Genomic DNA, 72,089 nt, shown 5'->3' with positions numbered 1-72,089 from the left:
CAATGTGAAGAATGAATTCGGTTGGTGGCAAGGAGATGCAGAAGGGAGGGTGACAGACTGGGAGGGGACTAGGGGTATGGGAATGTTTAAAAGTGCAGAACAGGATCACCTCTTCGGCTAACCATATGTGTGTCAACCATAAAGTCAGTCGAAAGTAATCGCATTTAGCTGCGATTGTCCATAGCCCCAATCTGTATCCTGTAAAGGTGTCTGTTCAATATCTCGCAGGAAAAAATGGAAGCAACACAGAATCATTCTTTATATAAATAATATTTGTTAAAATGATGAAGGTTCAAATTATGATTTCAGAATGCACAGACTTTGTTGAGGAGGAATGTTGTTTGTGTTCATGAACAGATGTGAGAAGCTGCGATTCGAGCCAGCCAAGTTGGATGTGACACTGTGTCATTTATTTCCCTTCTTACAGTGCAGCATATTCCCTCTCATTCTGTCTCGTTTAAATCTGTTCTTTGAAGATCGCTATTGCCCAGTATTCACTGTTCATTGCAGTGAGTGAAAACCTTTGAAAACAGACACAGAAATCATCCAGATGTTAGCACTTTACCTTGCTCCATTTTGTACTTTTTCTTTATGCACGGTCTTGGTGCTAATTTACTTCGGATATTCAAACTCTCAGCCTGATCTTCTCTTGTTGCTGATTGTTCATCACCGTCAATTTACAACTGAAAACACCTTATCCTTAGGTCTTCCAGTTATCATTTGTTGTTCATTACCCTTTGGGTCTTAGGTTGTCTCATTTCCTTTGCTTATTTATAAACAGGCTAAATTATGGAGAAAAAGAGATCACGCTAAATTTCTGAACTATTCTCTGAACTTGGACAGAGTTGCCACATAAATAATGGAGTTTGTGCAGCCATTCAAATTCTGCTACATGTACGCAACAACTCTGAAAGTACATTCACCAGCACTGTCCAAAGGAGAATCAATGTTAAAGTAATTTAAGATATACCACAACCACAGAAGTGTGAAACTGACGGATATGGCGAACAGTAAGATTACACACTGCCTTCTACTCTCTATTTCGTAGTCACTGCTTTTGTCTTCATTCCTTTGGCTCTTTAGTCGCTTGCTGATACGGCTGGAGCTTAATATGTGTCTTACTGTCAGTGTATTCAGCAGTGTGATTAGAAAGAACGGTAGTATTGGCGTTAACATCATTTCAAATCTTTTAAATCCATAGGGGATCATTGTAATACGCATGTGTATTAGAACAGTACTATGGTATATTGTCGATGATTTTTGAAGATATCAATCTAAAGTAAATAGGAATTTTTTTAAGCAGAGTACAATCCCCGTGGTAACTAGAATGACAGGCGTAGTTTTTTTCAGTATAATATTTCAATCTAAGCTTCTGCTGCCAATAAATGGTGGCAAATCGATCGAAGGTGAAAGCAATGGTGAACCATACAGAGTAGTCTATGACTGCAGGGCTTAGGGCATAGTGAAAACTGCACACAGGAGTGATATCCAAGAAAAGTTTAGTGAAATAGCCGTATTTGATCTTACGGAGTACAACTTCTTTGGTCAATGTGAAGAATGAATTCGGTTGGTGGCAAGGAGATGCAGAAGGGAGGGTGACAGACTGGGAGGGGACTAGGGGTATGGGAAGGAGGTTTGTATAAAGGGGAGAAAGCGATGTTGAGTCCAGTGGCTGTCGACTGCACTGGCGGAAGATGAGGTCTTGTCGCTCCAATTGATTACTGCAGCCTGGAGGACAGAATTGAGGAGAACCTACTTGTGCAAAATTGTGAATCTGTGGAATTCACTACCTTAAAGTGTGGTGCATGCTGAAACATTGAGTAAGTTTATGGAGGAGTTAGACAGACTTTTACGAGATAATGGGCTGAAGAGTTATTGAGAGAATACACGAAAATGTGTGTGAGCAACAGATTAGCAGTGATTGAATAACGGAGAAGACTGTATTGGCAGAATTCTGTGCCTATAGCTTATCAACTTATGAATGTTCAGCCCCATTCGTGACTCCTCAAAAACTGAAGCAGTTCATGTTCAGATGAAACAAGATCAGGCAAACAATAGAGTCATAGAGATATACAGCTTGGAAACAAACCCGATGATGCTGAAGAGATATCGCGACCCAATGAGGTTCCACCTTCCAGCACTCGGCCCATATCCCTCCAAACCCTTCCTATTCATATACACATCCAAATGCCTCTTAAATGTGGCAATTGTACCAGCCTCCACCACATACTCTGGAAGCCCATTCCATACACTTACCACTCTCTGCGTGAAAAGGTTTCCCCTTAGGTCTCTTTTATATCTTTTCCATCTCACCCTAAACCTATGCCCTCTAGTTCTGGACTCCACGATCACAGGGAAAATACTTTGTCGAGTTATCCTATCCATGCCCCTCATAATTTTTTAAACCTCTGTAAGGTCGCCCCTCAGCTTCTGACGCTCCAGGGAAAACTGCCACAGCCTGTTCAGCCTCTCCCTGTAGCTCAGATCCTTCAAACCTGGCGATATACTTCTAAATCTTTTCTGAACCATTTCAAGTTTCACAATATCTTTCCGTTAGGGAGGAGCCCAGAACTGCACGCAGTATTCAAACAGTGGCCTAGCCAATGTTGTGTGCAGCCGCAACATGACCTCCCAACTCCTGTATTCAATACTCTGACCAATCAGGGAAAGCATACCAAACGCCTTCTTCACTATCTTATCTACCTGAGACTCCACTTTCAAGGAGCCATGAACCTGTACTCCAGTGTCTCTTTGCTCAGCAACACTCCCTTGGACCTCACATTAAGTGTATAAGTCCTGCTAAGATTTGCTTTCCGAAAATGTTTCACCTCGCATTAATCTGAATTAAACTCCATCTGTCACTTCTCAGCCCATTGGCCCAATTGGTCCAGATGCTGTTGTAATCTAAGATAACCCTCTTCGCTGTCCACTGCACCTCCAATTTTTGTGTCATCTGCAAACTTACTAACTGTACCTCTTATGCTCGCATGCAAATCATTTATGTAAATGACAAAAAGCAGAGGACCCAGCACCGATCCTTGTGGCATTCTACTGGTCACAGGACTCCAGTCTAAAAAACAACCCTTCATCACCATCCTCTGTCTTCTATCTCTGAGACATTTCTGTATCCAAGTGGCTAGTTCTCCCTGTATTCCATGAGATCTAAACTTGTAATCAGTCTCCCATGGGGAACCTTGCCGAAAACCTTACTTAAGTTCATATAGATCATATCTACTGCTCTGCCCTCATCAATCTTGTTTGTTACTTCTTCAAATAAATCAATCAAATTTGTGAAACGTGATTTCCCACACACAAAGCCATGTTGCCATATTGACTATCCCAAATCAGTCCTTGCCTTTCCAAATACATGTACATCCTATCCGTCAGGATTCCCTCCAACAACTTGCCCACCACGGAGGTCAGGCTCACCGATATATAGTTTCCTGGATTGTCCTTACCACCTTTCTTAAACAGTGATGGTGGACAAGCTTTGAGGTGTCAGGAGGTTTTATTTACCGCAGTGTTGAATAACTTCAACACCCATAAATACCAGGCTATGACATTCACTAGTACGAAGCATTCTGACAGCAGCCCATTCATATTCAACGGTGCTCCATCACTCAATCCCCAACTATCAACATTCTGGGTGTTATTGTTTACTCAGCTGGAGTTCACCATATAAAGACAGTCGTTGCAAGCACACGTCAGAAGCTCAGTACACTGCGGTAAATAACTGACCTCCTGACTCCTCAAAGCGTGTCCACCATCCACAAAGCACAAGCTAAGAGTGCGATGGATTGGCCAACACTTGCCTGCAATAGTGCCAACAACTATACCACTCAAGAGATTTGACCACACCCAGGACAAAGCCGACCACTTGATTGGCACTAAAACTACGAGCATCCACTACCTCCACCACCGAAGTTCAGCAGCAGCTATGTGCACTGTCAACAGTTTGCACTGCAGAAATTCACCAAAGATCCTTAGTAGCATTTACCAAACTGACGAACACTTCCACCTCCAAGAACAAGAGCATCAGCAATGTGGGAAATTCATCACCTTCATGGTTACTTTCAAGTCATTCACCATTCTGAATTTGAAATATATCGCTGTTACTTCAATGCAACTTGGCCAAAATCCTGGAATTCCCTCCCGAATGGCATTTTGGGTCAATCTTGAAGAGATGGACTGCAGCAGTTCAAGAAGGCTGCTCACTACCAAGTGTTGTTATTCAAATAGAGATGAATAATAAACGGTGGGCAGCCAGGGACGCCCACAACCAACAAACATGAATTTAAAAACAGGTCTGCACATTCTGTGAAGAATTCAGGAGAGACCTACGCAGATCAACAGCTTAATACTGCATTGAGCAGTTGACAAACAAAACGGTTAAATGTATAGGTAAGTTGGAAATTGTGATGTACATTAGTGTTGTTTGGAAGAACTGGAATTGACAGAAACCAGCATGACGCATGAAGATACAAGTAATCCGGGTGTGAAGTTGCAAGCCCAAATGTTATGCTCATTGATCTGCATCTCCAATATTCAGCAGTCATATTCAGCAGCCTTTTTAAAGAAATAGAATAAAGGCACGATGTATGGACTGAAATCAGCTTTTACTTCGTCATCACATCACTTCACAATCTGTGCTCCATGTGGGCGACTGCCCGAGAGCACTAATTACACTTGAAGGCGGGGTGAAATATCTCCACCTTTGAATACTAATATGTAGTAACGACTATTCAAGTCAACACATCGTATTTGTAGTCAGTTATTTAAGCAAAGGTGCTGATTCTAGTTAATTGCAATTCTACTTTGAACTTGCCTTCCTCCATAAAAACCAACATATAGAAGCTCAGAGCAGGAGTCGGCCATTTGGCCTTGCAAGCCTTCCTCGATCATGATTGATCCTCCATCTCAAAATGGTTCTTATGCTTTCCTTTATACTGCTGCAGCCTAGAGAGTGTCTGCTGTACTGCCTAAATAGCATGAATGTCCTCGCTGAAACAAGGACTCCAAAATTTCTCAGGACGCACCAATGCAGATTCAACAAGACCCCGCATAACCGCACTAAACATCTGTAACATCTGATTTCACATTTTCTTGCAATGTTGGCCATTAGACAATATGCGTTATGAATTGATTGCTGTAACTGCTTTAATTGACCGTTGCACAAAGTAACGAGGTTCCTTTCTAAATCCACAACTCAGAGCAAATTGTTATTCGTAAAAGACAGTGTTTTTCTTTTTTTTCACAAGGATATGTGTATTCACATTTGAGCTCATTACTTTGATTTTTGCCATGTGTTTGCTCTCACAAAAACACATTGTTTTATGCATTCAATGCATTGTTCCAGTGAATGTACTAGTGATATAATACAAGCGTTGTGGTCTCCAAACAGCCAAGACAGTAGAAATAAAGTACACACATAATCGAGGACCTAGAATTTAGTAGAATGTCGTTGCAGAATATTTGAGTTTTTCCCTGTCAATATCAACTCAACATATAAAATGAACCATGAAGATATAAAAGCAGAAAGTTGGTAATAAACAGTTTTGAACAACCATGGAACTCCAATGATGGCAATGATCATGTAAAAGACTTTCCGAATTGTTTGAATTGGAAGGTGCATTCTCCTTGAGAAATGAGCTGTGCTTTTCTGCTGTAGCAAGTCTCTTTACCTTAAAATGTGATGTGCTACGTTCCCAACGTCTTACCTTTATACCCTGCAGGGAGATTTCATCATTTTTCATGTTGTTTTCTTGAATTTTGAAGCATCACATTATGACAGTTGAGTTAATTCCCTCAGGAATTAAAATTTTCGCTGCGATGAAGTATTCTGACAAACACCTACTTCTCTCAAAACAAGACGAGTCTGATGACATAGTGATGCTAAACATAATCAAAGCTTCTCAGATGCAGCAATGGAGAAGATCTTGGAAAAGCTGTGATTTCTGTCTCTGAATCTCACCATTCCATTCAGTAATGACTGTCCATTAGCATTCTGATGCAAAACATTGCATTTATGATTTCAGAGAACGTACACAGGGCTGTTTGATTGTGCCCTAATATACATATATATTGTTGTTCACGATAGTAGTGGAAGTTGTGTAATGAAATTCCTTCTCAAAACAGGGAAAACACGGAGTTAAATGCAGAGTAAATCTCCCTGTAAACTGTCTCCATTAAATACTCCTCGGATATGCAAAGCATGGCGTTAAATTTCCCTCAACTCCTGAAACAGATAATAAATAAACCCTTTAGTGTTTCCTTACGCTGGCTCAGTGGTTATCTGTGATACCTTATAACGCCAGGTGTTGGGTTTCAATCGCAGCCTCGCGTGACTGGTTGTGTGGGGTTTATGCATCCTCCCCATGCCTGCGTGGGTTTGATCTGGTTTCCTCCCACAATCCAAACATGTGCAGCTGAGAGGAATTGGACATGTTAAATTGCCCACAATGATCAGAGAGGTGTAGTTAAGGTACGTTAATAAGGTGTAGGATGCTTTAGGATGGGTTACCGTTTGGAATCAAACGCACGATTGATTTCGGCCAAAAAGGCCAAAAGCACCATTTCATCACTGTAGGGATGCTAAAGATTAACCATTCTCAGGACAGGAACACCACAGAGCTGAATACAAAAGTAAAGCTCTGCTAACTGAATCAGTCTGAAGCGGAATGTCCCCCTATTCAGCTATAGTTAAACTAGATCTCCCTTCACAGTCTTCTCCGTCAAATATTCTGACAACAGGGACAGATACAGATTAAAGATTCATTTACATTCGAAAAAAAATCAAAGTTAATCACCCTCCACACTGTTCCCCGGATGATCTGCAGTTTGGGTACAGGTCAGTGTAAGATTCCTAGTAAATGTCTCCACACTTTCAAACTAAAGGCAAAGCTACCTCTACACTGTTGTCATCAAATACATCCAGGAGAATTACAGCACAGTGTTAAATGCAAAGTATCGCGCTCTAAGCCTTAAATGGAAAATAAATTTCCATAAATAGTGCCCCATTAATCACACCCACTGCGTAAATAACTGAATAGATTTCCCACTACTCCAGCCACAGCCATTTCTACCAGAACCGATTCAGCACGGTGTTAGATACAGATCCACACGAAATCTGATAATTTAAATGGAAGGACTTCCTCTAAACTGAACGCAGCAAACAACTACAAGGCAGTCACAACAGAGTGTTAGATACAGAGGAAACCTCTCTGCACAGTCAGCATCTAACATTCACAGAATCGGAAAAGCACCTGGTTAGATATAAGTTAATACCCTCTCAGCATTGTCTCAATTGCACACTCTCAGAAAAGGTATAGCACTGGGCTAGCAGCAGAATAAATCTACCTGTGGAATTTGAAAAAGGAAGTAAAGCTTGTTCTGCACGGTCCACATCAAAAGTCCAACAACTTAGACATTCCTTAAAGTAAAAGTAGGAAATATCTGCACTGCCTCTGATCCCAGGGAAGTTGCATGAGGTTGATGCAAATTTAAGATTGCCTATTGGTATGATTATGAGGGTATTTTCCAAAATCCTAGGTGATACCGTGGGAACGAGATTCAAATCCTGCCACGGCAGTTCGTGTGTTGCGAATTAAATACTAATCTGGAATACTGAGTGCAATGATAACTATGAATCAGCTATCGATTTGATTGGAAAAGCCTATTTATTTCGTTAGGGAAGGAAGCTTCCACCCTTATGCTGCCTGGCCTCCATATTATTCCTGCTGCAAAGATTTGAGGTTGACTTTTAAGGTGCCCTTCAAGCAAGCATGAGTGAGAGATAAATGTTGGCCTAGCCCGTGACAATTTCAATGTCTGAATGACTAAAACAAATAAAGTTTCTTGTATATAGGTCACATCAAACGCCCGCAAATCAAGGACAGCAGTGATTTTGATGCAGAATTGTTCTCACACTACATTGATTTATTTAAACGGTTAGTGGGCAAAAACAGCACGGATAACGTATATGCCTCCCTGAACAATAGTATTCAGAAAGTTAAGTTATTTCTGCACTGTCCCCAAGACGCCCTTTATAGATAGCATGCTGTTGCATATAATACAAAACGCAGCATTCCTCGCAACATCACCATCTAAATCTCTCAGAACAGAGACAGAACTGTGTTGGATAGAGAACACAGCCTCCTTCAATCAGTTAAAATGCAAATAATTCCTCTTCTATGCTCTGCACAGAAAAGGGCAGCATGGATTTAAATACAACATAATGCTCCTTCTGAAGTACCCCTATCAAATTCCCTCAGGTCATGTACAGCATGGGATCAGTCACAGAGTAGGATTGTCACAGTATTGTTCCCATCGAACACTCCATGGTCAGGTAGAGCATTGGGTTAGTTATGCACTAAAATGCATCTTACCTGTCCACATAAAACACGTGCAGCACAGAATTTGACAAAGATTAAAATTTCCACGAAATTGTCTGTATCAAACATTCTAATGATAGGTCGAGAACTGGAAAAGGTACAGGGTGGAGCAATGTATACATTGTTGAAGAACATCTCCCCAACACATCAGAGCACGTGCATGATAAATGTTTCAGGATTCTGCATTTTCTGGATCATGTATTCCCAGGGTGTGTGCACACTATTTTAGATATTGCATCAAGAATATTCATGCTGACATATCAGACATTCCTTGGACATCCAAAAAAATGGATAAAATTTAAAGCATTACTTCATTGTCCATTTAACCTTCCAGGCCAAGTGCAGCGCCCAATATTTGCAGGTTTCTTTCTTTGCTGTACTCTCTGATCGACTACTTCAAGAGCAGGCATATGAACTGTTAGCGTCAATGTGTTGTTTTATTTACCGAGTCCGAACGAAGAGTCTCATGCCAATAGCTGCAACGTTTCTTGGCAAAAAACGTGCAGCATCCTTGAAATCATTAAAACATTCTCTCCGCGGACAAATACAGAAGAGTAGATATCGGAGAAAGGATTAAGGATCTGGAATGGGCAATCAGGGCTAAAATGATGAGATTCAGCCAGAGGTTGATGAACCTGTGGATTTATGTGCAACATAAAGTGGCTAAGGTCAGTATGTTGAATGTTTTCAAGAAGGAAGAAGAAGATGTTGTTTTTTTTCTGAACTCAAGGAACCAAAGGACATGGCAGGAGAGATAGGGAACTGGCATAAAGTTGGATGATTGCTCGTTGTCATATTCAACAATTCCTGCTCAACCATATCCATGAACATACTTTTACTTGCCCTTTCAATGATTCAACTCCATTCAAATCTTTCTCATGATTTACATTCAATTCGCAATAATTTTAGACAAAGATATTTTAGTCATGCAGTAATTTTATTTTAGATCTTCCTCTCTTGTTTCATGTGTGGATTGTTGGAGCAGTGACTGAAAGGATATCTCTGTCTCTCTGTCTTCGGGTGCTTTCTGAACTGATGATCTTTTTCCCAATTTTTGTTTTTGTTTCATGCTTTCACCATGCTCAACTTCACTGTTGAAGAAGGATTAACGCCTCAAATAGGTACAATTTGGAAACACTTGGTGGCGAAGTCAATCCCCTGTTTAGTAATATTTGGAAAAGAAATGCGATATTTGTTGCTGTGTGTTGGGCAGGGTGAAATAAGGCCTGCAGAGCAGAGATGACAAAACAAAACCAAAGAATCGCATGAGTCACGGTGCAGAAGGAAGCCACTCATCTCATCACGCCAGCTCTATGATCTAGTTTGGTTCAATTCCCCAGTGCTAATCTCCTGCTTTTCCACCATATCTTTGTGGACCATGCAACGCAAATAAGCATCCAATGGCCCTTCTCAAATGCACGATTGCACCTGCTTCACCATTTTTCTATACACTAGTCTCTGAATAAATAAACCGTTTTTGCTTCACATCACACTGCGACTTTCGTAAACCATTTTAATTTGGTGTCATCCGTTTCTCTCATACGTTCACCCCATCTATTCGATTCACGCAGCTAATAATTTTACAACATCTATCAGATCGCATCTCAGGTTTCTTCTCTACATGGAGAACAGTCTCAACGTCTAGATCCTATTCAGAGTCGGTCTCAAAAGGGACGAGTTTTGAATGATGTGGTCATGTGTGCCCTTGGTAAGGTTAGGTGTGGTTGAAAGCATCTGAGAGTTGACGTTTCCCCCCTTAATCTGATTTTCAAACAGCAACAGTGCCTCCCGTGTCAGCTGCTGAAATGACAACGGAATTGAGACACAGAATGCCACGGGTTCTTTTTAATGGTTCCGATGATGAAAGCTTTATGGGATGATTCATGTCAACTCTGAATGATCAGGGTCTTCAATTGCTTCTTTCTCTGCAGGTACCCTCCGAGTTGCTGTCTGTTGCACTATTTTATTTTTTCAACTTTCATTCATTGCACTTTGCTGAATTTTATGGTTTTCAGCCACGAAAACTCAGCTGCAAAATATCCAGCTACTTCTGAATGAATGACCATTACGCTCTGTGGTGAGTAATTAAGGAACTATGTAGCTCTTAAAATCCCCTCGCTATTCTAGGGAGTCTCCGAGTCACTTTTTATGATTCCGAAATCCCAATGATGAAGCATCCACCGATGCATTCGAATCATTGTGAGAGGGTATCAGGAACAATTCAAAAACAGCGGAGTGAATAGCTCACAGGAAATAGACTTAAAACAAGTTTCCTTGTGTGTTCCCATCCTGATGTAATAAGACTTGAAATTGAAATGCACTTGCAAAACAAAGCTTACGATGATCGGTTTGAATTATGTATTGATTTATAATGTCGGCATCAATATTTCAGTTATCATTTTTTGCTCAGTCCCAAGGATGAATCACAAGACTGCTGGTCTGTTGTCACATGTAGATAAGACAAAGATGACAGTGGCTGCATTGCAAGAGCTTTTCACTGCATTTTACTGATTTTCTATTTTGCAATAACACACGTGACAAATTCATTTTTTTTTCTCTCTTTCTTGCATTCATTGCATCATTTTCTTTCTTTTCTATACGATTTTAGCTAACCTAATGGAATGGTAAATCACCAACCACCAGACAATTGACGTCTTGATTTAGAACTCTCATCACTAGCAAACATGCGATGCATGCACAGGTCAAAAGGATATTGGCATGTTTGGATTTGGTCATGACATTACCAGAATGCCGCCATACACACCAGGTAACTTATTAGATAGTCCTTCGTTTCTCTCATTATGTAGTATAATGTGTTAATCCAGATTTTCATACTCCAAATGTGTATTACATTCTCATGGTTTTAGATTAGACTTACAGTGTGGAAACAGGCCCTTCGGCCCAACAAGTCCACACCGACCCGCCGAAGCGAAACCCACCCATACCCCTACATTACCCCTTACCTAACACTATGGGCAATTTAGCATGGCCAATTCACCTGACCCGCACATCTTTGGACTGTGGGAGGAAACCGGAGCACCCGGAGGAAACCCACGCAGACACGGGGAGAACGTGCAAACTCCACACAGTCAGTCGCCTGAGTCGGGAATTGAACCCGGGTCTTCAGGCGCTGTGAGGCAGCAGTGCTAACCACTGTGCCACTGTGCCACCGTGCCGCCCACAATGATGGTTTTGATGGTTGTAAACTGATGTCAATTTCAGTGTCCAAATGTGGTGTTTATCTACACCTGAAAGGGGAATAAAAATGACTTGAGAGCGAAAATGTTGGAACTATTCACGACTTGTCCTTTGAAGTCAGATGTTTTCGTGTACACCGTTAATTATCAGTTTTCACGCATGCCTATTATAAGGTTGGAATTCTACAAATTGCAGACTCACAGCGAGTATTGTACTTGAGATTTTCAAAGATTTCAAATGCTTTCAGTGCACAGTTCTGGTGTAATATGTAAGGGTGTGGACATGTCACAGTTAGCAGTTCATTCATTGAGGGCATGAAAGGAAACAGCTGAGAAGCCAATCTCAGTGTGGTTTGGTAAGATACATTCACAATATAAATCATCAATCTCGCATTGAGCTGGACCAAAGTGACAATGAAGATACTAGTTCTATTTAAAATTTTCGATGTCAACGTGCAAGGTTGGAGAGGTGTACCTCACGTCGATAACTCACAAATATACACATGCTCGTATTCTCACACATACACTTCCTCACACATTCTATGATGTTGTGATGCACATGCACATATACATCCCCAGTTCATGAAACGATACATCTATGCTCACATTGAGGTGGCTCAAAAATACACATGCACACTCTCTCTCTCTCTCATTGATACACAATCACAAATACACACACTGACATAGTTGTTCTCTCACATGCATGAAGTCACATACATTTGCACGTGCACCTGCACACATGCCCTATCGGATGCATAAATACAAAAGAATAGCTCGTGGATAGAAAGAAAAGAGTAGCTTAGAAGGAAATCACTCCGAAATTCAAGTCTGCCACAAAACCCAATTTGGTAAAAGGTCGAATACTTAAGCTAAACTTCTTATGTAAAACATTTAATGCTTGCACTGTAACCACTTTCTGTGAAAGAATCTCTGGGAAAAGTGTTTTTTTCAGCGTCACCCCTTTGGACTCACCACTCAATGGGCCAAGTCTTTTAATTTCGGTCCTAAGTAGCCTAGCTTGTGCCCTGAGACTATCACCTCTGAACCTGAATTCCATGGCAATCAGGAACATCCTTCAGACGTTTAAGCTCTACCATTCTGTCAGAATGTGATAGTTTTCTACAGTTTTCTCTCGTCCTTAAAAACTCCAGTGAATATTGCACTAATTGATCAAATCTTTCTTGAAAACTAAACATTGTCAAACCAGGAATTAGTCTGGTAAACCACCACTGCACTCTAAGAAGAGATAGAGTTTATGAAAAGTCCAAATAATGACAAACTGAATGATGTATTTGAGCAGGTATGTCAGTGCAATGAATCGTCCCTTCAGAAAGTACTGAACCTTATCCCACACACCTTTCAGTTTGTCTCAGATTTCTGGTTAATTCAGATCAATGTGAAGACTTGTTTTGCATCTTGGACGCTGTTACTTCGATGGAGTTGCAGTATTTTATCCGTAACTATAGTATTGCATGATTTTTTAGTAATCTTTATTTCATTACTGTTAATTTACTACTGTGAAACTTCAGTTAAAATCCATTTCTTTCATTGGCAGATTGGCACTATGGAATTTTTAAAAATAAATCTCACAACGAATATCTTTAATTATGCATTCTATCTGCTTTATTTAGATGTCTTTTATGATTTCATGGTTGTAAGAATCTAGGAGTAGGATTTCATCTTCTGAAATTCATTTAATGATCAATGAGAATAACTATTCTGCGCGAATTTCTTGCATTTTGCCCATCTTTTTTCGGATTATTTCTTTCCGTATGCTCGATTGAGTGCTCTAATTTATCCTGCCCTACATGTCACCTTGCTGACCTATCTATTTGCTGAAGGAGAAAAGATCTCGTCACTTCATCCTTACTTCGTTTGTAAATTACTTTTAAACCAGAAAGTGGAGAAGCAAAAACATTTATTCAGCTCATGGACATGCACTGTCTTTCAATATGAATGATGTAATGAATGGGAGTGAGTAAATATATGTAAATGAATATGTGATTGAATGTGAGTGTTGGTCCTTGTCTGAACATGCGAATGTATGAGTAAGGGACTGTCTGTGCGAGTGAGTGCATGTGTTATAATTTCAATAATTATGTGATTCTGAAATGGGATGAGATTTTGAGAGATTAAGTGTGTGAATGAGCAAAATAGTCAAAGCATTATATCGATCAAGTGACTTTGTGAGTAACAGCAGTAACATATTATTAATGTCACTGTGTTCGTAATCATGAGCTCAGGTCAAGCTGATGGGGACATTGATTCGAATAGCACACTGATGGGTAAAAAAAAATGCAAAGTGAAATCCGGTATTTAAATGTTAGTCTCATGGGAAAAAAAAATCGAAAATATTACATCGAAATGAATGGAACAACAGGTATCCATTGGGGGAACAATTGGCTGTCTTTACCTGGGATCACCTGAGAGCAACTAACATGCCTAATTCGGAACTGCTATTTGGACGATGAGGGAATGGGTAAAAGTGTTGACCTGATGGCATGCACCATTCACTATCCACGTCCAAAGCTATTATGTAACAAGTAATGAAGCAGCTCTTCTGAGGACAACTCATGCTAAGTTTGCAATATATGAGGTTCATCCTGAAATTAGCTATTGGGAACGAATTGAATTTGTAGCGTACCCTCCACCTAAAGCTAATGCTATCTCTTCCGTGACACCCTTTCGTGCAATCCACTCTGAAATAACATGCCTGGACCAAGTATTCCTCTATTTAGAAGTGCACAGTAATTGACATTGGTCCAGCTTCCTCAGAGCCATCTTTCAGACTAAACAGAACCTCTGACAGCCATGTTGTTATCTGTCAGCAGAACTTCCTGACTGGACTAGGTTCACAGCTTCAATAGGTAATCTGATATTTTATGAGGTCCACATCGTTGACATCATTACTGTCACTACATCCCTTTCCATTTAAGTCCGGGGATGTAGGCCCCTTCTATTTTCTCTAGACTTTCCTGGACGTTGTGACACTGGTTCTGGTACCTGAAACTCAGACTCAGTTATGCACGTATGGCATTAGACCATAACACGCTTCTTGGGCTGGAGGATCGCTCAAGAAATTAATCTTCTCCTTTCACTGTTAAAGCGGCCGAGAGTGTTAAGTCAATCGTGTACATCAAAGACTCTTCAACACTAGATGGTGGTGAACTCATAAATGATCTGACAACCGTTCCTGCAGTTATGACGGAGTGAATATAGGGTGACTTCCGTGGTTTTGGCAGCAGATGTCCCAGGTCTGGGAAGCTTAGATTTGAACTGCTGTGGAATCTTCTACCCAGCAGCAACTCCATGATAGTTATCCTTGCATTTGCATACAGACTGGTTCGTTAATCAAAAAAGATATGTGAAAATTTGTTAATGAGTGAAGCTGTGCGAGTTCTTTTAAAAGTCTAGCTTCAACATTTGCACCGCTGTTTCCACCAGCCGACTGGAACATCATTGGTTTGGAGCAGTTCTTATTTAGCAAAAGACATTCAACTTTACTAAATCCTGAATATCCGTGCCAGTAAAAGATGCTCAATTGTTCAAGACCAACATTTCTGGGAGGCAGCATGTGGTAAAAGATGGTTGCAGCTCTCTTATCACTGTCTACGTTTCTGAGGAATGAACTCCACGCACATTTAACTGCTCTCAGTCGTCATGCACAATAACTAAGAACTTTTATCCCATCAATAGGAACCATATTCGACACAGTACGAACCCAGGGTATATCTGACAGTACGATGAATGTTGGGAGCTTCTCGAACACATAACGAAGAAAATTACAGCACCGGAATAAGCCTCCCAACCCCTCAAGCCTGTTCCACTCCATATCCTCTACCTAAACCTGTCGCCTAATTTTAAGGTTCTGTGTCTCTCTGCTCCATGCCCATTGATGTATCTGTCCAGGTGCATCTTAAATGATGCTATCATGCAGACCTCTACCACCTCTTCTGGCAAAGCATTCCTTTACCTAAAATAAAACTTCCCACCCGTAAATGTCTTAAACTTTTCCCCTCTGAACTTGACCTCGTGACCCCCAGCAATGTCGTCACCCACTCTATGAAAAATATATTCTTGCAATCCATCGTATTACTCTCATGATTTTGCAGACCTCAATCAGGTCGAGCCCGAAAATTTATCTTTCTAATGAAAATATTCTTAATCTACCCTTCTCAGCTCGCACCCTCCATACCAGGCAACAGTCTGGTGAACCCTCTGCAAATTCTCCAAAGCATCCACCCCCGACGGGTAATCAGGTGATCAGAACCAATGGCAGTATTCCAAATGTGGCCAAAGACCAACTGTAACATGACGTGCCAACACCACTGGTCACAATTCTGCTTTCAGAGAAACTCCCTTGCATTACAACTCTCTGTTTCCTGTTGCCTAGCCAGTTCTCTATCCATCTAACCAGTACACACTGCACACCCGCGACTTCAAATTCTCCATCTGCCTATTATTGAGAACCTTGTCAAACACCTTACCAACGTTCACGTTTATGACATCTACAAGTCTTACCTCATCGATCAACTTTGTCAATTTCACAAAGAAGTCTATTAAGTTGATTAAACATGAACTTGCCTGCACAAAACCAGGTTGACTGCCTCTGAAAAACACATTTACTTCCAAGCGTAACGAGATCTTATCTGTCTGTGGGCGCCACGGTAGTTAGCACTGCTGGGTACAATTCCCGCCTCAGGCGACTGACTGTGTGGAGTTTGCACATTCTCCCCGTGTCTGAGGGGATTTGCTCCGGTTTCCTCCCATAGTCCAAAGATATGAAGGTTTGGTGAATTGTCCATAGTGTTAGATTTAGGGGAATGCGTATGAGTGGTTTGCACTTCGGCGGGTCGGTATGGACTTGTTGGGCCGAAGGGCCTGTTTCCACACTGCAACAAATCTAATTAAAGTACCTTTTCCAGCAGTTTCTATAACACTGACATCAGACTCACCTGCCTCTAATTACCTGGATTATCCTTGCTACCTTTCTTAATCGAGGGAAAGGTATTAGCATTTCTCCAGTCTTCCAGGACTTCCGTGTGTTCAAGGATTCTGCAAAGATATCAATTAATGTTTGCTATTTTGTCACCCACATCCCACTGTAACATGGGGTACATCCCATCCAGACCTGGGGATGTATCTAACTTAATGCCTTGTACAATACACAAGACTCCCTCCCTCCTTATGCCGACTCCATGCAGAATAATCAAATATCGGGCTTTAACGTCAACGTTTGTCATGTCTCTCTCCTCAGTGAATACCGATGTAAAGTATGTATTAACAGTTTCGTCCGTTTTCTCTGATTCCACATGTAACTTTCCTCCTTTGTGCTTCAGTGGGCCAACGTTTTCTCTAGTTAACCAAACAAAAGGCTTTGGACTTTCCCATTTACAAATCTTTCAATATATTTATTACTTGCTGGCTGTCTGAGCACTGCCCTACCAATGTGTCTATGTCTGCATGGATTCCTGGCGATCAGACATAACTTTGCACTGACATCTGCGTTTTGGGAACATATTGTTTCCCCGGGTAAAAGGAATGGTTGTGATGATCCTTTTTCTCCCGCCATCATTACCAATTGCTTTTGATTTGACAAAATTTGTCAAGGGTAATAGGAAGGGAGTCCAGAACATTTAAATCAGATAGAAGACTTTCACTGGCAGCACCAGCTATTGTGTATCTACCATGAGAAGGTGATTAACACAATCCACGTTGGCTATTTGGCCTCATGGTTGGCGTTCCAATTTGTAACTGTACGCAATTAGAAGTATAGGCAATTGCTGAATTCGACCTGAAGCTAGGGCTGGCACGTTCTTGTCCTCTTTGAGTGGAGCTAACAGGAGTTTGTGCTCAGTTATTATTACAAATTTACGTCCAAAAAAGCTGAGAATCCGATAAATCAGCTACGATCTGATTGAATATGAAGCTGGTTTGAGAGGCCAGATGACCGACTTCTGCCTCTGTTTCTTTCGTATATGTGTAATAACAGTTTTCCTTCGATTTGGCATTACAATCAAGCAATTCCCCTCAAGCAAGTTCTGGTCGCCCTATTATAGGAAAGATGTGGATGCTTTGTAGAGGGTTCAGAGGATATTTACCAGGATGCTGCCTGGACTGGAGGACTGAAGAGAGGTTGACTGAGCTCGGACTTTTTTCTTTGGAGGAAAGGAGGAGGAGAAGGGACCTAATTGAGGTATACAAGATAATGAGAGGCATAGATAGATTCGATAGCCAAAAACTATTTCCCAGGGCAGAAATGATTAACACGAGGTTTATAGTTTTAAGTTGATTGGAGGAAAGTATAGAGGGGATGTCAGAGGCGGGTTCTTTACACAGAGAGTTGGGAGAGCATGGAATGCGTTGCCAGCAGCAGTTATGGAAGCAAGGTCACTGGGGACATTTAAGAGACTACTGGACATGCATATGGTCACAGAAATTTGAGGGTGCATACAAGAGGATCAGTGGTCGGCACAACATCGGTGGCTGAAGGGCCTGTTCTGTGCTGAACTGTTCTATGTTCTAATGCTCTAAAATGGGAGATAGAGAAGTTAGGAGTTTTCTTCGCGCTTTATGGCCTAAAGGGAGAGAGATTCAATCAGACTCAGGGTCTACCTTTACTGCCAGTTTGTTTAAGGACGTCATGGATAGTTTTGGTACACAATACTTTATATTAAGTCCGATTTGCCCTGAATCCTTGGGAGATTTTGCAAGTTCGCATCAAATCCGGAAGACCATGAGAGTATCCAGTCTGTATTACCTGATTGATTTGTTTAAAGGTATCCCATTCGCCTTGTTTGACATTAGAGATGGCCCAAACGAATATACTAGGTTTTTACTCTTTAAATTAAAATTTAGGCATGAAGTGACAGGCACTTTAAAATTCACGGAAGAGAAATTGACAGAAGCAAAGTCGGAAATCTCACATTGTGATTATATGTCAGTGATGAGGGAGAGATTAAATCGGTAGGTGATTGAGTAAAACAGTAATTGAAGATGGAACAACAAAGAATGAAAGAAGTTGCAGATAGCAAATCGGGAATTCGAATATTTTCCCGTGGAGATCACGTATTCATATCGTTCCTATTGACAGGAGATACTTTCATGGTCGTTTTTCGTGGTCCCCGTGAAATTGAGAAACACTAGAGTCGAGTGAACCATCTGGCAAAAATGGTAGATGGTTCACTTGACTCAACTGTTTCTCAGTTTAACAGGGACCTCGAGAACAGCCAGATTGCCAAAAATGCCAGATTGGAAAAAAACGCTAGATTAGATAAGTCCTGTGAACATTTTAAAACGTCATTAAAACAGAGAGAAGGAACTAAAAAAAAATAGTTGATGTTTACTGCCCCCTCAGAGTGAGGAATCAAATCCAGATATTTGTAGAAGTTGATGTTCCTCAAAATTTGTTCAACAATGAGGAAGTCCTTAAGAAGTGGGATAGGTTAGTAAGCTATCAGTCTCAGAACCAAAGAACACTGTTGAACAGTTTGTTATATCACTGTGAGGACACATGTAAGAAGAAGATAGGCAGGACTAGTGCTATTGTGGGTGAGTTAGACGAAGTGAATGCCGTCCAGCTTAATCCTTTCAAACCAGACAGATCCAGTTGGAAGTGAAGGGCGTGGTCAACAAAGATATTGTCAAACTGAGTCACAGTGAGTGGAATTCGCCGATTGTCGTAATTCCAAAACCTGGCAGGCCTCAATGGTTTTGTGCAGTTTATCGGAAGGTCACGCCAAAAGCATTAGCAGAATCATACACAACACCGAGATTGCAGAACTGCTCAGTCAAAGTTGAATATACTGCTTGGATACTTGCAGTTACCTTTATCGGATAATGCAAAATAAATTTCTGTGTTTTTAACCCCAAACGGACTGTATCAATTCAAGCAATGTCACTTGGAATGAAGAACGTACTCAACGCATTCCAAAGACTGATGAACAGAGTTGTGGCTTGATTAACAAACTGCAGCCCACTTGCACGGCATAGTGAATGCAGGGAAGATGACATGATACACTTGGAAGTGCATTTGACCAATTACTAGAAACAAAACTGATAATGAACATAAACAAAATGCATTCCCGAAAGCAGAGTGGACGTTCATGGGACCTAACATCGGTAATGCAGGGTTGACCCCTCGGAACACAAAGACGAATGTCATCAACGAAGTCCCATGAACAACATGGAATAAAGCGGTGCTTCAATTATTGGGTAGAAGCGGATACTATCTGAAATTCGTTCAAACTTCAGCAGCATAGTGATACCGTTAACAGATTTGCTGAAGAAGAACATAATATTTCGGTGAGCAAAACGATTTCAGGAGGCATTTGACAATGTAAAAGCAATACTAATCGTCGTACAAATTTAAGCTGCACCAAACGTTTTGAAACATTTAAAGCTGCAATTGATGCCAATGAAATAGGCGTTGGAGTTGTGCTGCTACGGGAAGATTGTGATGGAATTGAAAGAGCAATTGGTTTTGGTACTGACCTTATAACCTTTTCGATTCATCAAATCACCATAAGACTATAAGACCATAAGACATAGGAGTGGAAGTAAGGCCATTTAGGCCACCGAGTCCACTCCGCCATTCAATCATGGCTGATGGGCATTTCAACTCCACTTACCAGCGTTCTCCCCGTAGCCCTTAATTCCTCGAGACAATAAGAACCTATCAATCTCTGCCTTGAAGACATTTAGCGTCCCGTCCTCCACTGCACTCCGTGGCAATGAATTACACAGGCCCACCACCCTCTGGCTGAAGAAATATCTACGCATTTCTGTTCTGAATTGACCCCCTCTACTTCGAAGGCTGTGTCCACAGGTCCTCGTCTCCTCGCCCAATATTGTTAAACTTTAATTAAAATACAGTTGCTTCACTGGCAAGTTGGCGCTCACCTTTTCAATTCATCAAATCACGAAATGAACGTCCACAATTGTCGTGTCATTAATCTCTTATGAGTTTTTATTTTGTTCCCAAATTTCATGACCTTAACAAAGTCATGGTAAAATATTATCTTCTGAGCTTCATTTAAAGACAGCCAGATAGTTAGAAGTGTCAAACGACGCGATTCACCCAGAGTGTCAGTGCTGATTCGTTAAATGAGCAACGTCAACAAGCGTCAAACATTGGTTTCTTCCCCATATCCCGTGTACGTTATTTCTCTCAAAATAACATTTTAATGCCAGATCAAATAACTCGGTTGAACATGCATCCCAGTCACTTCGAGATCATGTGCATTTGCTGGGTGAATGAAAAGGGACATACCCACTTCACAGTTTTTTCGTTTGCAGATCACTTAAGAGCACAGCAGATTTGGTATAGTTGGCCCATATATCTGTTTAGCCTTTCACTGTGTACACTGTTGACAGCAGGAGAGAGACGTTGTGTGAATACGAATATCTCTGTCAGTGAGTGAGGGTGCGCAATTCAATATACGTTTAAGATATTACCATTCAGACTGTTGGTACCTGGGTGAGAAAGACGTGTGTGTGTGTGTGTGTGTGTGTGTGTGTGTGTGTGTGTGTGTGTGTGTGTGTGTGTGTGTGTGTGTGTGTGTGTGTGTGTGTGTGTGTGTGTGTGTGTGTGTGTGTGTGTGTGTTGTGTGTTTGTACGTGCGTATCTGGTAAAAATGGGAAGAATGTTTGAGAGATTAAGTGTATGAATGAGTGAGAAAGTGAATGAAATTGAATAACAAGCTTTGCAACTGCCAACAATCTTACATTGGTAAAGTAATTGGGCGAATCAAACCGAGGTGCAACCCAACATTTTGGGGAAATGGGTCCTCATACCAACCTGGCAAATGTTGAAATTAAAGATCAATAAAAATGAAACCCAGAATTTAAAAGGCATTCTAATAGTCGCAATCAAAATATGCGTTCAAAAATGTGTTCACTGACGCCCATTAGGTAGAGAAATCTTTATTTTCTTTTCACCTGAGATAAAACAAGGCAATAGTAACGTGGCTAATTCATACGTTTCAGCAGAACTTTTAAGAAAGGGTAATAAATGTCAGCCTCAACACAGAGCCCATTATCTATAAACCACCCAATGCTAATATGTAGCAAACAACGCTTAACCCTCTCCTGTTAGGTGATTTCTACAGGCCTCCTAATAGTCCGAGAGAAGTAGAGGATAGTATTGCGAGGATGATTCAGGAGAAGAGTGAAAGTAGCAGGGTGGTTGTTATGGGGGACTTTAACTTCCCAGATATTGACTGGGAAAGCTATAGCTCGAGGTCGTTAGATGGGTTGGTGTTTGTCCAATGTGTGCAGGAGGGTTTCCTGACACAATATGTAGACAGGCCAACAAGAGGTGAGGCTATACTGGATTTGGTTCTAGGTAATGAACCAGGCCAGGTGTTAGACTTGGAGGTAGGTGAGCACTTCGGGGACAGTGACCACAACTCGGTGACTTTTACTTTAGTGATGGAGAGGGATACGTGTGCACTGCAGGGCAAGAGTTATAGCTGGGGGCAGGGAAATTATGATGCGGTGAGGCATGACTTAGGATGTGTGGATTGGAAAAACAGGCTTCAAGAGAAGAATACTAATGATATGTGGAGATTGTTCAAGGAACAGCTACTGAGTGTCCTTGATAAGTATGTACCAGTCAGGCATGGAGTTAAGGGTCTTGTGAAGGAGCCGTGGTTTAATAAGGAATTGGAATCCCTTGTGAAAGGGAAGAAGGCGGCATATGTAAAGATGAGGCGTGAAGGTTCAGTTGGGGCGATTGAGAGTTATAAGGTAGCCAGGAAGGATCTAAAGAGAGAGCTAAGAGCAGCGAGAAGGGGACATGAAAAGTCCTTAGCTGGTAGGATTAGGGAAAATCCAAAGGCTTTCTATAGGAATGTCAGGAATAAAAGGATGACTAGGGTAGGTATCGGTCCAGTCAAGGATAGTAGTGGGAAGTTGTGCGTGGAGGTGGAGGAGATTGGAGAGACACTAAATCAATACTTTTCTTCAGTATTCACTCAGGAACAGGACACTGTTGCTGGTGTGAATATTGAGTCACAAGTGATTAGAATGGATGGCATTGAAGTATGTAGGGAAGAGGTTTTGGGAATACTGGAAAGGATGAAAATAGATAAGTCTCCTGGGCCTGATGGCATTTATCCTAGGACCCTCTGGGAAGCTAGGGAGGAGATAGCAGAGCCATTGGCCTGGATTTTTATGCCGTCATTGTCAACGGGAATAGTACCAGAAGACTGGAGGATGGCGAATGTAGTCCCCTTGTTCAAGAAGGGGAGTAGGGATAGCCCGAGTAACTATAGGCCAGTGAGTCTGACTTCTGTGGTGGGCAAAGTCTTAGAGAGAATTGTAAGGGATAAGATTTATGAACATCTGGATAGGAATAACGTGATCAAGGATAGTCAGCATGGTTTTGTGAAGGGCAGGTCGTGCCTCACAAATCTTATTGAGTTCTTTGAGCAGGTGACTAAGGAGGTGGACGAGGGTAAAGCAGTAGATGTTGTGTATATGGATTTCAGTAAGGCGTTCGATAAGGTACCCCATGGTAGGCTAATGCAAAAACTACGGAGGTATGGCATTGAGGGTGCATTAGAGGTTTGGATTAGAAATTGGCTGGCTGGAAGGAGACAGAGGGTAGTAGTTGACGGTATAGGTTCATCTTGGAGTGCAGTTACTAGCGGTGTACCTCAAGGATCTGTTTTGGGACCATTGCTTTCTGTTATCTTTATAAATGATCTAGAGGAGGGGCTTGAAAGCTGGGTGAGTAAGTTTGCGGATGACACAAAAGTCGGTGGAGTTGTGGATAGTGAGGAAGGATGTGGCAGGTTACAGTGGGATATAGACAAGTTGCAAAGCTGGGCAGAAAGGTGGCAAATGGAATTCAATGTAGCTAAGTGTGAAGTCATTCACTTTGGTAGGAGTAACAAGAAGATGGATTACTGGGCTAATGGTAGGCTACTTGGTAGCGTGGATAAGCAGAGGGATCTTGGTGTCCATGTACACAGATCTCTGAAAGTTGCCACCCAGGTAAATAGTGCTGTGAGGAAGGCATATGGTGTACTGGGCTTTATTGGCAGAGGAATTGAGTTCCGGAGTCCTGAGGTCATGTTGCAGTTGTATAAGACTCTGGTGAGGCCTCATCTGGAGTATTGTGTGCAGTTTTGGTCGCCATACTATAGGAAGGATGTGGAGGCATTGGAACGAGTGCAGAGGCGGTTTACCAGGATGTTGCCTGGTATGGTAGGAAAATCGTGTGAAGAAAGACTGAGGCACTTGGGGCTGTTCTCATTGGAGAAAAGAAGGTTTAGGGGAGATTTGATAGAGGTGTACAAGATGATTAGGGGTTTAGATAGGGTAGACACTGAGAACCTTTTACCGCTAATGGAGTCAGCTGTTACAACGGGACACAGCTTTAAATTAAGGGGTGGAAGGTATAGGACAGATGTTAGGGGTAGATTCTTTACACAGCGGGTTGTGAGTTCATGGAATGCCCTGCCAGTAGCAGTGGTGGACTCTCCCTCTTTATGGTCATTTAAGCGGGCATTGGATAGGCATTTGGAAGTTATTGGGCTAGTGTAGGTTAGGTAGGATTCGGTCGGCGCGACATTGAGGGCCGAAGGGCCTGTACTGCGCTGTATTTTTCTATGTTCTATGTTCTATTATGGCATAATAAGATATTCTGCAAATGAATAATTTCATTCTGAGATTGTTTATTCAGAGAGAGTTGAATTTTTATGACCCAAACTAACTTAGGCTAATGGTATTTCAGCGTTTTGTCCTTGACAGCAATCTCGTCCATTCCTACCCCAGCTGATATCACAGCCAAAACCAAAAACAGAGATCTCCAGAGTTGCTTGTTATCGTTGGAAACCGTGGTTTGCATCCCGTCCATAGAATGAGGGATATCATTGAACATTTAAAAGTACAGCACAAGATCAGACTTTCTGTTAACTATATCTGTGTCAATCATAATGCCGTTTGGAAGCAATTCCATTTGGCTGTACAATGTCCATAATCCCAAACTGTGTTCTTTTGATGTTTCCATCTAATGCCGAGCAGAAAAAAAAAGATGCTAGCATCACGGAAACATTTCTTTATTTAAACAATAGCTGTTAAAATAATGACGTATCAAAGTAAGGTATTAGAATGTACTGACTTTGTTTTGAAGGAATGCTGTTTGTATTCCTGCACAGATGTGAGAAGCTGCGATTCTAAACTGCAAATTTGGAAGAGATACTAGATTAGATTACTTACAGCGTGGAAACAGGACCTTCAGCCCAACAAGTCAACACCAACCCGCAGAAGCGCAACCCACCTAGACCCATTCCGCTACATTTAGCATGGCCAATTTACCTAACCTGCACATGTTTGGATTTTGGGAGGAAACTGGAGCGCCCGGAGCAGACACGGGAGAATGTGCAAACTCCACACAGAGAGTCGCTTGAGGTGGGAATTTCACTCGGGTCTCTGGTGCTGTGAGGCAGCAGTGCAAAACACTGGGCCACCTTGCCGCCCATACTGTCATCTGTTTCCATTCTTACAACGCAGCACTTTAGTGCTCGTTCTGTCTCTTTCGAATCTGCTCCTTCAAGCTAAATTACTTTCCAATTTTCGTGGTTCTTTGCAGCATCTGACAACCCTTCTCAAGAGACACAGAGATCATCCAGATTCAGCACTTTATCTTGATCCGTTTTGTACCATTTCGTTATGCCACGGTCCAGGTGCTCGTTAAGAGTTGGTCATCAACTTTCCGTCTGATATTCACTTGTTGCGAATTGTTCATCAGCACCAATACGTCAAAAACCTCAAAAAGAAAGGAGCAGTTATTACAGCCAGAAATTTTCCCGTCCTGCAACTTGGAATACCCAAAGGCAGAACAGTAGGTGTGATCTATATGGACTTCAGTAAGGCGTTCGACTAGATTCCATATGGGAGACTGATTATCAAGGTTAGATCTAATGGAATATAGGGAGAACTAGCCATTTGGACAACGAACTGGCTCAAAGGTAGAAGAGAGAGGGTGGTGGTGGTGGATGGATGATTTTCAGACTGGAGGTCTGTGAACAATGGAATGCCACAAGAATCGGTGCTGGGTTCTCCAGTTTTGACTTTTACAAAAATGATTTGGATGCGAGCATTAGAGGTACTGTTAGTAAGTTTGCTGATGACGCCAAAATTGGAGGTGTCGTGGACAGTGAAGAGGATTACCTCAGATTACAACAGGATCTTGACCAGATGAGCCAATGTGCTGAGAATTGGCAGATGGAGTTTTATTCAGAGAAATGCGAGGTGCCGCATTTTGGGAAAACAAATCTTAGCCTAGGGATGTTGCTGAACAAAGAGACCTTGGAGTGCAGATTCATAGTCCCTTGAAAGTGGTGTTGGAGGTAGATAGAATAGTGAATAAGGCGTTTGGTATGCTTTCCGTTATTGGTCAGAGTACTGAGTACAGGAGTCGGGAAATCATGTTGCGGCTGTACATGGCATTGGTTAGGCCACTGTTGGAATATTGCGTGCAATTCTGGTTCCTTCCTATCGGCAAGATGTTGTGAAACTTGAAAGTGTTCATAAAAGATTTACAAGACTGTTGCCAGGGTTAAAACATTTGAGCGATAGGGAGAGGCAGAACAGGCTGGGGCAGTTTTCCCTGGAGCGTTGGAGGCTGACGAGTGACCTTATATAGGCTTACAAAATTATGAGGGGCATGGATCGGTTAAATAGACAAAGTGTTTCCCCTGGTGTCAGGGATTCCAGAACTAGAGGGCATAGGTTTACGGTGAGAGGGGAAATATATAAAAAAAGACCTAAGGGGCAACGTTTTCACACAGAGGGTGGTACGTATATGGAATAAGTTGCCAAAGGAAGTGGTGGAGGCTGTTACAATTGCAACATTTCAGAGGCATTTGGATGGGTATATGAATAGGAAGCGTTTGGAGGTAGATGTGCCAGGTGCTGGAAGGTGGGAAGAGATTGGGTTGGGATATCTGGTTGGCATGGACGGCTTGGACCGAACGGTCTGTTTTCATGCTGTACATCTATGTAACTCTATGACTTTTTCACCAATGTACAACTGAAACACTTTATCCTTACGTCTTCCAGCTATTACTTGTTGTACATTAGGTTGTTTCAATTCCTTTGTTTATTTATAAATATGCCAATTTACTTTAAAATAAAAGAGGTGTCACTACATTCCTGAACTGTTCTCTGAACTTGCAGGGAGTTGCCACATAAATAATGAACTTTTTAAAGCAACTTAAATCCTGCAACATGTACGCTACTACTGTGGATGTATATTCACCATCACTATCTAATGGATAATCTATGTTAAAATATTTTAAGATATACTGCAACCATAGAAGTATTAAATTGGTGGAAATGGCGAACAGTAAACGTATACACTATCTTCAACTCTCTATTTCTTGGTCACTGCTTTTCTCTTCATTTCGTTCACCTTTAAATTACTTGCAGTCATGGTTGGAACTTAAAATGTGTCTTATTGTAAGTACTTTCAAAAGTGTAATTAAAATGAACGGAAATTTTGGCGTAAAAACCTTTTCAAATCGTTTAAATCGTCTCCATACCGGATCATAGCAATACACCTATGTATTTGAAGAGTACCATGGCATATTGTTGATGGTTTTTGAACATCTAAATCTAAAATAAATAGGAAAATATTTTTCAAAAAAGGTAGAATGCTTGTGATAATCAGAACTACATGTGCAGTCCTTTTGGTAGAACATTTCAAAATTCTGCTGCAACAAATGGTGACAAAGGATTGAAGGTGAAAAGAATGGTGACGAAAATAGAGTAGTCTATAACTGCATCGTTCAGGGCGTAATGAAAACTGTAAACAGGAGTAATATCCAAGAAAAGTTTTGGGAAGTAATCGGATTGATCTTACGGAGTATCACCTCAGTGATAACCGCTGTGATGGCCAAACATAGAGAGTGCTGCACGCAGAAACTCCATAATTCCCCGAGTCAGGATGGCAATTGTCACTATATTTACTATGGAAAAGAAAAAATGCTACATGGTTATTATTGATACAGTTTTCGTTTTCTGTGATTTATTCAAACTTTGATTCAATGGCTGGTAGATTCATACTGTCATAAAGGCACAGAGTCATAGAGCTGTGCAGCATGGAAATAGACTATTCAGTCCAACTCGTCCATGCCGTCCAGGTCGACTAATTTAATCAAGTTCCATTTGCCAGTACTTCATGTAAACACTTCATATCATCGCCCTATCCAGATGCCTTTTAGATTTTGCAATTGTACCAGCCTCCACCACTACCTCATTCCATACATGCACCACCCTCTGCGTGAAAGTTACACCTTCGTTCCCTTTTATACCCTTTCCCTCTCACTCTAACATTATGCTATATAATTCTGTGCCCATACACCCCCACCCCCCACCCCCCACACACACACCAGGGAAAATACTTTGACTATTTATCCTATCCATGCCCCTCATGATTTTATAAACCTCTACGTGGTCACACCTTTGCCTTCGACGCTGCAGTGAAAACAGCCCCAACCTACTCAGCCTCTCCTTCTAGCTCAAATCGTCTAAACCTGGCAAAATCCTTGTAAATATTTTTTGAACCATTTCAAGTTTACAAATATCGTTCCAACAGGAAGGGAATCGGAAAACTGCACGCAATATTGCAAAACTGACCGAAACAATGTCCTGTATAGTCGCAACATGACATCCCAGCTCCTATACTCAGTGCACTGACAAATAAATGAAAGCATACCAGACCGATTCCTCATTCTCCTGGTTACCTGCGGCTCCACTTGCAAGGAGCTATGAACCTGCACGAAGCAACACGAAATTACTACCCAAACAAAAGTTTGCTGAAATCGGAGAAGCCAATAATTCTGTTCTGTGCGATTGGAGTTCAGTGGTCGTACATTTATCCGTCACTTGAAATAGAAATGCTAATTTGCTTAGAGAACATTGTTAGGAGTTGACGTACTTCGTGCAGGTTTCCTGTACTCTGACATGTTTTCATTTGTTTTTGTGGCCTTGGTATTTATATGGTTTTTCGAGTTCAGTTTCTGGACAATGGTAACTCCCAGAACGTTGATACTGGTGATTCAATGATCGTGAACCTATTATATTTCAGGAGGCGATGGCGTTATTATATCTTGTTGAAGTTGCCCATTTTGAATCAATTGTGTGGTGCAAATGTTATTTGTGACATTTTAGCTAAAATCTGCTGAATTTGAAGATGAACGTTTTCACTATCTGAGGAATGGTGCTGAATACTGTGCAAAAATCAGATGGGAAGTAATTTCAATTTGTAGGAAAGTCCAGATACAGAGACATAATTGCAGGAAAAGGAGCCACGTGATTCAAAATGAGGAGTCATTTTTCACAGCGAGATAAGAGAATCTGTAATTTTCTTTTACCACCGAGGCCGTCAAGGTTCAGTCAGTCCATTCAAGACTGACATAAACACACTTTAAATCAATGATAAAGTCAAGGTTTAGGGCGCAAGTAGCAGGAACGTGGCAGTCATGATTATCAGAAGAACCTTGATCTCATTTAGTAACAGAGCAAACACAACGGGCTGAAGTGACCACTTCTCCTCCTTCGTTGCATGGTTTCATCCAATAGAAAGTAAAACTATTCCTACATATTTTGCACTTGCTTTTCTCCCTGTCTCTCTCCTCATTTTGACTATTTCTACAACACAGTGCCTCAATGACTATAGTTTGGGTGGTGTAAAGCTGCTGAGTTTCACTAAGGACATTTCAAACGTTCGTGTGGGAAATTCCCATATTTACGACATTTATGGGGCTTGGAGACTCAGATTTGGACGGCCTCAGTGAAATATATCTTAGGTGTATCAGCTGACACTACGATGGGATTTGGTACTGAAGGCACTTCTACAGCATTCTGTGATTCATTTGAAATCCAGTGGAATCGCTGAACAGACCCCGTATCCTTTCATCGACTGAGGAATAAGGAACGAAAACATGTCATCTGCCATAATCTTTCTGAATGCTGGAGACGGCCGAAACAAGTAAACCATGCTTACATAGAGGAAAGAGCTGCAGGAAGTACTCATTGCTCTGACAAGCCCTTGAAAATGCGTGGGAGAAGCATTGTTGTCTTTGACTTGTTCGCATTGCAGCAGTGAACAGGGTCCACCATATCTTTCGGCCACCCAGATTCAGAGCAATGAATATCTTCTTGTGTCACAATTGGCTGATGAAATATAATGCTGGACAATGTGGTGAACAATGTTACACAGGTTGGCAGGAGGCTTTGGAGAGCTGTATATCATTTGAATGGAGAAAGGCCGCAGAAAGTAATTGAGCAGATGTATTTGAGAATGCTTCCCCATGAAAACGAACGATTAACATCCTAGATTAACTGGTAATGATTAACCAAATTGGAAGTTCTTTATTTATTTCCAAATTAATTGCCTGTAACAGTGGAGTGGATTTTGTAGAAATGTATTGGGTATAAGTCAGAACACCGTTGGAATACTGAGAATCATTGTGGGTCACGTATCGCCCTGAATTGGGCAGTGGGGGGGGTGGGGGTGGGGAGAGAGGCACAGTGGTTAGCACTGCTGTCTCACAGAGCCAGAAACCCTGGCATGATTCAAGCTTCGGGTGACTGATTATTTGGAATTTGCACAGTCTCCCCTTGTCTGCATGGGTTTCTTTCAGTTGCTCCGATGTGCTCCACAATTCAAACATATGCAGGTTGGGTCAATTGGCCATGCGAAACAACCTAGAGATTCGAGGGATGTGTATGTTAGGTGCATTTGTCACGGGAAGATATAGAGGAATTCAGATGCAAGGGCCACTCCTGTGAGCGTTGGAGGAGACTTGTCCTCCTGAAGTATCTGTATCCACACTAAATGGATTATATTTTTAAAGAAATGATGTACTGGCGTTTGAAGCTTTCCAGAGAACCTGCATTAACTTAATGGCAACTCGGGAGGGTCTATGTGACGAAGGGAGTTTGAGTAGAATCAGCCTACACTCATTGAGATATTTAAGAATGAGAGGTGACTGTAATCACGCATTTGAGATTGTTAGAGTACTTGACAACATAGAAGTCGAAATGGTTCTCCAACTTGTCAGAAAATTCAGAATTATTGGGCACAATCTCAGAAGAAGGATGGGTTAATTTAATAGGAGAAATCTCTATTTGTTCAGTCTTTCGTTTTATACTTTGTTGTTTAACATGGCTGCATTCTCCTGCTCTGTCACTCATATCTTCCAAATGTTACCTTTTGATCTCGACACTCTGTTGTCTGGAATCAAACAGCTGTCATCATTGTCTTTTTACCTGTAGCAGTGGCAGTGGGAGGAGTGGTAGCGAGGTCCAGGGCCAGCTGGGAAGGAAAATGTAAAACCATGTAAACTTAACTCTTGAATAGGCAGAGTAAATGCTGAGCAGAGGTGGAGAATGGACGCTGATCAAATGAAGAAATATATTTGCATGGTTTCATTACCTGAAACACTACTTAGGTAATGTCTCTTACCCATTCGTCTCCTCTAAACAAAGGGAAAAAAAACAAGTTTCTGTGCGTTGGATTGACACAGAAATAGGCTTTATTTTGCTCATTTTGATTCAACAGCCTCTTTGGGAATTCAGAAAGTGGGAATTGTGGTTTGGGCAGTTGCATGTTAATACTGCACAATGTGGGGTTTAAGGGTCACCACTCATGTCCCTGCTGACTTCATCTGCCGAAATTGCACACACCTGTAACTCTTCATAAACTGTATTAGGGAAGTGGAGCTGAATTTGGATTAACTTCGGAACATAGGGGAGGGGGGATGGTTTGTTGTGAGGATTTACAAGGAGGTTGGCGTACCTCAGGGGCAACAAAAAGATGGATGGTTTATTGTCAGGAACAGAAAGGGAACCAGCGGGCATTGCAGGGAACCGTTGTGGTTTTTCCCTCAAAACTAAGTATTCGCTTTTATATACGATTTGGGCGGATAACTTACCTTGGGTAAGCCATGTGGAACTTGAATGTTGCACAGAGTCTGCCCCGTTGTACAGAATAGAAAGTGGGAATAAAACACAGCATTAGTCTCTGAGGACTCTATAGGTACGAGGGCAGGTAGGAGATTCTGGTGATAGGGGAGGAATGTGGCCTCAAAGATGTCAGGGCCCGTGGTGTCTCAGGTCGTATTTTCAGTTTCCTTGATGGGAGGAGGATCAGCTTTAAGTTATGGTCAGCATAGGTACTAACGACATAGGTAGGAAAATAAATGGTGATTTAAGGCAGACATTCAGGAAGCTCGGGTGTGAGCTTACCGCTAGAAGATACAAAGTTGCTGCCTCTGGCTTGGTGCCTGTGCCACGTGCTTGTGTGGTGAGGAATCGGGGGAAAGGAGTTGAATATGTCGATACAGGGATGGTGCAGGAGGGTTTGCTTTGGATAGCTGGATACTTGGAACTCATTGTGGGGTAGGTGGGAACTCTATAAACAGGATGGTCTACAACTATACCTACACCTACTAGTAGCAATATTCTGGGGGGCAATTTGATAAGGCTATTCACGAGGGTTTAAACTAATTCAGTAGAAGGATGGGATCCCAAAATGTAGTTCAATGTCCAGGAGTTTGTGCGTAGTGAGGCCAGAAATACGGTTTCAAAGGCGACAAGAGAACACCAGCAAGTAGAAAGGCGGTATGAAATGTATGTAATTCAACATCAGGAGCATCCGCAATAATGTGGGTGAACTTGCCGCGGGGGTTGGTATGTCGGAGTTCGATGATCTAGCCATTTCTGAGACACGGATAGAGCAGGGGCAGAAATAGTTGTTGCAGGTTCTGGAATTCAAATATTTCAGTAGAACAGAGACAATGGTAAAAGAGGAGGAGGTGTGGTGTTTTTTTTATAAACCACAGCATTATGATTGCAGAAAGGGCTTTGAGGAATCGTCTTCTGATGTAGTATGTGCTGAAGTTGGAAACAAGAAAGCAGGTATTACCATGTTGGGAGTTTTTTCCAGGCCTCCAAATAATTCCAGAGTTGCAGAGAAAAATATAACGAAGATAATTCTGGATAAAAGCGTAACTAACAGGTTCGTTTTTATGGAGTCATTATTTTTTCAAATATTGACTGGAATTACTGTAGCTTGAATTACTTTGACGAGTCAGTTTCCATCCAGTGTGTACAGCATGATTCCCTGACACATTATGGAGATAGGCCAACAAGGGGCGAGGCCAATTTCGATTTGGCAGTGGGTAATGAACCCGCCAACTGTGAAATTTGTAGACACGTGAGCTCTTTGATGATGGTGACTACAAGTAGGTGATATTTAATTTAGTGGCAGAAAGGGGTAGGTATATATCGCAGGCAAGAATTATTCTGGGGGAAAGACAATTGCCATGCGATTAGGCCGATTTTATTTGCATCCAATGTGGAATGAAACTGAAGAGATAAGCACAAATGAAATTTGGAGCTCAGTCAATGAAAAGTTCCTCAATATCCTTGATACATACGTACTTGTCTTGCAGGGAGGAAGTGGTCAAGCGCGGGAACCTGGTTTTACGAAAGAAGTTGAATCTGTTGAAAAGAGGAAAAGGAAGGCTTAATGTTCTGATGAGACGTGAAGGCTCAGTTCGGGTGCTTGAAACTTACATTTTAGTTGGGAAAGGAAACGCTATTGGCAGTTAGGATCAAGGCAAATTTGAAACCTTTCTACAGCTCTATTATGAAAAAGGAATGGCTCGAAATAGATTAGACCCAATCAAGGAGAGTAGCGGGAAGTTGTCCGCGGAGTATGAAGAGATAGTGGAAGTGCGACATGAATATTTTTCGCTCGTATTCGCACTGTAAAAAATACAATGCTGTCGAGGAGAATACCGTGATACAGGCTACTTGACTAGTTTGGATTTACGTTGACAAGGAGGAGGTGTTAGCAATTCTGGAAAGTGGGAAAATATATATGCCCCCAGGACAAATGCGAGGAGCCATGGAGTGGATTGCCACGCTTTTGGCTTTGACCTTCATGTCGTCATTTCCTACAGGAGTAGTGCTAAATGTCGGGAGGATAATATATGTTGATCCCTTGTTCAAGAAAGGGAGTAGAGGCGACACTAGTAATTACAGGGAGAAAGATATGGACTTTAGTTGAGGTTAAAGTGTTGGAAAATGTTTTAAAAGATAGGATTTATAATCAACTAGCGAGTAATATATTGATTAAAGATAGTCATCGGGTTTGGTGAAGTATAAGCCGTGCCTCACAAGTCTTATAGAGCTCTTTTAAATGGTGAGCAAACAGGTGTATGAGATTGAAGTGGTTAATCAGGTGTATATGGAGTTAAGTTAGACATTTTATAAGATTCCCTACGATCAGTTATTGGAGAAAATACAGAGGAATGGGAGTGACAGTGACTTAGCTATTTGAATCAGAAGTTGGCTAATGGAAAGAAGACAGAGAATGGTGGTTTTTGGGAAATGTTAGTTCTCGAGTTCAGTTAGGAGTGGTGTATTAGGAGTGTTTATCATTTTTCTAAATCACCGAGGTGGGATCGCGTTGGGCTGTGTCAGTAAATTTGCGAATGACACGCAGGCCAGTTGAATTGTGGGTAGTTCTGACAGATGTTGCATGTCACTGAGGAACATTGATAAGCTGCAGAGTTGGGTTGAGAGGTGGGAAATTACGTTTAATGCGGATAAGTGTGAGGTGATAAGATTCTTGCGAGTGCTGTTGAGCAGAATGAACTTGATGTCCTTATATATAGATCTCTCAAAGTTGCCACCCATGTTGACAGTGTTATTAACAAGATATGCAGTATGTTAGGTTTTATTGGTAGTGCAACTGAGTTTCGGAGCCATGAGGTCATGTTGCAAACGTACAAAACTCTTGCGGAGCTGCAACTGGACTGTTGGTCCCAGTTGTGGTCGGCACATTATGGGAAGGATGTGGCAAGTTTGGAATGGGTTCAAATGGGTTTTACTATCGTATTGGCTGGTATGGGTGGAAGGCGTGAGGAGGAAACGCTGATTCAATCGAGGTTGTTTGAGCTCCAGTGAAGAAAGTCAAGAGCAGAATTTATTGACACATACAAGATAGTCAGAGGATTAGATAGGGTAGTTAATGAGAGCCTTTTTAATTTACATTGTTATGGCTAGCAGCTTTAATTTGAGTGGTGATAGATATTGGACAGATATCAGCGTCACTTCTTTTAATTCCGAAAGTAGTAGGGCCATGTAATGCACTTACTTAAACAATAGTAGCATCGCCAACGTTAAGTCCATTTAAATGGTTACTTGATAAACGTATTGGTAAAAATGGTATTGTTTCAGATCGTTGGACTTTAGATTGGTTCTACAGATCGGCACAACATCGAGAGCCGAAGGGCCTGTACTGCGCTGCAATGTCTTATGTTCTCTGTTCTTCTCATTCCCGAATTTTCCATTTCATATCAGTCGTTAATACCACTTTCAAATTACAGTGTATCATTTAATGGTCCTCTGTTCTCTGTGCAGCTCACATTTGCTTGATCGTCTTTTTTGATGAATTCTTCATGCAAAAATAGCTTCTAATGGGTTCCTGAGCTTTTCTCTGAACTTGGCGAGTGTGGCTACATAAACAATTGTGTTCGTGCAGCAGTTCAAATTCCGTAACATATATGCAACATGTTTAAATGCATACTTGCCAACGTTATCCAAAGGATCATGAACACCTAAATAATACAAAATATACCATAACCACAGAAAAATGAAGGAGCCAGATATCGAAAAGAGTAAAATGACAGACTGCTTTCGATTCTCCATCTCTGGGTCTTTGTGATTTTCTCCCTTACTCTGACACTTCAGACCCTTCCGGACTTGACTGGCCACGAATATGTGTTTCACTGTCAATGCGTTGAGGCACAGAATTAATGCAAATGGGATGATTGGAGTTAAAATCTTCTCAAAGTCATTAAAACCAATCCACACAGGGTCATAATAATATGCATAAGAATTAGAACAGCCCCATGGTACGCCGTCTATAATCATTGATGGCCGGAATCTGAAGTAGATTGGAATGTTTTTCAAACACAACAGGATTCCAGTTATTGCCAAAACCACAGTTGCAGTTTTTTTAGTACAGAATTTAGTTTTCAACTTTTCGCAACAAATTGTGACATGTCGATCCAGAGTGAAAACAATCGTAAACCAGACAGAACAGTCTATGATTGCACGGCGCAGGGCATAGCGAACACTGCAAACAGGAGTAATGTCCAGGAACGATTCTGGGAAATAATCATTTTTGATTTTGCTGAGTATAATCTCAAAGATGACGAACAATAGATCCACCGTTGCCATGGCCATCAGATAACGTGAGGTGCACGCTGAGAGCCCACACTGTCCACGGAACAGTATAGCAATCGTCACAAAATTGACTGCAAGAGGGAGGCAGAGAGAGAAAAAAAAAGTCACAGCGAAATCCTAACAGTTTCTGTTAATGAGGCAAGGCGGTAATATTTAGATATATTACAATAAAATATGACGATAGCATTGAATAACATATTCACAATCTTAATCCTGTGACCCACATGGCTCCAACATTCAAGTCCTTCGATTGAATATATGTGGCACGTGAGCGTGAACCATGCTTTTTTTCTTGCAAGTGGCAAGTGGGACAGTGTATATTTGAATGAGGATAATAACACAGGTATATCAGAAGCTTTCTGACGGATTCAGCCCCATCGCAAAGAAAGGGACGTATCTTTCATGATTTTGTATTACTTCCCAAAAAATGAGATCCTCCATGTAGCAGACCTTCGTTATTCTTAGAACAATCCATTTTATTGGCACGTCATAGACGACACATTCGAATTAAAGCATAGGTTTAATGGAACTTTTTCAGCTTAATGAAACGTTTTAGGACCACTGCATTTGGACAACTGAAAGGATGCAATATGTATTACCACAGTTTTGAGGCACTGTATGCTGTCACATTTCCGACATTTCAAGGCATGTGGGGGAATTGGTGTATGTGTTTCTATTATAGACAGCGTGATATGCTGAGAAATTGGAAACCTTGCACAACATGGAAGTGGTTACGACAGTGTCATTAAGGAAAGGAAATACGTATGGCTGACCAACTACTGCCTTTTCAAATTGCAATGATATTTTAAGGAAAACCTCAATAACACATTTTCACTTGTGATTGTGTTCAAATCCAAATTCAGAAATAGAAGATAGCAGCAAATAGATTCTGTCACCGACAGGACGATGAGCATTTGCTATGTAGAACAGAGGACATTACAGAGCAGTTGGCACTATTCCACTTCCATTCAAATGTTTATCGAAAAACCATTTAAATGCCCTAACTGTTGCCGAGTCTATTACAGTTACAGACATTGCTTTCCACTCCCCTGCCATGCTCTGATTAAAGACATTACCTCTGACATCTGTCCAATATGTATCGCCCCTCAATTTGAAGCATTGCTCCTTCGTGCTACTCATCACTATCCGAGGATAAAAAAGGCAATCACTATCCAACCTGTGTGATCTTCTGTTTATCCTGAAATTCCAACGATGATCATGTCATCCGCTAATTAACTAACCAAAATTTCTACGCCCTCATCCAGTTCATTTATAAAATGATAATCAGCAGTGGCCTCAAAACAGATCCTTGCGGTGAATGACTAGTAACTGAACTCCAGGATGAACATTTCTATTACCCACCATCTTCTGTCTTCTTTCAGCGTGCCAATTTCTGATTCGAACTGCTGAATCACACTCAAACGCATACCTTCGTATTTTGTGCAATTACCTACCGTGGGGAAACAAGTTGCACGAATCACAGAAATTCAAATACACCACATATACCTCTTTACTCTCGTCTACCAGATTGGTCATCTTCTCAACGAACTCAGTAAGGTTTTTGAGGCACAAACTAATCTTCACAAAACTGTGTTGACTACCCACAGTCAAACTATTCCTTTCTTGATCAATATATGTTCTATCTTGCATAACCTTTTCCAACAGTTTACCCTCAACAGATGCAAGGTTCACTGGTCTATAGTTACCATAGTTGTCTCTACTCTCCTTCTTGAACTAGGGAAAAACATCTGCTATTTTCAGTCTCCTGGCACTATTCCTATCAAAAATAATGACATCGAGATCAAAGCCAAAGTCTCGGCAATTTCCTCCCTGGCTTCCCAGAGAATCCGAGGATAAATCTCATCCGAACCAACGGAATTATCCACTTTCACATTTTCCAGAATTTGCTGACAGCTCCTCATTGTCATACACAATCCCAATCAGTCTAGTAGCCTGTATCTCCGTATTCTCCTTGACAACATTGTCTTTTGCCGGTAGTCATGATAAACCTTTTGAAATATATATTTTATTTGATCCTGTCTGCCAACGACTTCTCCTGTACGCTCCTGGCTCTTCTTAGTTCTGTTTTCAGGTCTTTCCAAGCTAGCTTGTAACTCTCAAGGGCCGTAACTAACCTTCGCAAGTCATCCAACATAAGCATCCTTATACTTTTGACAAGCGATTCAAAGTCTTTCGTAAACCACAGCTCCCTCACCCGACTACTTCATCTGTGACGGACAGCTTCATACTATCAAGGGCACATAGTAGCTGTTCCTTGAATAACCTCCTCGTTTCAATTGTTCTGATACCCTGCAAATTCCTTCTCTATGCTTTGCAAACTAAGTAGAACCGACATCCATTGTAATTGCCGCTCTCGCAGCAATCACTCTCTTGCCCTGCAACATTAAGTGGGCTGTTTTAAGCAAGGACAGGGTCTAATCCTATTTTGCTCAAACGCTGTAAAAGCATTTACGGCACTTACGTCGAAGTAATGGCAGTTAGTATTATTTTATACTCAGTGAATGTCTCCCCGGTAGCACACATAATTTCACGGTTACACTCAGGGAAGGATTTGATTCAGTTCTTGGTGATATTTAATATCACACTGTTTGAAGTGAGAATAATGCAGTTTCACACATAGAGTCACAGAGTCATCGAGATGTACAGCATAGAAGCATATCCTATCTACCAGCACCTTGCCCATAAAGCTCCAAACCTATTCCTATTCATATCCAATGCAAATGCCTTTTAAATGTTGCAATTGTACCAGCCTCCACCACTTCCTCTGGTAGCTCATTCCATGCACGTAACATCCTCTGTGTGGAAATGTTGCCGCATAGCTCTCTATTATATCTTTCCCCTCTCACCCTAAAGTTCTCTAGTTCTGGACTCCACAACCCCAGGGAAAATAACTTTGCTTATTTTTCCAATCTATGCACCTCATAGTTTTGTAAACCTTTATCTGTCACCCACAGCCTCCGACGCTCCAGGGAAAACAGCCCCAGCTCGCTCAGCCTCTCCTTATACCTAAAAATCCTCCAACCCTGGCAACATGCTTGTAAATCTTTTCTGAACCATTGCAAGTTTCACAACGTCTTTCTGATAGGAAGGAGAACAGCATTGCACACAACATTCCAACAGTGGCCTAACCAATGATCTACACAGCTGCAACGTGACCTCCCAATTCCTGTACTCAATACTCTGACTAACATGTGTTCAGTTAGGCACCCAGCTTCAGGACAATTCCAGATTTAGAGAAGGACAGAATAATACAGTACGACGGGATTCTTTGACTAATTGACTCACTGCGGCCAAACATAAAAGTAAAACGATATAAATTTTGGATAGGAATAAATTCGTCAAAGTCCAAGTCATGTTACTGGATTATGTAATCTAATATGGAGAGAAGGCTCTACGGAATGTGAAACCAATCGTTATCGAGGAGATTCTCATACAACAGACATAATGAACAGTCCTACGTTTTTGCAAGTCAAACCATTTTAGCGAAAATTTGCATCATATTTTAGTTGTGTCGTTGCTCCACTGACTCGTTAATTGCTGAAGTGCAAAAAGGTTTAATGAAGAGAAGACCGTCATAAGGCATTTGACAGCATGAAGGCTATGTTAAACCATGCTCAATTTTTCGCCATACCTCATTACACAAAGCCATTCAAGGTGACTTGCCAAAACGTAGCACTGTTCATTATGTCGGTTGTATGAGAATCTCCTCGATAACGATTGGTTTCACATTCCGGAGGGCCATCTCTCCATATCAGATGACATAATCCAGTAACATGACTTGGACTTTGACGAATTTATTCCTAACCAGATGTATCATCAAGCCAGCCTTCCGAAGTCGATCCAATGATTCCAATAAATGCTGCAAACTTTCCTTCCATGTGACCCAAAATCACCAGGTCATCAACGTATACTAGACAACTCTGTAGTCCACAAATGACTCCATTGGTCAATCTTTGAAATGTTGTTGGCTCATATTTCATACCAAATGACATTAATTTGAGTTGGTATAGCCCATTCAATGTTACAAAAGTTGAAATTGTCTTCGCTGTTGCAGAAAAAAAGTTAATTGACAATATCCTCTCAGTAAGCCCAACATAAAACAAATCCCGATTCCCACCTTCTCAGTACCATCTTCCAAACTTATAATGAAATATGAATCAGATTTTGTAACTGCATTGACCTTGTGATAGTCGACACGTAATTGTTGGGTGCCATCACCAACTGGTTGTGGCAATATTCTGATTAGTGATCTGCAGTCAACGCGACTCACTTTCATTTTGTTATCTTGGAACATGCCTTCAATCTCTTCTTGAACCTGCCAGAACTGCAGAGTGTTAGTCAATAATGATGTTGCTTAATTGGAACCGCATTTCCTATATGTCCATCATAAATCATGATATAAGTAATTCCCAGTTCACTCCCATTTATTTCCCCATGTGATATTAATAACATTTTCAGAACATTTCCAGTTTCATCTGGAAGGTAAATTATTAATTTATTCCAGGGTTTGGGAACTTCGTCATTCTCCAACTTAATGTGAGTCATGGCCAATTCAGAATCCACTCCACGTAATAACACATTATTGGTTTGCTTTACGTACTTATGACAGTGATGTTTGAGTATAGTCACTTGACACAATGTGCTTTTTTCCTATCGAGAGACCTTGTCTCACTCAATCTTCTTTCGATTGTATAAGGTTCACTAAATCTCCTTATTAAATTTTCAGCATGTTGTTGTTCGGAGTTCCAGCCGGCTTCCTGCTTTATCATACGCTGTGATGCGTTATATTTAAATTCTGTTCAGCTAATTCCCATGATCTATTTAACTGTTCCATACAAATTGACACATAGCACACATACGTGGTCTCTGAATTATGATTCATCAATTTTTCTTAAGTAGTTTGAGTGGTCCTCTCACCTTATGCTTGAAAGATAAGTTAAATGAACAGAATTTGGTCGATCCATTTCTTGGAGCCCTCATAATAAAAATGAAATTGATTTATCCCAGTCATCTGGATGGATTTATCCATAAGTTAACGTGGTATTCCAGTTTTGATGTTTTCTTTTTAAAATTCCCTGAGGTTCTGAATGGCAATGGATCTGAATTGTTTTATTCCGAAACAATCCATAAATTCAACGAATGGTTTTGTAGTAAAGTTTGACCCTTGATCTGATTTATTTCTATGGATTGTCCATAAATAGTGAAAAACGATGAGTAAATCCTCCACAATCGTTTCAGCTGTGACATTGCATAATTCAATGGCCTCAGGAAATCTAGTGTACATATCCATCATTGTCGAAAAAAAACCTGTTTCGCAATTCTTGCTTATGTGGGGGTCCTAACAAATCAATTAAACCTCTCGTAAAAGGTTCCACAAGTGCAGGAATGCATATTACATCTGCAGGTTTTATGAATATCCCTGGTTTTCCAATTACCACACTTGTGCTACGTCTGACAAAATTCAATTGCATCCTTCGTTCACAAAAATTCATCCTTATTCCGTTCAAGCCAATAGAAGTGACTTTGTATTTTGCCTTGATTTTCTGTTACCCCTCAAAAACCTCCCAATGCTGATTCATGTGCTTCCATTAACACCTCCTTTTTGTAAACCACATGAAACACAAATTAAGAAACGTCTGTGCATTTTTCAACTGAATACATGATGGTGTTCAGCTCCTCACAAAGGATTCATTTATAAGATAGTAAATTTCAGGCACACATTCAGGTTCTCCTTTTATGTACAACTTGCGACACAATTGCTACAGGATTTCATCATTCTGCTGCAACTCAGTTAATATCTCAGAGTTAAACATATACATTTGTCCTCCGCCTGTTCTTGGTTTGGCTCAAATTTCAAATCAACATGGTCTCTAACCATCTACTTCAACTTCCTTACTTGCGTTATTTGATTTCTCCTGTTGTTTCAACTCGTGCTTCTTCGACCTTGTTATCACACAGACAGCTAAAATGGCAGAATATTCTTCCTTTAATACCTCAATTGCCTGACGTTCCAATGTCTTTCAGAAATAGTATGCAGCATTCCCGCCTGTGATCCAGCTATATCGCTACCCAGGATAAATTGTATTCCTGGTCCTGAGAGTTTCTCCAGTACGCCTACTCACCATCTCTCCACTGGACGCTCATGATCACTCTAGCATTTCTCGTCTCACCTTGAATTTCACGTTTTCTGGCAACAGTCTCTGTGAGTTACATCTCCTCATCTCTCAATATCAATGATTAACATGATCACTTACCTCTTATTTCTGTAACCTCTTTACCTGTTGATCATGGCCTTGTGAGTCTCAAATACTTTAGCAAATGAATCGTTCAAAAAGATCTGGGACAGTCTTCTCAAACAGACCTCGACCGGATTGTCCATTGTGGCACAGCTTTGGCCTGCACGTTGCTTTACTGTAACATATTAACAAGCTATGCTGGTATGCCCGGTTTTCCCTTATCCGTCTTCCCAGCACATCTTTTCTGAATTACCTCCACTGTGATTTCATTTGGCCTACTTGAAAACGTCTCTGTATTTTACTTTTCTTTCCCCTTCACAAGTATCCTTTCTCCCCTGTCTTAAGCTGACTTTGTTATCTTCAAGGAAGTGTATTTTTTCCCTTATAAATGACGATTTCTCTTTTCCGTAATGTCTGTCGTCCAAGAATTGAAATAGATTTCAGGATTCTAGCTTCGAATTCTAAACCAATTCATGACCATCAGCCATTTCAACTGCGAATCTTGCCATTTTTCTCTCTGCTCTTCCGCATGCGTTCTCACTATCTCTAGTAAAAAGCATTTTCTTAACTTGTACAAAATAATTGTCTCTCCACGAGAGTCATACGTTTGATTTATTTTTATTGACCTTGACAACCATGAAAAATTACTTCATTTCCTCACTCCAAGCTCAATGTGTGCTTGCCCAGCATCCGTCCTCAGATGACTGAAATGTAGTCTGCATGCTCTTGAAACAAACACGAACACACTTCAGACGGCTTCCTTCACCTCCTCATTTGCGCAGAAAACAGATATGCTAGATGATGCAAATACCTCACTCGCTTTACCCATCAAATTTGTATGGATCAACAATGCCCAAATGGTCTCTGACCACTACATTTGCTAATCCAATTTCTCTATTGAGATTAAAAAGGCATCAGCATCATTCTCGTCAAATGTAGGCAATGCTTGGATATATTTAAACATATCCCAAACTGGCGTTTGGCTCAGGCCAGATTACTCATCATTCCCAGCCTCGTCACTGAGCCTATCGTCTATGCTCATCTCCATTCTTTTGATTGCAAACTTCTGAAGTTCAAATTCTCTCTGTTTCTCCCTTTCTTTTCTGCTTGTCTTTTCCTGTCCTCTGCCACGGCCTTCTTCTTTTCTGTTTGTTCTGCCAGAGTGATTCTTTTCTTTTGTCCTACATCTGCTATTAACCGTATTTGAAACTGTTGCTGTTCCCTTCCCTCTTCCAGCTGCGTCATATACAGTTAAATTTGAGTCATTTCCAAAGACTCCAACGGCAGTTTCAGCAAATTTAAATGTCAAGATATTGGTATGATTACCTGTCGTTTCAAGCAAACCAAAACCAATACTCAGAACAAAAGATACTAACATCTACCAATCGCCACCTTTGAGACCAACCATCCAAAACTCAGATGGGAATTACAGAATGATCGTAGAAGATCCCCTGATCTATTGTGGGCCAGGCCACACTCTGTGTAAAACGTTTTTAAAGGGAAGACTAGACACTAACGTGTACTTGTTTTAAAGGCAAAAATGAAGTGCGTGTTCCAATGGTAAAGCAACTGTTCAAACCACTCGGCTTTCAGCAAAACAGAATTTATTTAAACAATGCAGTTCAAATACGAACAATAGGTTAAATTAATAAGTGGGAAACATAATTGACCTAATACAGCAACTATTATCATTAATTGTCATTTGCCGTATTAGATAAAAAAAAACGCCTCTTGGCACAAAGTTAAATGCATCGCAGATTCTTACGATTAGGAGGGACGTCTTGTGAATGCAACAGCTAAACAAAAGGAAGAAAATAACCTGAACTGGAAAATTTAACTACTCTCTTTTTTAAATACCTGAAATACTCTGCAACTCTGTCTTTATGAAGTATCTTCGAAAAAAAAGTAGGACAAATTTAGGTTTTCATCGTGACAGTATCGTAACACCCACACTTAGTTGAATTGGTCAGAATCGCTTGCGCTAGTGACAATTTCTTTGCACTCACCTGATGCCATTTTTCTGATTTCCTGTCTCGTCTCAGGACTTTTAAGAAACTATTGATAATTTAACACGCTATATTTCAAAGTGTTTTGGCTTTTTTTTTACTCCAGTAAACATTGTTTCTTGATTTTGTTTCCGCATGATAACCAATCCTCGCGCAACAGCTTGACTGTATGCTCTACTAGCAATCATTCATGCTGCTGATGTAAAGGTTTTCGCTTTGCCTGATCTTGCATTCATTTGAATGTACCTACTTTTCGGCCCCTTTCTCTTAAAAAAACAACAAAAGCCATCAAATTTCAAGCCATTAAACGTTGATCAATAATTTCCTCTGATTACTTTCATTCACTCGTCCATGTTCATGTGATGTCTTGGAGTCTTTCAAAGTCTCTGTGAAAGATACCTTCTGATCGTCACAAAATGAATCAAATTCATTCTTTACTCCTTTGTGGAGGACTGGCCTTCATCAGTTTTCAATTCATCAAGTGGGTATAGTCCGGACAATTGCTGGTTTTTGATCATCAGACGCAGGTTAACTATGATAAAAATAAGTGAGGAGACCTGATACAGTGAAATTTGCACGCTAAGCCACGATGACTCAGGGATGCGTCTCCTAATATTGGAGGTAACATTACTGCTCACAATGGAAGAGTGGAACTATTCCGACACAGGTTTAAACAACATCAGTGTCATAAGTAATTTGCCAGGGAGACCAATTATGCCCAGGGCCATTTAGAATATTTTTGTCACTGTATCTATAGGAAGATGCATGTCAAGTATGAATGAATTATCCTTTGCTCCTGCAGGCAATTTCCATCATCTTCAATTCTGTGATATCCCATTCTCAGAGCCTTAATTATATGCACATAGCGATATCCACGGGCTACTTTTATTGCATAAGTTTACCAGGTGTCACTGCTTGAAATGTTCGAACAAGCAGATGGCGACAGCTGAATTAAACATCTGAAACTGAAAGATGTTAATGCGAGGAAGAAAGAGGATAAACAACTGCTGTTTCTCAAGTGGAGGGCACAGATCACACCAAGTAACTGACCAGCATTGGAAGCTGTGCTAAAGCCAAACGATGATGATCCTGCAACATCACGATTTCCAGCTCTCGACTTCATGTGCCACAAAAGCCATTCACCGAGCGTTTTCCTTCCATCGTAGAACACACTCAAGGCTGTTGACTGCGTTTTGGAGAGTCGTCATTGTTTCCAGCTGAGCTCAGCTCGGTGAGAATTTTACCGAATGAAAGTGAGCAAGACAGAATTATACTAGTTTCATGGTTTTCTTTCGATGTAAGCCAGCCATACTTCCATCATCTTTGCATTATTAGCTTGTTTTTGACTATGGTCTTTCGTATTCACTGTTCTGTAATTGGACTGAACTCGAACTCTCAAGGAATTCATTACAGATATTCAATGCAGTTAACAGTAACTTACCTGCACATTCATTGTTAACTCTGTTGCCAAACATCTGCGAACTCTCTCCTCAGTCAAGTGGCTGCTCCACGTGCATAGCTTAATAACTTATGTTGATGGTGAGGGATTTGGGGGAGGGATCAGTGTAAATGTTACATCATTTGCGCATCTAGGTATCTGGCCTTAACAAAAAGCTAGGATTTATGATATCTACCTATCCATCACAGGACTGCAGACATTCTGGTTTCACATGTGTCCCTGTATCGGGTGATTGTGATGTTCAGAAAAATAGACGAATCCATAACTTCATTACAGCCTTACCCTCGTTGATCTGCAATTCATCAATGATTCTTTAGAGTATCTCCATGAATCTAATATCTCCAGTATCTACTTGCTTCATTTCTAAAGTTGATCATAAACTGAACTGGACTAGTCATATGAATGCAATGGATACAAGAAGAGTTTATTGGCTTGGGATATTCGAGCAAGTGACTCAAGTTCTGTCTCCCCAAAAACCTGTACACGGTCTGCAAGATCAAAATCACGTGATGGAATAAATTCACGCCCGAATATATGCAGATGCATCAACACAAAGGAAAATTGGGCACCATTCAGGTCAAACCACCCATGTGATTCACATTAAATGTGATATCTACTCTCTCCACCAGTGTTGCACAGTAGAAGCACTGTGTGACATCTACAAGATTAAAGACAGCAATTCGCCGAGCATTTTTTTCAATAAATCCCCAAATTATTTCTGAAGTTTTATCCAAATGAAAGAACCCCGTGTGAAACGTTATGTAACTGAATGTTTCTGAATAATGGAAAATATTATTCCCTGAACACCATTGTTCAGTTTTGAATCTGACTTCAACATTGTCATTGCATCAGTGTTACAGTGAAGGTGTACCACCTTAAATTCCAAATGAACATAAATGAACCGCTGAAAAAGACTCATCCCATTCCCTATTTACAATTTGTCACACCTGATCAATGTGAGACGACTCAAAAGATTTGAGGATGACGGTTACTTTTTCTCGCTGCACATCTGCAGCAAAGTTTGCCAAATCAATCAGGTATGTCTAGTCAAGAATTGCTGGTCCCATGACACAAGTCTATTCTATAACTCTTAATTTTGATAACAGCGACATGAAAACAAATTTCCAGCATGCATGTCTCCGCTCAGCAGCGTCACTATTTTTCTGAGTTCAATTGTCGCACTCACCTTGTCATTAATCCCATTTACTAATTAAATATCATTGTTTCCACGTTGACTTTTTAACTTTGGAGCTTCAGCATGATTTTACAATGGCGGATTCCCCACCCTATAGAATGACAGATCGATAGCCATATGATGTGATCAAAAGAAGATCTCTCTAGACAACTTTATAATTTTACTTCACAGCGCCATGTATTTGGAATGCGCGTGTTCAAATTCGAAGTTCCAGAAATGCACGGGATACTACTGTATGCAGAAATATTCAATGATAGGTTTTGAGTTTCTTTGCCGCGTTGTCAAATCTTTTCATCGGTGAGTCTGAGATTGAAGAAAGAAGTTTGCCTATCCATAGTCAGATGCCAATTGAAACGAGACATTTACCACCTAAAATCTGTCAACACTTGTCTCGAACTGTTGATTGGCAGTTGCATTTAAAAGGAAAAAAAATGCAGATGTAATGAGTGGAGTACAGCTTAATAAAAACCGATTGACTTTTCCCCCTCCTGCTACTTCTTCTTATAAGGTCCCATTCTGTCCTGAGTTCACAAAATAGAAAAACCGTAAGATGGCTTAGGATTCTGCTGATATTGAGATAAAGATGTCTTAATTTTAATCCCAAACTTGATCATAAACACTCTACTTTTGACACACTATCAAAATAGAATAATGTCAGGATTTCTAAAGCACACTTGTCATTTCACTTTTGCAGTTAAATTTATCGCCATTGTAATTGTGTTGTGGGGAACATGCGAAATCTCCTCAGGTACCACTCGATAGCTGTTGTCCTTGCAACAGCAGAGGTACAGATCATTATCATTGATGCCATAAAATGTTGTGACAATTTTTGTGACATTGCAACCCCTCCAACAAGGTTATTTTGTACTTCGGTTATTTTTAAGAAATGCTGCAGAGACTGAGGGTGTCGAAATGACTGGGAGAGATCCAAGTTTCCCAGTGGCAGAAGATTGGCCAGTTCTCCCTTTTCACTTATTTTGTCGACAAAGCTGCTGTCGTCCAGAGGAACGTTCAAAGTTTCAATAAATGTTTCTTGAATGGCGTCTCTCACTGAAGTCTCTCCCGCCTGTAAGAACCTGTGTTTGAGTTTAGGATTTCCCAACGGGTGTATTTTTGGAATGGCATGGAAATTGACACAGCTGCTAAGATATATTCTGTTAAACAGTCAATTGATTTAACAAATAGTTATCTTTTTTCTAAATTCTGTTTTACTTTGTTTGAGATTCAACTGTAGTGGTTAAATAAATTCGATTTTGCTTAATGCTGAGTGGTTTGATGAAGTTCATCAATCCTGGATTATCCACCACAATTCTGTCAGTAAGTAAAGAAAAATTTAGGGACTGGGCTGTTTTCCTAACATAATTCAGGGAATTTGGCCTGGTGCATGATAGTTTGCGGGTTCTTGTTGGAATTGATTCGATAGTTCCAATTTGGGATAAGGGTTGTCGGACTCAAATATGGTGTATGGTAAGTGTTATTGTGCCTTGTTCCGAATGTTGAATTCTATTGGCTCAAACCGTGCTTGTGTTAGTAATGATACTTCCAGTCATTACAGTTTTCTGGGGTGGAACAGATGCCTTTGGGAGTTTTACAAAAGATGAGCAAGGCAAATCTGCTGGAACTGACAAAGTTGCTGGAGATGGTTTTACTAACATTCGTGGGAAAAGGAAATGTTATCACAGCAATTCCTCAATATTTCAATTTGCTGGGAATGTTGTCAGGATCTTTGAAAATGGCTAAAATCCAATGAAAAATTGTGCAGCTTGAGTTAGAGGCAAAGTAAAATGAAACAGGAAAAGAAATGGATCATTTTGAATAAGGATCAATATCAGAGGAAACAGGAAAATGAACGAATTGCTCAAGAACTGGCAAAAAGGAAATAATTGCTTATGTAGAACACACAGAAAAGGAGGAAGGCGCCAGCAGAAGATACGGGAAAATATACAGAAGAATGGCAAAGCGAGAGAGAGGAAAATGAGAAAGAGAGAGTTTGAAATTCATGAATTTTTACTGAGACAAGAAATTCGGCTTAAAAGGATGAAGGGAAAAGTTAGGCTTAGTAAGGAAGAAAGTGAAGATGAATAAACTCATTTCGCCCACGGCCTTGTGGACATCTATTTGAGTATACCCAACATTTTTTAACTTTAACCCCCAGTTTTAAGTACGCAAAAGATTTTTCAATCTCATTTCGGAAGACAGTTAAACAAATGACGTGGCCAGTGACAATGTGGGTATTATTGATCAATAAAACGTCTGTAAGTGAAGGCATTGAGGTATTTGCATCGCTATCAAAGGAGGTATCTGGGGAGTTGATGGATGTGAAAGAATGCCATCCCCAGTGCAGAGATGTTTGTGCCCAGAAGCCTAGAGACAAAGTTTCAGAAATCGAAGCAGGGACCCTCGTCAATATACATTAAGTTTGACAGTAACAAACAAAATAATTTTGATATATGGATGATGGCATGAAAAATAATGAAAAGTAGCGATGATTATTTTGGTGAATTTCCAAAATAGATCTCCTGATGTAATGGGAACTCGTTTAGAAGAGCAGAAACTTAACGCAAAAAGATTAGAAGCTGAAATAGTTTATGATAACGACTTCTTTCATAAATCAAACTTCGCTTCGAACATCAATTTAAATTATGAGCGATAGAAATTAGTGAAAAGAGACATCCTCCAGTGATAGGTGAAATATAGATCTTGCTGACGTTCATAAAGATAGCTTCGCACAGGGTGAAAAGGAAAGCCATGAAGGCAGAAGAGAAGTTAAAAAGCGTTGGTGTTTTCACTGCCATAAATTAGGCTAAAAGATATCTCGATGTTTGAAGATCAGAAAAAAAGTGCTGGGGAGGGGAATTTAGGAAAAAAGATATAAACCATGGAATTTCGTTGAAATGGTAAAGGAAGGCTCACTGGAAGATATAGAACTGTACCGGAATGTACACCCTATTTGGCGGTTGGTTAAGGAAGAAGTGAAGTAAAACTTACTTCAATCATGCACTTACAAAGGTAAGTTTTACTTGCATAGCTCAGGAGAAGCAGCTGAAGAGCTTACAATAAACAGAGATACAGGATCATGTCAACCATTGATAGTGAGAGATGTGGAGATATGTAACCAGTAAGGATTATTGCCAGAAAAAAATGCAAGCACGTGGCATTCTTGATAAGACAAGAGGTACTCAGTTTTGCTGATTAAGTTCAGAGTGTCCAGCGTTGAGTGGAGAAGTCATGGCAGAAGTACTGGAAGACCTTGAGGCACAAGGGAACAGTGAGCAGTGCTGCCTACCACGCTTGAAAAGCCAGTGGAAAATCAGCCAACTGAAGCATTACGGGAAACATATTATGGATTGCTTCTGATGTGTCATAACAAAGTCAAAAAAACAGCAGCTGAAACAGGAGGAGAAATCATAAAATACAGATAAGGAAGTTGGTGTAGAATTATCAGAGAACATGTCTGATCTAATGGTTCAGACAAAGCAGAATGGAGTGAGACCACCATCAAAATTAATTAAGGAGAAATTAGTGAGTCAAACTTCAGAGACAACATGTTTGCACGATGCGTCCAATTTATGGGAAGGATAAAATGGAGTGGGCTAGTTGGCAAGACAGCATTGAAAAATATCAAAGCATATGATGAAACGGAAAGCATACAAGAAAACAAATACTCGTAATGTTTCCAGAGAAGATTAAGATTTAGTGTTACTTTCAGTGACAGGTCACCTTTAAAGGCAAGATTTAGTGGAACTTATCAAGTCGAAAAGGAATTGAATGAGGTGATCTGATGATAAGGACTCCACACAGGAAGAAATGTAACAAAGTGTGTCATGTAAATATGATCAGAAGTTGTTTTACAGTAAAGCAAAAGATGAATGATTTTTTGGTTCAAATACTGAGTGACAACACATGTTCAGACATTCTGAAATAAATTGGATAATCAGAACGGTGACAACAGAAGAATCAATTATTAGTTGACCTTCCGGAGGACAAACCAAACGATGGTTATGTGAGCACTCTGGCAATGTTAAGGTATACTTCATATCTGATTCCACGGTTGAAAGACTACATTGAAAAAAAAGTGGACGGACTCAGAGGGTACTGGCAGGTAATTTTATCCTGTGAAGGTAACTGAAAAAGAAAAAGTTTCTTTTGTAATGCCCAATGGACCAAATAATTTCGATTCATGCTGTTTGGCATGGAAAATCTGCCAGCCACATTTCCAGGACTAAACAATAAAGTTATTTTTGTGTAACCAAATTGTGTGGTTTACATCAACACACTGGTGCTTTTTAGTCACAGATGGAAGGAACATTTGTCACATTTATCAGCATTGTTTAATCGATTTAGAGATGCAGGCTTCGTGATAAACATGACTAAGGCAGAATTCTCAAAAAGGCCAAGCCATCTTCTTGGGTCATGGCATCGGACATGGAGAGATGGCTCCGTGGAATGTTAAAAAAATTGAATATTTCCCATACCACCGACCTAGACAACCGTGATTCCTTGTATTAAATGCATTTTGTAAGAGATTCACACCGAACCTTAGCAGTGTGGCTTCCCCATTTACTGAATTACTAAAGAAAATCATGAAATTTCAGTGGACAACAGACCGTCAGATGGCTTTTGACAGCCTGAAAGCAATGCTAACCACTGTCATTGTATTCACCACACTTTACAATGCAAAGTCATCCAAGATGGCAATTGATGCGAGTGTTGTTGGTGTTGGTGCTGCGCTCTAACAAGAAAATAATAAGAAGATCGAAAAAGCTATCGAGTAATTCTCCAAGAAATTGAACATTTAGTAACATAAATATTCGGCAATTGAGAAGGAGTCTTTGAGCTTGATGTTGGCCTGACACAATTTCAACATTCGACTTGTCAGAAAAGTGTCTGAGACAGTCATATACATTGACGAAAGCCCTTTAATTTTTTTGGAGAAATTTAAGTAGGAAATTTCCAAGGTATATAAATGAAGCTTATCACCACATCCATTCAATTTGAAACCTTTACATGTGGAAGGGCAAGAAAACGTGTTTGTCGACTTGAATGAAAAACAGAGATGTTCGATGGTAGGAATAAACAGACTGAACAGAATGAAGTTTTGCACATTTGCATTGTTATATGAACATGACGTATTGGCATTGTACTGTACTAATATGGTAAGAGTAAGTGGTTTTAAAATAAAGCCATGTTTGTATATTGATAGTTCGTTTTTTAAAGGGTAGCTGTCACAGAGGTGTCAATATGCCTTTAACTTGGTAGTGAAACAAAGTCGGGGGAGTGGTCAGCTGTCCGAGTCGAGGTTACTGCTCGACAGGTTTATTTTACCAGGCAGTCAGAAGCTGCAAGCAACAAAGAAGCAGCTGCAGAGAAAGTAATTCATGAGTCAACACATATTTCTTGCCTGAATTTTCTCTTTGACATCTCTCCTTCCAGTAAGAAACTGGGTTTGAATTCATCTTTTGCCAAAGGGTGAGTATATGGAATGCGGTGGCGATTGGAACAGCTATTCAGTTGACTTGCGATATTAAGTCTGTTGGGTATACACAGAGTAAAATTATATAACTCCTGTTTCATTTTGTTTGTGTTTCAACAGTAGTGTTCAAATACTTTCTCTTTTGCCGATGATGAACTTGGTGTATTACTTCTGGAATACACACGTTATATCTGCCTTCAAAATAAGGAAAACGTTAAGAATCTGAGTTACCTTCTTAATATCTTGGGGTCAGTGTGGCTTGTTCCATAACAATCTGATAATGCTAACGATTTAGATCAAGTCGCCCCTCAGCCTCCAACATTCAAGAGAAAACAACTTGAGTGTTTGTAGTCTCTCCTTACAGCTCTGATGTTCTACTCCAACTTGACATCTTGTATTTAGATCGCCATCTAGGAAAAACAAGCATGATTCTTTATTACTCTATCTACCAGAGTGACTATTGCTCAGAGACGTTAAAAGCCAAGAGCCCGCTGTACATCAATGTTGTTTTGGGTCCTGCAATTATTTCTGTTCTTATCAATAACATTTGATCTTCCAAAGTGCATCACCTCAAATTGTGACAAATTCAACGTCAAATGTTATTTCTCTGTACATACCTGCCACTACCCTATATTCAGCTGTCGCTTTTTATAATACTGTTGACAACTTCACCAATCTTTGCATTGCCTGTAAACTTAACAACCAAGCAATTTACAATTCCATCTAAACCATTCATATGTGTCACCAGCAGACCGAGTCACAATACGATTCCTGAAAAAAACACCACAATTCACGGACATCTGGCCAGAAATGAAAACACTATTTCACCACTTCTCTCTCTGCCTTCTAGGGGCAATCAAATACTGAATTCATGTGGTCATGTCACCATGTATACCATGTATCTTAATCTCTGGATGATCCTACTATGACGAACCTTGTTGAAAACCTTACTAAAATCCAGGTTGACAACATTCACCTTCATCAGTCACCTTCATCACCTTCTCAAGAAAGAATCAATCAAGTTAGAAAGGCAATAACTGTCCTGGACAAAGCCATACTGACTGTCCATAATTAGGTCTTTCTTTTGCAATGTCCATACATCCTGTCTCTATGAATTCTGTACAGTAGCCTCTCATACATTTATGTATGAATCACTGGTCTCCCTGTTTCTGAGATTATAGCTATTTATCTTCTTGAACAATGAAACTGCCAGTCATCTGAGATCTCTCCACTTGCTAGCGACAGTACAAATATCATAATCAAATCCCGAGCAATCTTATCACTTGCCAGTCAAAATGATCTGGGTTAGATGCCAAAGTGCCCTTGGGACTAAACCAACTGAAAATTTTTTCTCTACTTTTGTCTTCGTCACAGAATGTCTTGCCATATTAGCATGTTACCGACAAAGCTCAATATCTTCTCTGTCCTTCTCCAGGCGAAAAGTACTCATGTGGGATCTCAGACAATTATCCTGTACCTCCCAACACACTTTCTATCCTTTTGGCTTGATATGTTTCCTAATTATCCTGTTATTTTAAATATGTGCATAGAATGCCTTGGCATTCTCTTGCCAAGTTCGTTTCATGGCACGTGCATGCTCTCCTAATCCCCAGCTTAATGTCTTCCCTGCTTTCTTTATATTCCTGACAGGATCAGTCCGATTTTAGTTTCTGCAATCTTACATGCGCTTCTTTTCCCTCTGGACTAGATTCACAACTTGCTTGCTTATCCACGTGTCCCTTTCCTTGTCAAATTTATTTTTCCTTTTTGCTGGAAACTCTGCTCTTGAACACTACCGATAATCTACCGATAAAGCTGCCGATTGACGGCTCGGAGGCTATTGGGGACCTCCAGTATAATCGATCAGAGTGATTACGCCAATTCTATTTCTGAGGTCTACCCATGTTGCATCAATGGTTGAACCCTTTACTACGTCCTCTCAGAATGCTGATGAAACATTCTCCCTGATTATCAAAGTAACACCTGCACCTGTTTGACCTTACTGAATATGATGACTACAACAAAGAATCCTCTAATATTGAGCAGCCAGTCTTGTTAGCATTGGAGATCACTGACTGGGAGAGTATTGTTTGCAGAATCCATAAGAGATTAAGAAAAAATAGTTGGATGTATGTTTGAAAGCGATAAATCTAGAGGTCCACAGAGATAGAGTTGGAGAATTGGTCTAACTGGATCATTCCATGGAGAGCAACACAGACACAGTTGGTCATTTGGTCCCCTTCTGTGCAGCCAAATTCTATCACTGTATGAACGTTCGTTGCTTCCATGCCCTGCCTTGCCGTTTGACACTTAGTGTCCAAAGATATAGGTACCGGGCTCATATAGCTACTCTCTTCCAATGCTGCTCAGTAAAAACAAGCCGAGGGACTGGACACAGTTATTGGCAAATGACAGTCGAGTGAAGGTATATATATATCCATTAATCAAAGCTTCCTGACAAAGTAAGTCTCGGTTAACCTTTGTTATCAATCGAGGCCTATTCAGGACTACCAAAGTCAGGATGATCTCCACTAAGGGGTGAGGAGATGTATGCCACCGAACATACCACCCATCCTAATACTTTCTTTCCGATTGTGGGTTGATTTCCTCCTGGAACTGAAGAAAGACCATTATACTACACTTGAATAAAAAATGAATGTTGCAGCTATTATATTTGTCACAGGTGAATAGATTTCACACTTGATTAAGTGATCCATACAGACAACATACAGAGCAAGTGGTGGTCCAGATTAACGTGATGATGGGAAAGATCAGGTCTGTCATGCAGAATCGGATGAGCAGGAAAATCGACGTTTCAGGCAAAAGCCCTTCATCAGGAATGAATCGGTGAATGGGTTTGATGATTTCTGCATGGTCGGCATGGGATTCCTTGCGTCTAAGTGGCCAGTGGGTATTGTTGCAAATGCAGAGTGAATATAAATATTGGAACGTTGGTGCTTATGTTACTGAAGTGGGAATGGTCACTGGTCCTTTACTTTTACAGTGTTGATTCCAGGTATCTGAGACTGCTTTGAAATAGGTGCAACATGGAACCATGCTTTGCAATGTTGTCCTCTATTGCTGGCCGTAACAAGAAATCCTACCTCTGCACCACTTATGAAACAACAGCTCCAGATCATGCTCACGCAGTTGGCTGCCGTGTTCTTCGATCTGCCATTTCCATGGTAAAGGTAAGGAGTAGGGCATCCCAAGAATGACAATGTCTCCAATGATTTTTGTTATTTAGCGTGTTTGTGCAATGGATGCTGCTGGATGCGAAAATGTGTGATGAGTTGCTGTGGAAAGTGCCTGATAGGATGATGTCGAGACGTGATTATTGATTGGAAGTAGTAAAATGTCAATTAAAGGGATGAGTTTCATTACACATGGTGAGAATCAACTCACATGGCTTGAATTGCCACCAACCTGAATACGATCTGTGCTTACACAGAAAAAAAACGCGTTTGCACATTAATAATTTATAATTGTGCCCACCACATCTTTTCTATTAGTTTGATTGTTCAGTTGGTCTAATATGCCCCATGAAGAAGAAGTAGTGTTCTGACATGCTCTTTTGATTTAAGTTGTGATATTAAACTGTAATATTGGCGGATGTCTATTTGGTGGATGGTCTTAGATTTAGTCGTTGAATTACTCTGATTAGCTCGATCAGTATGTCTTTATCTGTTTTCATAATGGTGTGTATTTTATATAGTTACATTAACTGAGTGTGAGTATTTCTGTCAGTTTCGGGACCATGATTGCTTCAAGCGTTAATATTGTTTCACTGACCATGTTTGTTTCAGAAGTTCTGCTTTCAATATAGCTTATTTCAGTTTGAAACTTAACTTACATTGCGCTTTAGCAATACAATTTGTGGGGTTTTCTTTCATTTAAAAAAGATTATGAAACACAATGCTAATATTGTAGACTGTGTGCTCAATTCATAGGATTTGTGTTGAGTTTCTTTGGAACCTTAATTCATGCAAAGCAAATTTCAAGATTAATGTTCACCCTGGAATGGCCCATTGTTAGTCAATATGTTAAAGCTCCTAATAGACAACAGACAATAAGTGCAGGAGTAGGCCATTCAGCCCTTCGAGCCTGCATCACCATTCAATATGATCATGGCTGAACATTCCTAATCAGTAACCGCTCCCTGCCTTATTTCCATAACTCTTGATTCCACGATCTTTGAGAGCTCTTTCCAACTCTTCCTTAAATGAATTCAGAGACTGGGCCTCCACTGTCCTCTGGGGCAGAGCATTCCACACAGCCACCACTCTCTGGTTGAAGAATTTTCTCCTCATCTCTGTCCTAAATGGTCTACCCCGTATTTTTAAGCTGTGTCCTCTGGTTCGGCACTCACCCATCAGTGGAAACATGTTTCCTGCTGCCAGATTGTCCAACAAACATATTTAACATGCATGATGTGTCAATAGATTGACCTTAGTAAAGTTGCAGCTTCATCCTGCGAGGACTTGGTCCTGTCAGTGTGATTCGGATTGTGAAAATCTTCACTTTCTCAAAGTACGCAAACCAATTTCAAATCAGAAACAGATTCGATGTTACTTGAAACAAGAGACAATATGGCTTCGATTCTAATTTATTTCCTATTATTAGAGTTGGTAGTTCTTGGGATTTTTCAATATATGTCATGTATTGTAACAGGATTTTCACTATGATTCCTCAATCCTTTTTCATTTCCAAATGTAAAGAAAAATAATTAATAATTAGCATTGCAACTTCAATGTCCACCTGAAAATCGCACACGATAAAATTACAAGAGTCTGGTATGTATGAATGCAGGTTTCTTATGGAGGTTTTGTCTTCAAGACCGAGCGACAAACCAATATGCACAAAACAAAATACAAAGATATTCCATCGTTCGTGAGATGCAGGCAGTCATTAGCATACCCGATCAGTCATTTTGCATGTTGCGCACCTCCTGAACCTAGCATTTTCGCTGAGCTGTGGTCACACTCAGATTACGATCGTAACGAAGGTCTCTCACTGACGATAGAGCATTATAAGTCTTCCGATCGAGACAAACTTTCCGTGTAAATCACTTTGTGACGTTGTCTGTGTTTTTATTAACAATGTGTCATTTTGACTTGGTGCTGAAAATTGAACAACTGTTGATAATTCATGATTGGTGCATAAATTATTAGAATTCAGGTCTTTTATACCAATGTCAAAAGTAAAAATGTCTCAATTTTTGAGCTGACATAGTTCATAACATACCCATTCATTATTTGTCAGAATACCCGATATTGTCAAATCAGACTTCAAGACGGCCAATTCCCTGAAGGAAGGCCCAAATAACGGGTCGTTGCAGAATTGTGTTGACTATGTGAACCAGACTAACCATATCTTAATGGGATTATCCTGAATGCAGGCCACCAATCGAAATGGAATCTCAATGACATCCGTCTGTACGATGTTACTCAATGTGCCTGCAATTAAAAGATTCGGTTGAAGATGAAAATGATTGTTTCAGGAAAGTGAGCCTTAAACTCTCCTTTTTTTTTGGAAAAGCACAATTGCTTTCAAAGTGGCACAGGTCTTTTTTTTGCCTGTCCTGAAGACATTTGACAGCACGTGGAAGTAATGACCTTCAATTCATCTTGCATGAACCAAACAGAACCCAAAATTAACAATTCTTTGAGAGTTGAGCAGCAGACCTAAATTGTTATGATATGGATGAACAAATTAAAGCTATCATGAATAAATGAAAATTCTCGCGAATCACAACAGGCCTGGCACCAACAGAAAAGGTAAAAATGCAGTTAGCATTTTGATCCATATATCTTGCATCTCGCTGCATTTAAAAGCGTTTTGCAGCCGTTCGGACTTCATGTTGAACGCCACACTTTCAGAGAATAACCTTCGTCCTTCATTACCTTTTCCCTGCCTTCCCTGCCCATATAATCTTTGCGTATGTTTGACTTTTCTCTCAGCAAAAATGTGATTGCTTATTTTCTCGCCTACCTGACAAGTCTGTCACACATTTTAGTCTTTTTCTCTCTTCTCTACGTACACTCGCCCATCTGTTTCCCTCCTTCCTGTCTGTCGTCGTGAAAAATAACAGTACATTTCAATCCTTGGTGGTATCTGAAACTGAACTCTGTTTATTTCCTCACAGATGCAGCGTGAAATGCTGCATGTTTAATTATACTTTCATTTCTTGATTCCGATTTTAAACATCGTCAGCATTTTATTTTAATATTATTTTTCTTTGTGTGAATCATTGCAAGAATCATTGTAAATACGATACTGCAAGACAGGATCTGAGGAGCATAAGTTGGGAGCATAGGCTGTCAGGGAAGGATGTCATTGAAATGTGGAACTTTTTCAAGGAACAGATACGACGTGTCCTTGATATGTATGCGCCTGTCAGGCAGGAAAGTGATGGTCGTGTGAGGGAACCTTGGTTGACGAGGGAGGTTGAATGTCGAGGAAAGAGGAAGAAGGAGGCTTACATAAGGTTGAGGAAACAAGGTTCAGACAGAGGGTTGGAGGGTTACAGGATAGCCAGGAGGGAGCTGAAGAAAGGGATTAGGAGAGCTAAGAGAGGGCAGGAAAAATCTTTGGCGGGTAGGCTCAAGGATAACCTTGCGTATATGAGAAACATGAGAATGACGAGAACGAGGGTAGGTCCGATCAAGGACAGTAGTGGGAGATTGTGTATTGAGTCCGAAGAGACAGGAGAGGTCTTGAATGAGTACTTTTCTTCAGTATTTACAAATGAGAGGGACCGTATTTTTGAAGAGGAGAGTATGAAACAGACTGGTAAGCTAGAGGAGATACTTGTCAGGAAGGAAGATATGTTAGGCATTTTGAAAAAGTTGAGAATAGACAATTTCCCCGGGCCTGACGGGATATATCCTAGGATTATGTGGGAAGCAAGAGAGGAAATTGTGGAACCATTGTCAATGACCCTTTGGTCTTTACTGTCAACGGGGGTGGTACCAGGGGACTGGAGAATGGCGAATGTTGTGCTCCTGATCAAAAAAGTGAATAGGGATAACCCCTGGAATTACAGGCCAGTTAGTCTTACTTTGGTGAAAGGCAAAGTAATGGAAAGGGCACTGAGGGATAGGATTTATGAGTATCTGGAAAGACACTGCTTGATTAGAGACAGCCAGCACGGATTTGTGAGGGTTAGGTCTTGCCTTACAAGTCTGATTGAATTCTTTGAGGAGGTAACTAAGCATGTGGATGAGGGTAGAGCAGTAGATGTAGTGTACATGTATTTTAGTAAGGCATTTAATAAGTTTCCCCATGGTAGGCTTATGCGGAAAATCAGGAGGCATGGAGTAGTGGGAAATTTGGCCAGTTGGATAGAGAACTGCTTAACTGGTCGAAGTCAGAGAGTGGTGGTAGATGGTAAATATTCAGCCTGGAGCCCTGTTACAAGTGGAGTTCCGCAGGGATCAGTTCTGGGTCCTCTGATGTTTGTAATTTTTATTAATGATTTGGAAGAGGGAATCGAAGGGTGGGTCAGTAAATTTGGAGAAGATATGAAAATTGGTGGAGTTGTGGATAGTAATGAGGGCTGCTGTCAGCTGCAAAAGGACTTAGATATGATGCAGAGCTGGGCTGAGGAGAGGCAGATGGAATTCAACACTGTCAAGTGTGAGGTTGTCCTTTTCGTAAGGACAAATAAGAATGCAGAATACAGGGTTAACAGTCGGGTATTTAGTAAGGTGGAGGAGCAGAGAGATCTTGGTGTCTATGTTCATAGCTCTTTGAAAGTTGCCACTCAGGTGGATAGCGTTTGTAAGAAGGTCTATGGTTTATTTGCATTCATTGGCAGAGGGATTGAATTCAAGCATCGTGAGGTGATGTTGCAGCTGTACAAGATCTTCGTAAGGCCACATTTGGAGTATTGTGTGCAGTTCTGGTCGCCTCACTTTAGGAAAGATGTGGAATCTTTGGAGAGGGTGCAGAGGAGATTTACCAGGATATTGCCTGGAATGGAGAATAGGTCGTACGAGGATAGGTTGAGAGTGCGAGGCCTTTGCTAGGCCTTTTCTCATTGGAATGGCGAAGGATGAGGGGTGACTTGATAGAGGGTTATAAGATGATCAGGGGAATAGATAGAGTAGACAGTCAGAGACTTTTTCCTCGGGTACAACAGTGTTACAAGGGGACATAAATTTAAGATGAAGAGTGGAAGGTATAGGGGGGGTTGTCAGGGTAGGTTGTTTACACAGAGAGTGGTGGGGGCATGGAATGCGCTGCCTGTGGGAGTGGCAGAGTCAGAATAATTGGTTAACTTTAATCGGAAATTGGATAGGTACAAGGATAGGTGCTTAATCTAGGGCAAATGTTCAGCACAAGATCATGGGCGGTAGGTCCTGTTTTGTGCTGTATTGTTCTATGTTCTATGTTCTAATAACAGCACCTAGGCATTTTTCAAATGGTAACAATGCTTTCACTAAGGGAACGGAAACATTATTTCAATGTTACCTGACAGTAATATCTCAGAAAATAAGTTTTGTTTTAAATGGAAAATGCACTCCATCCAATGTTATATATTATCAAGCATATCATCACATATTAAGGTATTTAACAGCTTTTCAATGCATAGTTACAATTACTTTTTCTCACTAACCCATCTGCATTATTTGCATTATAATGCTTTCATCATCTGAGTGTTGTTAATGAGCAGTGAGTGTGCATACCTGGAATATTTTTTTTGACGTATCATAAGACTTATGGAGCCAAACCTTTGCTTTTTTTAATTTATATAAATAATCTAGATGCGAATGTATAAGACAGGTTTACTAAATTTGTGGTTGATACAAAATTAGGAGGTATCGTTGAAAGTTAGGAACATGATTAAAAATTACAGAGGAAACTTGATCAAAAGGGAAATGGGTTGAGAATTGGCAAATGGACTTCAACACAGAGACGTGTGAGATGATGCTCTTTGAAAATTAAAGCAATGTAGGACTCGTCCAGTAAGTGGTTAGGTTCTGAGATATATTATGGAACAGAGGGAACTGGGAGTACAAGCTCACTCTTCGTTGAAAGAGGCGTCACAGGTAGATAAGGTGGTGATTAAGGCATTAGCACTCTGACCTTCATTGGTTGAGGCATTGACGAGATCGAGTACATGAGATTTTATGCTACAGTTGGGAAGTCATTTTTGAGGCTGCACTTGGAGTATTGTGTACATTCTTAGTCACCCTGTTATAGGAACGATGTCGTTAAACTGGAAAGAGTGCAAAGAAGATTGATGATAATATTGCCCGAACGAGATGGCCTCGGTTACTGGGAGAGCTTGATAAGAATAGGGTTTTATTGCTTGGAACCTTGGAGAGTGAGGGGGTCACCTGATTGAGATACCTGAAACCATGACGGCCCTTGATGGAATGAATGCAGGTTGTTTTCTTTTTTCCAACGATTGGAGGAAATGCTTTCATCTGTAAGAGGGGAAAGAATGAGGAATTACCTGAGAGGCAAACTATCCATTCAGGGACTGCTACGTATATGGAATAGACTGTCAGAGAATGTGACAGAAGTCGGTAAAAGAGCGACGTTTCATTTTGGGGGAATTGGTTCATATATGCGAAGTGTTTAGCGGGATGTCGACAAAATGCTAGCAATTGGAACCAGCTGCGTGGGCACCATGGCGTGAATGGACTAGTTCGGGGCGAAGGACGCGTTTCCATGCTGTATTTCTCTTCAAATCTATGCAGACAATTTTCACTTTATTCTTCCTTAAAGCTGAGAATGTGTTGCTCGAAAAGTGCAGCAGGTCAAACAGCATCCAAGGAACAGGACATTTCGACGTTTCGGGCATAAGCCTTTCATCAGGAATTCCTGATGAAGGGCTTATGCACGAAACGTCGAATTTCCTGTTCCTTGGATGCTGCCTGACCTGCTGCGCTTTTCCAGCAACACATTTTCAGCTCTGATACCCCAGCATCTGCAGACCTCACTTTCTCCTCCTTATTCTTCCTCAAGTAGACCAACATCGTTTTATTTTAATCCGTGTCGATGTTTTTTTCCTGAAATCCTATGGGTTGCTGTTTAAAATCCCAAACCGACTTCCTCAGTGTTAGACAATACTTACCTGTAATGTCAATTCAAATTTAGTTAGTATGTCAGCTGTTCTCGTGTCTGTTGACATTCTTCATCTTCAATTATCGCTGTTGTTCAAAACCTAATGATGGTTCTGTGAGTCCTCCGACTTTCCTATGCAGGAATTCAATTTTTCTGAATTATTCCTCTGGTCATTTTTGCCATTTTCCACCAATTATCTGTATCTTTCCACATAAATTACATCACCGTTTTTGGATGAAATTAAGGAAGTATTAGTTGGCAGTTTGTCTTTGTTTCCCAAAATTTTTCACACTGAATTATTTTATCAATTCTTCAATTGTAACGTTAGTTTAACACAGCTGGGTGAACTCAATTTCTACTGCCCGCTCATGCCCACTCACATTTCTACCTAGCACAGCAGATTTTATCATAGTCCTTTTCGAACACACAGATCCATAAAATTCAAATGGTTAAAACTTTATTTAATAAAAACAAAAGGTCATTCAGATGGACAGTCAAGACTTTAGCGTGGAGTATGTTTAACTAGTAATTCTCGGCATTGTGTTTTCCCTTCGTTTTGTCATTCTCACCCATAGTAAGTGAAGACTTTCTAACTGTACCACTCCATACGTGATGGCCATGGCAATGGCAGAAGTATGATTATATATTCATGTTCGATGGCATGGTGAGGCGATTCATCTTTCACTATTTCCCAGGATACTTATTTAATACACTTGCATCTGTACTATCTATTGTTCTTACTCATGTTTCGCCAGACTGGTCAGTCTGATTCCCTGGCACTTTCACCTTTAATTGAGTTGTAGCAAGTTTTCGCCAGAAGTTTAAAAGTAAATACTGCACTGAGAAAAGCGCAGCCGTCGTGCTTTGAACAATTGGTATCCTTCCCTGTGTTTAAAAGAAGTTCTAATCTACATTTTATTTGAATCAGGAGAGAAGAAGGCAACGAAGTACCATGTCTCTGCAGGATAAAACTGTTTTTTTGGGATAAGTGGGATATGACTGATTTGTTCCCACTCGTATTAGTTCTGCTAGTCAATTCTGACAGTTAATCATATCTTACAGGACAGCAAGTCCGTAAGGGAGTGCAAGGTCAGAGCATGGGATCAAATCGCAAAGACCCTGAGATGGAGGCAAGAAGGAATGCTATGGTGATAATCTTACTTTGTTCAGCACCTTCATACGTTTAGTTCGAGGTACAACACCAAAAGTGTTTATGTTTTAAAATAAGTTGGCTTTATGCTATGGATTTTAAGCTGTCGCACAAATACATTAATGTATGCAATGGCTCAACCCAAATTCAGGGAACAGGATATGAACTAATTATTCAACTCGTTAAAGATAAAAATAAAACACGCTTTACGTCTGCGTTTGCATCAATCCACTGGTTGGATCTAATAATTTGCATATTTTTCAATCAAACGAATAGTGCAACATGACGAATTGCTGAACAAATGATGCAGAAACCACCTTTTATACGATGTAGAGCTATTTTTAAATCAGAGTTCTGACAATTACTTTGGAAGAGTGCCATTCATGTGCATTCCACCAGAGCCACTCCGTGCAGGTTCCTTTCAACTCTTTAAAACAAAATTCGTGTTTCTACTACCAAGAGGTACACTTGCCATGAGAAAACAAATGGAGCTGGTTTAAAACTGAATGCATATTGTAAAAATGATGTCACCATTCGGCCAGATTTTAGCATCTTCCTTTTGCCTGATCCACATTTTAATTACATACTAAGAAACGCATATTTCTGCATCGAGACTCTTAAGAATATATCTAAACTCCCGAACCCCAGTTTTCTCTTGTACCTCATTGGGAAGGTTCTCCTTCCATAGCATCCTTGTGCAAGTTTTAAAAGTTTAAACTCTTTCTATTCTCCCAATAGTTGGGTTTTCTAATTTCTGAGAAAAAGCTATCTAAATAATAACATCAAAGGTATTGAATGTAATTCACACCTGGAATTCATTTCTGCATTCATCGACACAAATCCCCTTCCCTGATAAATTTCAAAATGTTGAATCACGACTTGACACATTACTGTCTTTGGATTGTGCTACTGGTAGCATAAGTACTGCACAACTAAGTTCAAATCTGCAGAGCATTAACTTGGAGCTGACATGCATGATAATTCTGTGGACACTAAGAATTGTTTAGTGTTCTCTTTTTCACAGAACGGTGGTCTCAAAGTGGTGTAAAAACTTTTCATCCATGCAAGCAGTTGCAAAGAGCACACTGCGTGAGAAAATTGACTCAAGTTCAGTTGGATTCAGAGACCTTTTGCTTTGCTTTCAGTTCAGTTGAGTTGGAGTTTTTTGACTGACTGCTGGAGCTAATAGCTTGGCTCTCTGTTGCCAGTGAAATGTCTTAATCAGAAACGCTTGGTCTTCGGAATCAAAAGGGACACATTCCGGTCCCCCCGTTCAATGGCTTTTACAACTGAGCAGGAGAGAAATAACACGTAAAAATAAGCATGTTCTGATGAATTGCCTTTGCCAAAAGTTTCGGGATTGAATGCTGTCAAATGGAAACAGTCGTTTAGTGGTTAAAAATACATTAATTTGTTAAGTAAGAAAGGGGTTAAGTGAAAGCCAGGGAACATTTGAACAGTGAGCCTGACACCAGTGATGAGGAAGTTGATGGAGATGATTCTGAGTTATATGATTTAAATGTATTTGGAAAGGGAAGGACTGATTATGGATAGTCAACATTGCTTCGTGCATGGGAAATCATGCCACGCTATGTTGAGTTTTTCAAAGAATTTACGAAGATGAGCGCTCAAAGCAGAGTGTTTCACGTGGTCACTATGGACTTCAGCAAGGTGTACGACAAAGGTCCACATGGTAGACAGGTTCGTAAGGTGAGATCACATCGAATACCGGGAAACCTAGCCGTTTGTATAGACAATTTATTCGAAGATAGGAGACAGACAGTGGTGGCATATGACTGCTTTTCGGACTGGAGGCCAGTGCCAGCAATTTGGCGCAATTATCGGTGCTGGGTCCATTGCTTTTTGCATTCAATATAAATGATTTAGATAAGAATGTAGGAGGCGTCATTTGTCAGTTTACAGATGACACGAAAATTTTTCTGATGAATTGCCTTCGCAAAAAATTCGTTGTTGAATGTTGCTATATGGAAAAAGTTGATTAGTGGTGAAAAATTACATTAACCTGTTAAGTAAGAAAGGAGTTAAGAGAAACCCAGGGAACGTTTGATCAGCAAGCCTGACATCACGGGTGAGGAACTTGGTGGAGATGATTCTGATGGATATGATTTAAATGTATTTGGAAAGGGAAGGATGATTATGGATCGTCAACATTGCTGCATGCATGGGAAATCATGCCAATCTAAGTTGAGTTTTTTCCAAGAGGTTACAAAGAAGATCACTCAAAGCAGAGTGATGAACGTTGTCGAGATAGTCTTTAGGAAGGTGCTCGACAATGGTTCGCATCGTAGATTGGGTCGTGAGGCCAGATGACATCGAATACCTAGGCAAACCAGGGCAATACTTATACACTTAATGGGAGGGGCCTGGAGAGTGTTGATGAACAAAGAGACCTTGGGTGCAGATTTATGGTTCTGTGAATGTAGACTCCAGGGTACACAAAGTAGTGAAAAAGGCATTTGATACCCCTGACATTATTGATCACTATGTTGTATATTGATGTTCAGAGGCCATGTCACATCTATACCGGACATTGGCGAGGCCACTTTTAGAATACTGCATGCAACCCCGACTTCCCTCCAATCTGAAAGGTGTTGAGAATTTTGCAAGGATTGAGAGAGCATTTACAAGGTTTGGAGAGTTTGTACTATAGGGAGAGGCTGAATAGGTTTGGTTTTTTTTCCTGGTGCATCAGAGGATGACGGGTGAAATTGTCGAATTTTATAAAATCATTAGGGGCATGGTTGCAGTGAATAGTCAGGGTCTTTTTCCGAGGGTATGGGAGTACTAACTTAGAGTGCATAGGTGTAACGTCGGAGGGGAAATATTTAAAAGCGACCTCAGGGTCAACTTATTTCAGTCAGACACTGGTGCGTGCATGAAACGAGCTGCCAGAGAAAGTGGTGGCGGCTGGGAAAATTAAAACATTTTAAAGGCATCTTGATGGGAACAGACGAATATGGGACAATCGCTGGCACATGGGCCTAGATTAACGCGGAATATCTGGTTCGTGTGGACGATTTGAATCAAAGGGTCTGTTTCTGCGCTGTACAGATCAATGATTCTTCATGTTCTATGAAACAAATTACATGCTAATACCTTCTTTTCATGTAATTTGTATTCTAATGGCGTGGCTAGAATGACGTTTTTAAATAAAACATCTTGGTGAGCCAATCAGTTCATACCTGGAAACAATACAGTACCACTTGTCTCTTAATAAATACAAAAACTAGGCAATCTATGTCACATAGTTCGGAGAGTTGTAGCTATGAATGTGGCCACAACAAATTGTGGGATTGTCTGTGATCCAGATGCCTACTTGCAGTTTGGAAATAGAATTATTGAATGATTCAATTGAAGTGCAGGGTGAGTGACTTTTTTGTGGGTGTGAATTCATTCGTGTAGTCTGGTACTGCCTTGTGTCGTAAAGTCCCTTTCAGTGCCTAACAGTTTCCAATGCATGAAATATGGAATAAGACACTTGCAGTGAATGACAGAAGATCAGCAAGGGAACGTTTTCGAAATTGACAGACACGATGCATTTGTTGTTACTTACATCGATTAGGAAATAAGAATTTATTTCAGTGATACTCAGGATATACAGCTGGAAATACCTTGAAAGAGATTTTGCAGAAAGGTTATCAGCAACGAGGAGAAAATGAGGACTGCAGACGCTGGAGATCAGAATCAAGAAGTGTGGCATTAGAAAAGCACCGCCATTCAGACAGCATCCAATGAACAGGAGAGTCAACGTTTCTAGCATAAGCTTTTCATCAGGACTTAATCGTTCGAGGATGCCTACTTTGAATAGGTTTTCCCTATCCCTCCAAAAGCAATTCAGTGAGTCTATCTCTTACTTACCGCAGCCCGAGCCCCTACCATTTATCTTTCAGCCCCCTTCTCCACACCCATTCTCCCCACAAACACCCTCACACATTCCTGTTGAAAAGCCAAAACACGAAACGGTGTCTCTTCTGCTCCTCGAATGCTGCCTGAAGAGCTTTGCTTTCTCTGCACCACCCTTTTTGACTCTGATAATCAGCATCTGCAGTCTTCACTTTCTCGTAGTTAGTTAGCAGGTAAGAGGGTCTCCAGTAAGTGGGAGGCCTTTAAAAGCGCGATAGTGAGAGTTCAAGGTCCATATGTTCATTTGAGGGTGCACGGCAAGGTTGGCAGCAATGGCAAACATGGATTTGAAGAGGTGCAAAGCCTTTTAACAGAAAAAAAAACAGGCATTGCTCAGATAAAGGCAGCTGGGGTCAAGGAAAGCCCTGGAGGTACACAGGGGATGCAGGAGTTTACTGATGAAAAAGGTCAGGATGGTGAAAAGGGGGCGCAGAGATTGTCAAGGCTGAAAAGATTAGGATGAAGCCAAGGAGTTCCTTTCGTGTTTAAAATGTGAAAAAAGAATAACTGGAGAGAGAATGGAACACCTCCTGGAACAAACTGAATATTTTTGTGAACAACCACACGAGACAGGTGAGACCGTCAATGAACAATTCTCCTCTATATTTACCATCGAGAAAGACATGAAAAGTTTGGGAAATTACAGATGATATCCTGGGAACAGTCGATATCACGTTGCTGTTGTTGGAAGTATTAGAAGGTATGACGGTAGATACATGTTCTGGTCATAGCCAGATAATTTCAAAAACACTGCAAGAGATTAGAGAAGAAATTGTGGGGGCGCTGGCTGTAGTTTTTCCATATTTTTTCAATAAATGAGGTCGTAGCTGACTGAAGGATAGAGAATATTGTGCCATTGTTGAAGGAGGGCTGCAAAGAGAAACACAGGAAATACATTTCAAGAAGCCTAACATCTGAGGTAGATAAGTTGCTTGAGAAGATTCTGAAAGACAGAATGTCCATGCATTTGGAAAGACAGGGCATAATTAGGAATAGTCACCAAGTTTTGTGTGTGGCAAATCATGCCTCACACTTTTGTAAGAATTATTTGATGAAGTCACCAGGAAGCATTATGAAGGCAAAATGGTCGACACAGTTAAAATGGATTGAAATAACGCCTTTCATACAATTCGTCATGGTAGGCTGTTGTGAAGTTCAATCGTATGGAATCCAGGGCGAGGTGACAAATTGTATCCACGATTTACTTAATGGGAGGAAGCAGGATGTAATAATGGAAGGTTGTGTTCCGGATTCGATGTATGTGACCAATGGAGAGAGTGAATGAGTTTTTGGCTATTACTATTGGTTATCCATATCAGTGATTTAAATGAGAATGTACAAGGCATTATGAAAACGTTTTCAGATGACACTGTAGATATTTATATCGTTAACAGTGACGAAGTTTTTAAAAATTTGTAGTATGAACTCGACCAGCTGGGGAAATGGAGCGAGAAAAGGCAAGTGGATTTTAATACAAATAAGTGTGATGTGTTGCATTTTGGAAACCAAATCAAGGTCGAAGTTTCATGGTGAATGGAAGGGTTTCATGAGTGTACTTCAACACAGTGACCTTCGAGTTTAGCTACACATGTCTCTGAAATTGGAGTCACAGATAGACAGGGTAGTTATGACCCTTTTGCCACAATGGCCGTCATCAGTCAGGACACTATTCAGAGAATATGGGAAATTATGTTGAAATTTTAAATGGTTAGCTGAACGTCAAGTATTGTGGTCAACATTTGTTCCCTTGCTTTTGGAAAGATAATAATTATATGGAAAGAGTGAAGAATAAATTTACAATAATCTTGCCATGTCTCCAGTATTAAAGTTACATGGTCAGTTGAAACAAGCAAGGGATTTTCTTTCAAAGCGTAGGACACTGATCGCGGATCTTGTAGAAATGTGTAATATCATCAGCAGCATGGATAGGGTGAGTGTAATCATAGAGTACATACACTTGTACAGCATGGAAATACTCCATTCGGTCCGACCTGTCCAAGCCGACCAGAAGTGCCAACACAAACTATTACCACCTGCCAGCTCCAGGCCCATACCCCTCCAAACCGTTCCTATTCATGTACCCATCCAAGTGCCTCTTAAATGTTGCAATTGTAACAGCTTCCACCACTTCCTCTGGCACCTCATTCCATACAAGTACCACGCTCTGTGTGAAAATGTTGCCCCGTTGGTCTCTTTTATACCTTTACCTTCTCACCCTAAACCTATGCCCTCACGTTCGGGGTTCCCTAACCCCAGGGTAAGACTTTGCCTATTTATCCTCATCTCACAATTTTGTACACATCCATAAAGTCACCTCTCAGCCTCCGACACTCCAGGGAATACATACCCAGCCTGTTCTATAACTCAAATCCTCCAACCCTCGCAGTATCCTTGTAAATCTTCTCTGAACCATTTCAAGTTTCACAACAACATTCCAATAAGAAGGAGACCAGAATTGCACGCTATATTCCAAAAGTGGCCTAACCAATGTACTAGACAGCTGCAACATGACCTTCCAACTGCTGCACTCAATATTCTGAACAAGAAAGGAAAACATACCAAACGCCTTTTTCACTATTTTATTCACCTGCGACTACACTTTCAAGGAAGTATGAACCTGCACTCCAAGGTATCTTTATTCAACAACATTCCCTGAGACCTTAACATTAAATGCATACGTCCTGCTAAGATTTGCTTTCCAAAAATGCAGCACTTCGCGTTTATCTGAATTACTGTGAAAGAAAGGGCATCAGTTTACGTTTAGAGGGGAAAAGGTGTAAGAGAAGCAGAGGCATACCGTTTTCATACAGAGGGTCGTACACGTAGAGAATAAGCTGACAGAATTGGTTCAGTTAGGTTAATCATCAACAGTTAAGAAGACTTTTGGACAAATGAATGGATCAGAAAGTTTTAGACTTTTATGAGCCAAGTACACTTTAATGGAATTTGACATGCTGGTCGACATTGACCAGTTTGGGCCAAAGTGCCTGTGTCTGTGAATTCGAACGCTCTGACTCGATAACGTCGCATCAATTGCTTTCAATCACTCTGAAATTTGCTGAAAGGACGTCGTCTAATTCCATTCATATCTCTTTGTGCATTACTCCTTTGACATGCTAGCAATCACTCCCTTTCATAGTCTAAATTATAACATGTCAGCCTGTCATTAGCTCCCTAACATTCAATTGCTCCAATAACGTTTTCTGAATCACTTCGTATTAATCTTCGAATTGCCCCCATGCCGTTGTACCACTTACCCGCTGGCGGAATTGCATGCCTGATTAGGAATCATTATGCAGGCACGTTGAGAGAGGACAATCGAAGAGATCTTACAGTGAGACATCATGTGTGGATATCAAAAATAGAAAGGGTGCATTCACATTGTTGGAATGTATTCCTTGAACTCCCAACAGCTCACGGGAGGCAGAGAAACAGATGTGTCGTGAGATACAGAAAAGTGGTGAAACAAAACTGTGAAGTTGTTTTGGGTGACTTCCACTTTCCACTTATTGAGTGGGAATCCCTTAGAAACAGGGGTTTGGATGAAGACTAATTTGTTAGATGTCCTCGGGGCACTTTTGATATAGTTTATTGACAATGCATTAAGAGGAGGCCATACCCATTTTATTTTAGGGAATGACCCAGCTGATCAATATTTCAGTAGAACAACATTTTGGACTGAGTGATCATAACTTCATAATATTTTCAGTAGTCATAGACAAGAACAACTGTGGCCCTTGGATGAGAGTCATTAATTGGGCAATGGTCAGTTATTTCCACGTTAGGTAGGAACTAGAAAATATGGATTGGCTTCAGTTAATTGAGAGAAAATCTACATCTGGCATGTGAGAGGCTTTTAAAGACAAGTTGATAAAAGTGTAGGACATGCATGTCCCTGCAAAACACAAGGATGTAATGGCAGGATTCAGTAACATGAAATTATCAACTTAGCCAAAAGGGAAAAAGTGTAATCGAAAGCTCTGGGCAGCTGCAAACAGACGAGACCCTTTAGGTGTATAGTTAAATTAGAATGGAACTTAACTGCTTAAATGTGCATTGAACTTGTTTGGCAAACAAAGGTCAAGGAGAAGCACAAAGCCTTCCATGCATATATTAGAAGAAAGAGGGTCACTCACCCAAGGAGAAGAGTAGGACTTTGGGAGAAATTCTTAATAAGTACTTTATGTCGGTATTCACCAAGGAGAAGGATATGACTGACGTTGACGTCAAGTGATCGTGATGCATACTCTCCCGAATGTCAAAATGATGAAGGATGAAGTTTTGTTTATCCTAAATTGCATTGATTTTTTAAAAAAGCCCAGAGGGCAAGGGAATCTATACCTGGTTACTGCAAGATGCAAGTGTAGAAATAATTGGTGAATGAACTGATATCTTTACATGCTTTTTGAATACAGGCGACATTCCAGAGCACTGGAAATTAGTTGTTGAAGAAAATAACTAGGGATACTCCCGGAAATTATAGGCCAGTAAGTCTGACGTCTTCGTTGGGGAAGGTCTGGGAAAAGATACTTAGGGACAGGATATATAGGCATCTGGAAAATAAATAGACAAGTTAGCGAAAGGTAACATCATATTTTATGGGAAAGTACATGTCTCACCGACCTGATTGAACATTAGAAAGCGGTGTCAAAGACTATTGATAAGAGAAGGACTTTGTGTAC

General features: G+C 40.6%; 1 protein-coding gene across 1 annotated transcript; it reads right to left on the bottom strand.

Annotated features, from left to right (window-relative positions):
- Nucleotides 1–35,074: 35,074 nt before the first annotated feature.
- On the bottom strand, nt 35,075–35,860 carry LOC132836890 (probable G-protein coupled receptor 139). Its single transcript, XM_060856455.1, has one exon. The coding sequence runs from the start codon at nt 35,858–35,860 to the stop codon at nt 35,075–35,077; it is 786 nt and encodes a 261-aa protein (XP_060712438.1).
- Nucleotides 35,861–72,089: the final 36,229 nt, after the last annotated feature.

Source organism: Hemiscyllium ocellatum, chromosome 48 (genome assembly GCF_020745735.1).
Source record: "Hemiscyllium ocellatum isolate sHemOce1 chromosome 48, sHemOce1.pat.X.cur, whole genome shotgun sequence".
Classification (NCBI taxonomy): domain Eukaryota; kingdom Metazoa; phylum Chordata; class Chondrichthyes; order Orectolobiformes; family Hemiscylliidae; genus Hemiscyllium; species Hemiscyllium ocellatum.
This window is presented reverse-complemented; position numbering and strand designations above follow the sequence as displayed.

Excerpts from the sequence above, each read along its gene's own strand:
- LOC132836890 (XM_060856455.1), bottom strand. The coding sequence starts at position 35,860 with ATGGCAACGGTGGATCTATTGTTCGTCATCTTTGAGATTATACTCAGC.